The sequence below is a fragment of the Lycorma delicatula genome, chromosome 4 (genome assembly GCF_047948215.1).
Source record: "Lycorma delicatula isolate Av1 chromosome 4, ASM4794821v1, whole genome shotgun sequence".
Classification (NCBI taxonomy): Eukaryota; Metazoa; Arthropoda; class Insecta; order Hemiptera; family Fulgoridae; genus Lycorma; species Lycorma delicatula.
The window spans coordinates 140,452,882-140,524,970 of NC_134458.1; the positions used below are offsets into that span (position 1 = coordinate 140,452,882).

General features: G+C 28.5%; 1 protein-coding gene across 1 annotated transcript; it reads left to right on the forward strand.

The window, feature by feature from the left end:
• The first annotated feature begins 10,954 nt into the window (after positions 1–10,954).
• On the forward strand, positions 10,955–47,328 carry LOC142322724 (beta-3 adrenergic receptor-like). The gene is made up of 8 exons (XM_075361799.1): positions 10,955–10,976; positions 13,459–13,567; positions 19,751–19,965; positions 22,375–22,549; positions 29,624–30,125; positions 42,844–43,059; positions 47,032–47,146; positions 47,192–47,328. Exons 1-8 carry the CDS (start codon positions 10,955–10,957, stop codon positions 47,326–47,328), a joined length of 1,491 nt encoding a protein of 496 aa, XP_075217914.1.
• Positions 47,329–72,089: the final 24,761 nt, after the last annotated feature.

Sequence of the window (72,089 nt, forward strand, 5' to 3'; positions counted from 1 at the left end):
CTAAGACTAAATATTAAACAAAAATGAGTGTCGAAAGGCTCAATCTACTCGTCAATTACGAGTGTGAAGCACGTGAGTAGCCGCTTGTTTTAAATATATGGAATCTTATTCCACTCGTAAAGTGGACTGATCTAATCATATATACCTCTTAATTTCTTAAAATATTTATTTTTATATCTTATACTGCCTATTATCTTTAGATTTTTTTCTTTAAAAGTCCGTAAATAAAACGGTAAAAAATAACCGTTGACTAAGAAAACACGGACCTGATTTATTTAATTTGCCACATCACTTCGTACGTTTGTAACACAGTTAATCTAAATACGTTTTCAGATTTAATTTTTTTTTTTCATTTTGCAGTAAAGTTTCTTGCTGTTGGGCGGGACATGAAATGATTTTTAATAACATTTTCAATTTCAAAATGGCTATTTCTGTCCTTCTTAAACAGAGGACGAAGGAAAATTGTGGTGTGAAGGGGAATTTCCGTCGCCTAACCACCACTCCCACTAATTTAATTTGTGGTATCTTTTCCGTTCCTTACGTCACCTAACACTCCCAATCTGTAATTTACTAGCTACGTATTAATTACACCACTCTTTACGTTTTACTCCATCTCTAAGCGAAACGTTTGTCTCCGAGGCCGTTCTCCTCTTGTACAGAATTGTGCTTTTCCAATATATCATTAAATAATTAAATTTAGATTGATTTTGATAAACTATTTTTATCGCTCACTCCTCGTTGAAGCTCCTCCTCGTTAGTCATTAATCAGTTATACCTGTGTTCTAGAAAACGCTTTCTAGATTAAACAATCCAGAAAGATATTTGGAACTAGTTAAACATTCCACTATCATGAATTCGTTTAAAATGATTTGGTTTTAAATTTTTATTTTATTAATCCCGATTTCATTGAAAAGTTCATTGTGTTCAATCAGTACAAAATTAACTAGATATGCTGTTCACAAAATTACTAAGTAGCCTCCCTTTTTTAAAAATCTAAACACTCAAGAAGAGTTAGTTAGACCTTTTGAGTAGACTGACACCGTTAAGAATTACACTCATACTGTTAGATGGTGACAAAACGTTTCAGATTCTGTACACTTTTACTCCCGAAAAGCTGCTCAAGAATTCGATAGGAATTAAAACTCAATATTCTCTCTCCTTAAAAAGAATATTTATCACAGTTACAACATTCACTTAGTCCAGTAATTACCATATAATAATTTTAATAGGGTAAGTTGAATATTGTGAGCAAATGATTGGAAGAATTGACGTAAATAAAAATTTTGATCAAAATTTTAGTTTCTTCTGATAAAACAACAAGTAGTTTACAAAATCATCATTCACCACAACTACCGGCTCTAGGAAACAAATAGATTTAAAATATAGTTAGAAAATGTTGACAAACCAGAATTAATTTGTCATTAACGATAAATAAAGCGTGAAATTACTTTCATCATTATTTATAATTTGTTCAGAGTTTTTCGTTGAAAAATATTTTCTTTAAAACGTTAAGTTACAGTGATAAAACTAATTAGACACTTCATTTAGTTATAAAAAAAGCAGACGTCTAATTAGTAAAATTCTAATTTTCAAACGGTACCGCTCTCTAGAGTTCATATTAGCAAACCCCCAAATTCTTGAAAAGCTAAAGGATCGTAAAAAAAATTGTATGATTCATTTATGGTTAAAAAGTTGCTAATTTCCCTACAAGTTAATATTATTAACTATTCTAGTAATGTCATTTACATTAAAAAAAATCTATATTGTCATTTATTTAAAAAAAATTAGAATGTTATATTGACTTTTCGTATAATGGTCTAAAAAAAAATTGAAATTTATTATGAAAGTACTTAGTAAGTTATTTAAAATACCGAAGTTTTAAGTCAATTGAATTGAGTTGTGGAAATATTCAACATTATTTTTAAAAAGCTTTTTCCTCATACTTCGAAAACCCTTGACCAAAAAAGTTGAAATGTGGCACAAAATATCGTCTATATATATAACCCAGCTTTGACCTGATTTTGAAGTACATCGGAGAAGGGAACACCAAACATTTCATTGACTCGGGCTGACTTGTTGCAGTAAATAATTACCCTAGTGAATAAATATTTCAAAGCTTCAGTATTAATAAAAAAAACTTATTATATTAATAAAACTTCAAAGACTAAGGGGCTGGACAAGGATCCTTACTTAAAACATCTTTTTTTTTTTTTTAATTTTCATTTTCAAAATCAAAAATCCAACTTTATTTAATATTAATTTAAACGATGGGAACTTTTTGTAAAAAAAAGAAGGTCCTATGAATATCATTAAAGAATTTATACTTTTTTTTTAATAATTTTTAACACTTTTTTTTTCAATTTGTGGCTGTCAAAAAATGTAGCTGTTGAGAAAGAAGGTCAATCCCGACTAGATGTTTTCACAATTATACTTTTAATATTGTATAACGTTTAATATAAAACGTCATTTGATCATTTAAAATTAGTTCAGCCTATTTAATGTACCTGTTTTTATCATTTTCCTAGCAAATTTTTATTTATAATTTATATGCTTGCATTGATTTTGCGAAATGTTGTAAAGAATAGAAATTATGAAACAGAATTTTACGAAATATATTTTATATTTTTTTACGAGGGTTCAACCCTCTTGTGGGAAAATTAATTTTCTTTCTGTATATGGTATTCAAACACAGATTTTTATTATGATAATTTTCAAATTATCATGCTAATATATATATTAGCAACCTCATCGCGGCTTCGCCAACGTCATATGGTTACTTTCGTTTCCCATCGTGGTCAGAGGATATTTAGCCTAGCCACTGGGTTCTGCTCCTTGGACTTCGCTGTGTTCATTAAACTCATGCTTGTGAGAAGAATAATAATGATAAATAAAGTTTAAAGTCTGTTCAGTTTATAAAAACTATCAGCGTAACAGTTTGTTCAGTACAGGATCCACTAATTTGTTTCTAGATTTCCCATCGCGGCTTCGCTCACGAAATATATAATCAGAATTACAAGCATAAATTATTATTACATCAAATCTCATTGAGATTGACTTGTACATGCGCGAAACGGTGACAGATTCACTGGGATAGCATAAAGTGGAAAAATGTACAAAACTATTTATATTTTTATACTCCTAAATATTAAAATTCAAAAATTCCGATAATGGTTTTTAGATATTTATCTGAAGAGTATTTGCTAGCGCAAATCGAGTGAATATCTTGTTAAGTATAGTTAAATATGGAGAAAATTTTTAATCATAGTATAACATTTTTTACCTTTAATCATCCCTTTCTAACTCGAATTTAAAAAAATTTAACAATTAGTTTTTAAGTATTCATAAAAATTACACACACCAAAAATCAACTTGATTTTTTCATTTGTTACCAAGAAATTCAAAATATAGTAAATTTCATTGTTACACCATTTTAACCCTTTAAACTCAGAATTTCAAAAAGTCCTTTCTTAGTGTGCACATACACGTAAGAAGAGCATATAAACAAATCTTCATCAATTTATCTTCAGTAGCTTTTGTTGGACGTTGATTATGAGTCAGTCAGGACATGTTCTTATTTATATATATATATATATATGCCAGCCCTTACAATTGTAAATATGTATATATTTTTTTTTTTTTTTTGTTTTAACATAATTTACTAAAAACACTGGATATTCCTTTAAAAAATTATTTGTAATATAAAGGTTAAAGTTTATAGTAATTATTTTTAATACTGTGTTTGATTTTAATTAAAGGAAATAAAATATTGAAAATTGTTAAATATTTCTTAGAATTTGAGGGAAAATTGTGTTAATTAACTCTACTCCAGTATTCGTATCAGTAATTTATTCAGTTTTCCAAAAAATTCTAGAAATATACGATGAAAACATGATAATATTTATTTTTTAGTTTTAGGTTAGTTTTTTTTTAATATTCAGTATTCATTAATTTAGTAACAGAAAGAAAAAAGAACACTGTTACTAACTGATTTTATCACTGCACAGAATAAAACGATACACAAACATAGCCTACACTATATGTTTATATTTTTTCTGTTTATAAAGTATAACACCTTGTTAAAATTTACGCCAATATAAATCTCTTCAGAGCTTAGAGGAAAAATTTATTAACCTATCATGATTTATAAGTTTTTGTATAATTTGTACAGACTCATAATTTCACATCACATGGGCTGCTGTGTAAAGTTAGCTTTCTATGATAATTATATGTTAACTTATTTATAGAAGGTTAAATTAATTATTCATTTATTTAATATTTAATTAGAAGCTGTTTAAGAGATCAAGTGATCTCAGAATCACTTGGGTCTTACATATTTGTATTCCACTAAATCTGTTTATTAATTTTATTTACTTTATGAAAGCGATTTCATTCAAATTTACTATGTTAAAAAATTTGATGTGGACACCAGATGACTTCCTCTTGTAGGCCTATTAAATTGCAAACACACTTCTTTTTTTTTAACTACAAGTACGTAAAATTTTATTTCATTAAAACTTCTGATATTTTTTCCTATTTTTTTTTAATTGTTATTATTGAATTATTATTTATTGTAAAACTCTTTTACAATCACAGGTTAACAATTATTTATAAATTAATGCATTTAAATTAAAAAAAAGGACATGAGATCGGATTTGTGCCTTAATATTAAACTAATTAAAATTTTATTTGACTATGACTCTGGAACCAATGAAAATAAATACTACATATTATATATTGTTAAAAAGCTCTCAATGAGAGATTATTACTGCAGTTAAGAAAAAATCAAATCTTTTGAATTTTGGGCTTTTTTGGACACTTTTGGTTTAGTCGATTGCAATCAAATGAAGAGGTGCACAACTAGATGTTACAGCAGTCCTAAATCCAAAATTTCAACATCCTACGGTTAATCGTTTTTCAGTTATGCGAGATATATCTACGTACGTACAGACGTCACGCCGAAACTAGTCAAAATATATTCAGAGATGATCAAAATGGATATTTCCGTTGAAATCTGAAAATTATTCGCAATCACAATACTTTCTTTACTTCGTACAAGGAAGTAAAAAAGGAAATGTTTTTATTAATTCTCTAACATAAAATAATGCTTTTTCAATTCTTTATCATTAATATTTTTTTTTTTAATTAATCAAATTGAAAACAGCTAAGATTATTAAGCGTTAATTTAGCGGAAACTGAAAAGTCGAAATATATAAGAAAAACAAATCTTTACTCAATTTCAATTTTTATTCAGTTTCTTAACGTTTATTTTATTTTAGTTCTAGTTTAATTTTAAATATAGGTAAGACTAAAAAAAAAAATTTGTTCATATAACCACATAAAGGACACTTATTTTTGTTAAAAATAAGTGTAAATAAACACAGTTAGTAGACTGCTACAGACTGTAAAATAAGATTCTATACTCTGAAATGAAGAATAGATATTATCTTTTACCCAAAATTTTCCAACTAATTTTCTTAAATTTTTGTTCGATTATTTTTTCATTATGAAGTTAGGCTGCATATAATTAAAACGCTACAACAATTCAGTACTTAGCTGACTACAAAAAAAAAAAAAATATGTTAAAATTGTCTATTTAGGTGCTGTAATTTTTCTTTTAAAAAATAATTACGTTATTTGAGGAAATTCGCATAACGAGATTGTTATAGGAACTTCCTCTTCAAAACAAGAAAACGAATTATCGAAATAGGTGCATCTAAGGTGGCATCAACAATTTTTAAGTAACCTCAAAAAAAATTATAAATGTAAAGTGATTCAGAAAAAAAGGAAAATAATTTTGGAACTGATTCTATAGCTTGAAATAAAGAAAAAAATCATACAACCATATGACCAAGAGTACTTTATTATAGAGTTACGACTAGCAAAAACTTTCGCTCGGATTTTAGGCCCCCCGGTGAAATAATTTTTTACTGAAATTTTTAAAATGTTATATAAAGAGTAAACTTGGTTTCTTATGTTTTTTGACCTGAAAAATTTAATAAAGCAGATCCCAAAACTGTACCTCCCGTAGTTTTTATGATTTCCAACGTAAAGCAGTGAAATTCAGTGATGTAAAACACTTATTTTTAGGTTTGAAGTACAATAGCTTTTAAATGACTGATAATGCGTTCATTTTATTATCAAAACTTATATAGAATTTAATTGAGAAAATGTACTAATAAAGTCTATGAAAAACAAAAAAAAAAAACTTTTATTATTAAAAACAAAACTTAACAGAAAAATGGGTACTTACGTATTAACGCCACCGCAGCTACAGCTTTATTTAAAAACTAAGTAGTCAATCGGATTTCGGTAGAAAATGGGCCGAAACGATTCAAAACAGAATATAAATGATTATTTATATTTTATTTATTTTATAAATATAATTTAACCAAACTTAACCTACGCTCGCTAACCTTGACTAATTAACAGGAGTATTTTGATATTTAAATAATAAATAATTACCTAATTACTGAATTATTAAATAAATACTCAAAAAATTATGTTTGGTTAAGTTTGGTTAAATTTATAAAATAAATAAATACAAATAACCATTTATTATAATTAATAAAGAGTCTGTTCATTTTCCACCGAAATCCGATTGACTTCTTTGTTTTTAAATAAAGCTGTAGCTGCGGTGACGTTAATACGTAAGTACCGAAAAATGTTATGAATTTGTAAAAATTAAAAATACCTGTTTTTAGTACAATAAATTTATACCTTTGAAAAATTAGGGTGGCAACACTAACTGCATAGTTCGAAATTAATTTTAATACTACTCATTGTTGTCATAAAATTGTGGTTATGTGTTAACAATAAACTTTAAGCGGTTTAGGTGTTTTTGACAATTTTGATTGTGTTTCATTATTTTTGAGATCAAGTTATGTAGTGTTTTTGTGTTGTATGCAAAACTGTAGTTGCATTTTTCCAATTGGTTTGAATTTAAAAAAATGAAATTTCGTTTTGAATTGTTTGTTTTGAAAAATGCCACCTCTCTTCACTCATGCAGGATATGCTAACATGATATTTTTGTACAGCTTTGACGATGGAAGTACTGCAGCTGGGAGAATACCTACAAAGGTTGAAGAATATCGACAAAGGTATCCTGGACGAGTAGTTCCAAACTGTTAAGTTTTTCTACAATTTCTAATAATCTTCCCAGTGCTCATATTTCACCTATGAATCATCCTGTACATGGTGATAAAAGAGAAAACACTCTTTAAGTGGTACAGCTTAGTCCTACAATGAGCACGCGAAGAATTTCTGCACGACTCAACACTCCACAATTTAGAGTACTGAGGTCATTACATGCTCACGGACTGCATCATTATCATGTTCAGAAAGTTCAACACCTCCAGCTTGGTGACATGCCAGATGACTGCAGTTTTTTCAATGAGTTAACAATAATTACCACTTAACACCTTTGTTCATACTATTTTTGAACAAAGCTACCTGTAATAACAAACACACAAAATTCACATTGGTGGTCTGAAGAAAACCCACATGCTGTAGTTGAATCAGATTTCTAGCAACGATTTTTGGTGAAAGTTTGGTGTGGCATTATCGACAACCAATTAATAGGCTCTTTTATACTAGAACAACGTGTCACGAGGATAAATTATCTAGAATTTTTAAACAATGAATTACATGAATGCTTGAAAATCTCTCGTGGACGAAACAAATTAAAATATACTATCAACTTGATGGAGCAGCAAACACATTTCACAAATGAAGTAAGACAATTCTTAAATGAAACATTTACTCATAAATGGATTGTACGTAGAGGGCTGGTAAATTTGCCACCTAAATCACCGGACCTTACTTCCTTACATTACTGTTAATGGGGATGGATGAAATTCAAGATATACAAGCAAAAATTAGGTAGATGCGCGTGATAAACTGATTGTATGCATTCTCAGTGCTGCTACCTTATCAAGCAACGTGAAGATATCATTAGGTTGGTGACAGAAAATGTAAGTAAACGAGATTAAAGGTGCATCGATGCCAATGGTAAAATTTTCAAACCTTTATTTAAATTAACCCACAGTGATTATTTTTTAAGTAAACAAAAAATATTTTAATTTTTCAATGGCCTATATCTATTTTATTAAAAACAGCTGTTTTTAATTTTTACAAATTCATAACATTTTTTCTGTTAAGTTTTGTTGTGTTCTTTATTAATAATAAAAGTTGTCTTTTTTGTAAACCTTATTACATACATTTTCTCATAATTAAACTCGAAAAAATGTTTTTCGTCACCAAATTTTTCTGTTTTATGTTGGACATCTAAAGATTGCAAGAGAGTTTTAGGATCTGTTTTATTCAATTTTTCAAGTCAAAAACACATAAGAAATCATCAAGTTTACCCCTTATATTACATCTTAATATTTCAGTATGACCTCATTTCACCGAGGCAACTGAAATCCAGGGGAAATTTTTGCTAGCTCGATAATAAAGTGTTTTCGGATATATGTTTGTAAAAGTTTATTCCTTATTTCAAGCCCTAGAATCAATTACCATATTATTATAACCATAATATGTTCTTACTACCATATTATTATATTACCATATTATTCCCCTGTACTTTCAGTGGATGAAGCCTTTACTTGATAAAAATCTATCATAACAAAATGAGAAAGAAAACAAAATATGTTTTTTTGATTTTTCACAAAATTTTTAATGTTTGAATTGTTGCTCTTTATTTTTATATATTTTATCTCTTTTGGCTTTTTTATTTACATTTTTCTTTGTATCATACTTTCAAGGTTTTGTATTATGTATGTAACATATGAGGAAGGTACTGTGAACCAAAACAGCTGTCATTTTTTAAATAAATTTTGTTTTTTGTTACAGTACTTTCCATTATGCAGCAGTTAATGTAGCAGTAATTCTAAAGGTTTTTTCACTTTCAAATAAAATTTTAACTTTAAATAATTATGAATAATTACTTTTAATTAGTCTACATAATTTTTATTCAACTTAAATAAAACAAACTTAACATTTTACAGCTATTAACCACTGAAATACACTGCTAACTGGAAAACCATTGATTTAAATATCCCAAATTCAGTGAAGAAAATGAGAAAAGATTATGCAACTAATAAGACAGTTTAAAATATTTTCACATGATACATAAAATAGTTTAATTATAAAGTGTACTTTTCTTTATTTGTACTTCAATCTTTTTCAAAGGAAAATTTCATTAGTTTCATTACCTTGGAGAAGTAATCACTCCTAATATTTTTGAAATATAAAGTACAAAAGCAAGATACTAAAAGTGGAAAAAGCCTATCATGTTGTTACATGATAGGCTAACACTAAGTCAGTAATTTTACCTGCAGCTTCATATGGATCTGAATGTTTGAATTTCTTTAAAAAAAAAGAATTGGAAAGAAAGATACTAAGAAAACTTCATGATCTTATTCTAGAGGAAGGAATCTATAAACTTAGAAAAGATGATCTTTACAAAAACTGGGAGAGAATTGATCATCCTTTGAGGAACAGAAGATAAAAATTTTACTTTACTTTTTATGCAAAAAAAATTTTAAGTACAGCTTCATAGAAAGAGCCAAAAATTAAAAAAATTTTTTTTTTAATTCCTGTATCTTTAAAATTAAATTAGATGTATATTTATTCTCCCCTGTTAATACAGATAGTATACATACATTCATTAATATTTTACAAGTCAAACTATGTTTTAAAAATGGTTTTATTTTTACTTCTTTGGTAGAACTAAAACTAACAAAAATAGTATAAAGAACAGAAGTTCAATATTGGCTCAAAAAACTAAAAATTTGATTTATTGAGTTGTGGTTAAAACTCTTTGAAAGGATTTAAATGTAAAATTTATGAATTTATTAAAAGTCATTTTCAGAAACTATATTTTGATTTTTCTCACTTTTTTATTAAATCTATAAAAATTGTGTGTCTTTCTCATTAATTTCCTTTTACAATCAATAATTTTAAGAATACTTCCTACCCGGCCCAGTTATTTTATACTAGTTTTTATTAAAAAAATTATATTTTATCATTACCATAAATTATTACAAATTAAATATATATTCTTCTAAAACTAAATAAAAATAAAATTTAAAGAACAATATACTTTAAATAGAAAAATTTCAAAAAATGATTTCACTACATTGATGAAAATATTAAGATAAAATGTAGCCTCATCTTTAATTTTAAACGTAGTAACATTATTTTGCATGTTTTATTAAAAGTAATTTGACCATTTGTGAGCCACATTTGAAAAACAGACAAAAATATTTTTTAAATTTAAAATTATATTTTTATTGGATGACTTAAAGTGTTTTGTGCATATATTAAAAAATTAGAGTGATACAACTGTGTTTTAGTACAATAAAATATTTAATATATATATATTCATTTATTATCTTAGTGATTTTGATCTTTGGTATTATGGAAATCTTATCTCCTTTCTTCTTTCCTTAACCTTCATTCCTTCTTCCTTGGATAAGTTCCATGGAGACTGAAACCAGCCATTTCTGTTCTGTCTGTGGCACCTTCTTATAACCATCATAGCACCCACTTCTGTATTGAAACTGATACTAATTTTAATTCTAATCGTCTCATTATTGTACACGTTTGCATATATTAACAGTATTGTTTTGTGTAATTTGAATTCAATATTTTACTTTACACTAAAAGTATTTGTTTACAGATTTTAATAAAAATAGGATTTTACTGTTCTTTGTTTTTCAAAATAAACAATAATCCATTTTATTCTACAATTCATTTGATCATGGCAATTAAAGTGATCATATATACCTTTTTTAAAATGTTATTACTTTCTTTAAAAGAGAAAATTTGAAATAAAATAGCAGTAATGATGAAAGAATTAAATTATTGAGATTAACTTTGCATATAACTTATCTAATATTTTTTTTTCAGACCATATGGCGAACCAAATCTTAGCAGGTGACGGGGGAACAGCATGAGCAGTGGTACAGCTGATGGTAAGAACCAGATTATATTTATAGTGATCCAGTATTAATTTCCTTATGTTTATTTACAATTTTGGGTTCAAATAAAATTAATATTCTTGTTGAAGCAAATATATGAACATATCAAATATGGTAATAGGTTGTTGGTCTAAACCGATTACCAACAACTGTAAACATTCTATTGACTAATGAGTTATGTCAGAATTATGTCTTTTTTCTCATAAAATATGCATTATCATAAAATATCAGTCATAAGAAACATGGTTATAGTGAATCAGATCAAACATGACTAGTAGCTTGGACTGGTTAATTAGGTAGGTGTCAACTATTTAATCAGTTGTGTGATCTTTGTTTTTCTATAATGGTGGACAACTATATTAGTAGAAGTATACAGTCACATCAATTGTCAAATGAAATTAAATCTATCAATTTCTCAATACAAAAGTTTTTAGTGCAGCTGAAATTCACTGTGAATTATGTAAGGTACAGCTCTGTGACTTTACTGAAAAGATCACACATTTTCATGTTAAGAGAGAATGGCCAGTTTTAGATAGATTAATGTAAAGCCTCAGGAAAACCAATAATTAATATTCTTGCAATTGAATTAACATTTCACATAGTTTCATGACTTATAAATTGTGTGAGGGATTCTAAAATTGCTGACTCATACATGCTCAAGTAAGTAGTATTATGGTTTAATATTCAGTGGTTCAAGAAGAAAGCAACGACGAGTTACAGACTTCTGAGTTTACAGACAGGATATAACAAGCTTGTTCCTGTATAAGAAAAGGAATTTGAAATAAATGCTTTTTCAATAACCCCAAATGAGAAATATGTAGCTTTGATTCTTTGTCCTACATTCCAAGATTAACACTAGCTTTTTTAAATCACCTCATTTGTTCATATTTTTTTATGAAAATGATCTTTGTAACCTTCCACTTGGTATTCTATTTAAAAGAATGACTGTACTAAATGCTTATTGAATAGAATTTCTCAAAGAAAGGTTCAAGAACTAACAAGAAAATTGAATTACATGCACTAGATGTCTATCTCAGTCAACTATCATTAGTAGCTAAACTTTATAATGTGTAATTGTGTTTAACAATTTAAATATATATCTAGTTTTATATTTTTATTTTATACATAATTCTTGAATTTTTCTTCCTAGTTTAATTGTAGTTTACTTCGATAAATTAGGCAAAATATTTTATAAATAATATGTAAAATTGACTGTGTTAATCCTCTCACTTTTTAGCATTACAATTATCTTTTTGTTAAATCTGAGAACAAGCAATATAATGAATTATTGCTTTGCACTCTCATACATTAAAAAATGTCTTGTTTTTACAACCAGATAGATAAAACATTTAGTAAAATTATTGATGAGTCTGTTTTATTTAAAATTAAATCTTCAGAAACTAATCTTATTTAATAAATAAACAATTATTTTTACTACTCATTAAATAATTTTCACAATTCCAAGTAAAGATTTGCTAATCTATTTTATTTTAAGTTACTTAACATTTTCCTTATCAATTTAAATTACAAACTTTATCTGATAAATTTGTTAACTTAAATTACTTTGTTTTATTATATTTTGAAAGTGTTCGTGATTATTTTGTAATCTCAATTATAACTTAATAATTGAGTAATTTGTATAACTTATAACTTAAGGTAATTTGTTGAACTTGTTCATTGAATAAGTTAGGACTGTTCTCTGTTCTCTGTTCTGATTATTGCCAATCTTCTCTTTGAATAAAAACAGGAACAGAATTTCAAATACATTTCGGTTCTAAATGTTTGACAATTAATTCTTATCATAAAATAGATTTTAATGGAAAGAGAAATTGTTTAATGAGTAATAATTAGAAATTTCTTTAATAAGGAAAACTTCAATTTTGAATAAAATTAAAAAATTATGAAATGCGTTTATAGATGAGTATTGCAGTTAATAGCAAAGGAGTAGTTCTTATTTCAATGATTACATTAGTAGTACCCAACCAGGAGAAGTAATAATAATAAATCTTATTTTAAATACTGAAATCAGTATATATTCCATAAGGTTCAAATTTATTTTTATTTACGTTTTTTTATTTTAAACAAAGTTTATTTTACTTATTGTATTTTTATTTTTATTTTTACTTTTTGTATTCAGGTAAGAAATTTCTTGTAATAAAAAATCATGGGAATCTGGAAGATGTTTGTTTAAAAAGTATAGTGTTTAGTATTTTTTTTAAAAAAAGGAAGTGAAATATTTGAGTTATCTGTAATTTTTAAGTAACTGTAAACCAATTTAAAAAGACAGATAAACTACTGAAGACAATTGTTGATGTTTATTTTTTAATCTAAGGATTTCACATCACTTGCTCCAATATTTTATTACTACTATATGTTTTACTTATTATTATAAAAGTTGTGATTCAAACTAACCTTTTAAATGTTCAATCACTACATATATTCTAATTAAACTTTTACATTTTTTTGTTTTTTGTAGCAGTTGTGGATGTGTGCATGACACTGCTGGCTGCCTCTGGTTTAGCATCAAATGCTTTAGTTCTTGTTGTCTTTTACCGCTGCCCTGCTCTTCGATCCCCTTCAAATAGGTGAGTGCTTTATAAAAATATTTTAGTTGTAACAAAAATTTATAATGTTATCTTAATATTTTAAGATTTATATCCTAATCACATAACTTATTTAACTTTATTAAAACTTAACTTTTTAACTTTGATAATTAAGGTTTATTTATACATTTTTGATCTATTAATAAAAAATCAAGAACGTAGAATGTGTAAGTAGCATTATTGCACCATTTATATATTCCACGTTCATGTGTCACTGAATATAAACAGATGATATTCAGTGTTATGCTCATAAGTTTTATTTATTCTTACTCAAGATTATTCATTCCCCAGTACAAAAGTGGAATGTTGTAAAGAATGCATTATATATACAGAACATAATACGTTACCCACTTAAACATATTAAACATACAAACAAATATTATTTGCTAAACTTCATTCACTATGTGGAGCAGAGTGAAGAATTCACTTGTAAGATTGAACATCATTTTCATTCAATTAGCATGACATGAGTTAAAAGAATGTATGGCTTACTGAAGAAAATAATGGAAAACTGTTTTACTCTTTTTTGCATTATTAAGTGTGGGCAGGGATACTGATTAATCTAGAGAATTGCTATCCTGATTTCAACCTTTAATTGTGGACTGCCATCAATATAAGTAAACATTTCCATTCAGATCATCAAATATTTTATTTGAATTATCAATTACTTGTACATCTTTACCTTGGCTACCCTTTTTTTGTTTACAATAAAAGAATGTTTTACCTTTGTGTTACACAACCTAAAAAAATAATCTTCAATGCACACCAAAATGTTACCTGTTGTGGGTCACACAGTCTTTGTACAGTCATTATTTGTACACCATTTAATTGGTGTACAAATAAAATCAGATTGCATGATAGAAAATGATAATTTATTTGACGCGACAGTACTAAATTATAAACGTAGTAGTGTTAATTTATCATAATTATGTTCAGTTAGATGATGTCAACTGTTTCCATAAAATGTTCTATCTGCCATTAAAGTCAGATTTGTAAAAATATTACAATTTCGTCAAAAATTTAGTTGAATTTTTGGTTGAAAAATATAAATTTATCAATAAAAACAGTCTAAACAAATTCTGTTATTATGAGATAATAGTTCTTAAACAAACTGGTATTGTAAATACCAGTTTACTGGTATTGTAATAGTTTCTAAACTGGTATTGTAGCATTTAGCTTAAAAAATGTTGACCTGCAACTCATTCACATATTGCATTTGAAATCAAGTGTTACTTACAAATGTGTACCACAACAATCAGAATATTAAGATTACAGAATCCAATGAACATAACACAATTTTTTTTTTTAATTTTCAGTTTAAAATTTATTAGTTAAAATAAAATTTTGTATACAATTTTTAGAAATATCAAACTTTTTAAATTTTCTTAACAACTCAAAGTTGATTTCTTTAATTTTGTTTTTACTTGCAAATAGTATTTTTAATCTTTTCATGTTATAAATAACTGATGGCATTTCAGTAAATTTATTATTTGATATATTTAGATAATATAGTTCAGTACAATAAATAAGTTCTTGAGGTAAATTACTTAAGTTATTCGAATAAAGATCTAATATTCGTAATTTTACAAAATGTCCTATAAACATTGGTAACTTTATTAATAAATTATATTTTATATATAATTCTTCTAAATATGGTGATGTTTTCCATAATTGTGATGGTAATTGTACATGCTGGTTTTTTGATAAATCTAACTTTAATACTTCGTCATATTCAGCTCTTTTAAACATCCAATTTGGTAAATGCCCTGTATTATCTGTAGTTAACCGAAGACATTGATTTAAATTATCAGTTCGTACAATTTCTTTTGGATCATAATAATCTAGAAGTGTGTAACGAGGACCATCTGGAATGCAGTTATTTTTTTCAGTGTCTAAATGACATAAATATTCAATTAAATATTGTAAACCCATTTCATTATATTTCAAAATATTTTGATCACTAAAAGAGTTACCATTTAATTTGAGTGATTTTACATAACTTAATTTACTAAAATCATATGGAATTGTTTTTAATTCATTGTTTGATATATCTAAATATCTTAGTGTATCAATTAATGACAAATGTCCATTAATTTCAATTAATTTGTTCGATGACAATGATAATATATGTGTTGTTGTACCAATTAAACAATTTGCATCCATTCTTTGTATCTGATTGTTGTTTAACCATATTTCTCGTAAATGTATTGAACCATAAAAATCTGGGAAATTTTGAATAGAATTGTTACTTAATTCAATTATTTCCAAACTGGTCATTTTATGCATTTTTGGTAAACGTCTTATATGATTATGTTTTAGTATTAAATATTTCAGATTTTTCATATTGTGTATTTGATCTGGTATTAAAGATATTTTATTATTATTTAAATTTAATTCGACAATTGTTTTTGAATTCAACACTGGATATGGCCAAGAATATAAAGTATTTTGTGAAATGTCTAATATTTGTAATTGATTTAAGTACTTGAATTCTTTCTCAATTGTTGATATATAATTACACTTAATAAATAATAATTTTAAATTATGTAATTTATATAGTATTTTTGGTAAAGATTGAAACAAATTATAACTTAAATGTATTTCTTCCAGTTCATTAAGTTCAGTTAGCTCATTTGGTAATGATGTTAATTGATTATTACTTAGATTTAATATTTGTAACATATACAAGTTTTTTATTTCACTTGATATTTGTTTTAAATAATTACAGCTTAAATCTAAAACCTTTACTGGATGCATATTATTTTTTTTATTATTAATATAAATATTATTCAGTACTTTTATTTGTTTTTCTTCAGTATTACCAAATTTATTATTTAATTTCCATACATCATTTGGTACAGTTGTCAACTGTTGATTTGGTAATTCAACTTTTGTTATTAAATGATATTCTTTACATATATCTGCAACATCATTAACTTCTGCCGTAGAATCAAAAACATCCATTAATGATTTTGAATCATTTTCACTGTTATCAATTGAAGAAATGAAATTAAATTTATTTTGATATTTTGATATCATGAATAATTTTTTATCGTTTTTTAAATAATTTTCTTTTATAATATTTTTTTGAATATCTAATAAATTTAACACATAATAACCTATAGTTAATTTTGGAGAACGATTTACTTTGTTTTCGTTAGTATCATTAGATCTTTCTGTTTTTGGTTTAAGAACTGTTATTATTTCTTTTTGTGACGATTTTTGCTTTTTAGACATAATACTTATTGAAGAAATATGAAAAAATAAATATTTTAATAGATTAAAAAAAACTATAAATACATAAAATTTTATTTATAAAAAATACTTACTTTTTAATCATTAATAATTATGGTTTTCTTATTTTAATATATAAGATTTTTTATTTATTTTTTTGCTTATGTTTGATTTGTAAATAAAGCTATATATTCATATTATATATACTGACACATTAGAGAATGTATTTATTTTATTAATTCATTCAAAGGTAATTAATAAATAATAAACAAACTTCATTTTAAGTGTAAATTATTGAATGAAACATATTTTTAATATACTAAAGAATTACTAAGAAACAGCTGATTATCAAAAAAATTAAATTCTTCTTTCTGGGATTAACAATACCTTTCTTATTATTTACTTTCCTTAATTTTAAACAACTTTAAAAAAAATAAAAAGCTCTCAGTTAAATCAAAATGTCTCTTTTTTTTAACTTCTGCCCAGATATTCTTACCCAACTTGTAACATTAAATTTTTTTATGTAAGTTTTAAAGCAAGTTCCTTTTTGAGTCCTGTTGTAAATTTTCCTGATACCTCAAATGGACAATTTCTTAAAAGAAAATTTACTTTTCATGTATGAATTATTAAAAAATGTTTTTTCATTTTTTGTCATATGATTACTTAAGTGTTGAGTTGTTAAAACTTACTTACATTTAGCTTATGTCTTTATGAAATTCATTACTATTTTTAAATAGAAATTCATGAAAATAAGTTGGAAAACTTAAAGTAAAAAAAAATACATATTTCTGCACTCCGAACAGCCTTATCTCATGCTCAGTAGTAGTGTCTGTATTGTTTCTCTGAATCCCTTCTTTTATTTTTATCAAGATGCAGGTTTCTTGGTGCAGTATTCCTAAAAATGACTTGTTTTCAATATGGCAGTATTTTATTTATGTATTAAAACTGTTTTTTTAATTTTATTTCTAATGAGTACATTACAATCTGTTCAAATAGTAAACAATAAGCAAACCCCCCCCCCATGGCTCAATGAGATGAATATGATATATATGACATGTAAATGAGGCGTAGTCTTGTACAGACTCAGGCCGACCATTCCTGAGATGTGTGGTTAATTTAACCCCAACCACCAAAATACATCGGTATCCACTGTCTAATATTCAAATCCATACAAAAGCAACTAACTTTTACTAGGATTTGAACTTGAGAACCTTAGACTATTCTAATCAGATGTTAAATAACTGATTTGTGCTGACAAGTTAACCACTAAACCACTCTAGTGGACTACATTTAAAATCAAAATAAAATGAACTTTTAAAAAAATGAGACCAGTTATAAAAAAAATGTATGCTAAATACAAAAAAAAATTACTTTTTCTATCGTATGTGAATTTTGAATTTTATAGGTTAAGCATCAAACTAAAAATAACTAAGTTATTAATGGAGTTATTAACTCTTAATTTGGTGTCTGCTGGCAAATCAAAATTTAAAAAGTGTTACCAAAAGCATCAATTTTAATGATTTTTTTTTATTGTATAATAAATTTCCTTCAGATAACTTAGCACCAGATTTTTTAAATAAAAAATGTCCTGCTCTATATAAACAATTTGAATATTTAAAAAAATTTAATCTTTTTAATCTTTGCATAGCAATGGATTATTTTAACATAATAATACATAGTCTGTTGTCATTCAGATATTCAAATTATTATCAAGTGAAACTTCAAGAAAATTGGAGAATAAAAACAATAATATGTATTTCCATAATCCAGAAAGATTTGCTCATGTTTAGTAATAATAGTTTCATTACGTTATCTCTGCACATTCATTTCTTACTTTTATCAAAATACAGGTTTCTCACTTTTATATTTCTTGCTAACAAACAGCTTTTTTGTTCATGCAGACAGTGTTTTTTTTTTTAAGCTTATTCGTATTATAAATAAAGATAAAATTAAATAATTAAATTTATCACATAAAATTAAAGTAAATTTATTCTAATATCAGTGAAATAATAAAATTATATTCATCCAATTCTCCTTTAAATCTTAATTTTTGATTTTGGTGCCAAATAAAAACTAAATGACAACAGTTAATTAGATACTGACTTTTTCAGAAAGTCAAGGTTTAAAAAAGAAGAAAATATTATTATTTTTACTTTTTATCAATTGATATTTTAAGTCAGATTCGTTTTTTAAGAAGTTTTTTTATTCAGTAAATTATTTTATATGATACAATTTATAAGAAAAGATAGTGTGTTTTACTACATTCTTGCATTAACCTAAAATAAAAAACAAATTAATAACACATAAAATAATAAAAATGTCTGTTTATCACTTATTTTTTTTCATAGATAATGCTATATTATTAACAATTTAATAAAACTAGTCTGTGCCTTAACTAGTTAACAATACTGCAATCGAAGCAACTAAAAATTTGCAATTTCAAATTTTCAACCATGCTTCTCCATTTATATATTGTTTTAAGTATTTATATTAAGAATTCAGAGAAAGTATCCTTAGTTGAATGATCCATTTAACCTGTTTCATTATTATGTAGATAATTTATTTTATATTAAAATAATATCATATAAAAAATATACTGAAACAAATATGTTAAATAAAAATAATTTTCATATTTCTTATCTAAAACGTACATAAAAGTTATTCCTGAATCATTCTTTATGAATATTTCATTATAAGGACACAATAAACTGTAATAAAATTTCTCTGTTCATTACCATTAATGAACAGAGAAATTTGCAGAAATTCTGATAATTTGTGTTCTCACTTTCACTTATTTTGCTATACTAATATCTTATTTACCTCTTTGACATACATATTAGCAAAGTTAAAATAATTAACTGTTATAAATTATTGTAAACTGTTTTTTATTTATTACACGGCAGAAATTTTTACTGAATGTTTTTTTTACAGATTTGTTGGAAGTCTAGTTTTTGCAGATCTTTTATCGTCAGTTGTATTGGCTCCAGTTCTAATGTCTCATTTACCACTATTATCTGCTGGTTTCAGTACCCTAGTAGCCACTTCCTCTGTGTTTTCCATAGTTGCAATTGCTATTGATCGTTATAGTGCTGTACTTAGCCCTTTACACTACGCTATGACAGTAACTCGTAGACGGAGTCTTGCAGGTAACGTATTCCTCATTCAGTAAACTAATTTAGTTTTTTTTATAATTTTTTTTACGTCATTTTTTATAAACCTTAAATATAGTGATGTAGTGATACAACTATTATTATTAGATGGGTAAGTGAAATGTAATTATTTTATTTAATTTCAATATATGTAAATACTTGAATTATATTAAACTTCAGTAATTTTTTTTTTTAATTATGAAAGTTTGATTTTCTGTATAAATTTTATGTTGCGTTCGGGTGATGATAACGAGAAAGCATTATTCACCCAGAAAAAACCCCTAAAAAAAATTTAATTGTGTATACATTTTTACTCATTGTTATTGCAGCTTTGTATCTGAAAATCTTTATGATGAATTCATCCATAGGTGTTTAAAAATTTCTGAATTTCTTTTCACTTCATTGTTGCATTTCATGTTGTCAGAAGAGATTCAACCATCTTTTATTTTCTACATAAGAAGAGCTACATCCTAGACTTCACTGTAGGGTTGTAAACAAACATAAACTTTTCACACTACTCCTGAAACTTAAATCTAATGTAACTACTAAATTTTTCTTATTTTCATTATCATAGTATACTTTTTGCAATTCATTAGAGCAGTTGCAGTTTTTTTGAATTGCTTAGACTGCAAGTTGTATTTTGACAAGTTTATTCTTGGAATATCATATATTTAGTAATATTCCAAGCAATTCAATTTTAACTTCAATCAGAACTGGATTATAAAATGAATAGAATCTATGAAATCCACTCTTTTCAGCTTTATACTTTCAGGTATACCTTAATGGGAAAACATGAGATATGGTTTATAGAATACATGGGAGTTATCATCATCTGTGCTAAACTTCAAGCTTCTCACAAAATTTGTACAAAAATATTGTACAGAAATCAAGGAATACAGTTTTAATCACATTAGGAAAATTACTAAACACAGAGAAAATATTATTGGGTTTTGGAGTAAATATTCTTGACAGAGAAAAATATTAACAATATTAAAAGTATTAAGAGTTAAAAATATTCTTAACAAACTGATCATTTCTGTTGGAGTAAGAAATATTGTTTTTCTAAAATTAGTTTGAACTCCCCTGCTTATCCCCTTATGAATAAGTGAAAAACTCCCTTCATTGGGGTTAGCTTACTCACTCTCTCTTCTCTTTCTGTATACCCTCCAGAACCACCATAAGGTATTACTTCAGAGAATGAATGAGGATGATATGTATGAGTGTAAGTGAAGTGTAGTCTTGTACAGCCTCAGTTCGACCATTCCTGAGATGTGTGGTTAATTGAAACACAACCACCAAAGATCACCGGTATCCATGATCTAGTATTCAAATCCATATAAAAGTAACTACCTTTAATAGGATTTGAACTTTAGAACTCCCGACTTCAAAATCAGTTGATTTGCAATGACAAGTTCACCCCTAGACAAACCTGGTGGGTTTAACTTACTCCCTGCAGGGAGCAAATATACCAGGTTTCAATTCTTCAGGATCTTTTACTCTTAGCACCCCTTTTCAGTTTTATTTAAATTTACCCCTTGGGGATTATTAATTCAGAACGTTTTATTATTTTTTGTAGATATCATACTGGAAAAAATTATACCAAACCTCTGCTTTCTAACTATCAATGAATTTATTTTAGAAATGTTGCACATTCATAAATATATAAACACTTATATAGATTAAAATTGATTAAATTTCAGTCAACATTGTTTATATTTATAGACACCAAACAATGATTCTTTTTGAGGGAACTCCAAGAGATGATATACATATCTCATTATCTATTGATAATGGTTTTATATGTATATTTAGTCATTAACATCAGTATGTTAATGACTTTGTTAATAAAATCGCTTTGAAATTATGAAATCGCTTTGTTAATAAAATTTAACATTATATGAAATATAAACCACCAAAACACAGTAATTAGATAAGTTATAGTATGGGACAGCAAAATTTACATATACATTCATAATACTACTTCAGAATTTCAAAACAAAAAACAATCTAAAATAGAATTAAAATAAATTTTCTAAAAGGATTATATTATAATATAATTATAGAATTTAATACTAACAGAAGATGCAGGATGCTACAAAAATTGATTCTTGGAATTTAATATGGGAAGTTTAACTTATCAAATTACTTTTGATGTTTTGGTGTTCTATGTATATAATATTAAATATATATATTTATTACATTTCCAGCTCTTCACAAAAGGCCTGTTCTTTTTTACTCTGACTGAATTAACCTCTTTAGTATGAAATTAGTGAAATCTTTTTAAATTCAATTTAAACTCTAAGTTTACTTCTGATTATTAAAATCACATTTTATGTCATTAAAACATAAGATTGATGTATTTCATTGTGTAATATAATGTTTTGTTTTTTTATTTTTGTTTCTTAGTGATTGCATTAGTATGGAGTTTATCAGTGGCACTTGCTTCACCACATTTATTAATGCCATGTGAAAATGCAATATTCTGGTTGTCTCATTCACTCATACTTCTTTTCATTGGTTTTACATTTCCACTCATTGCTCTTGTGCTAATTTATGCAAGAATGTATGCTGCAGCTCATAGGTAAGTAGTTATTAATTTATTTTTGCATCTACCTGTTTATTAGGTATTTTAATTTTATGAGAAAAACTGATTTGAATTGAATTTATCAAATGTTATGAAAAATGCATTAGTCTGTTGCGTATGTTTTTTTTTATTACTATTCATATCTTCAATAATGTATGATAGATATATAATACCTTTACATATGGTATGTATTTCTGTATATATTTGAAGTTCAAATAGCCCAAAAAGCACAATCCAGGACAGATATATTGATAAAAAAATTTATCTGAACACGTATTTCTAAAAATTCTTATGAATTCATAAAATATTGATGCCATTAAATAGTAATTGAGTTCTTAGAGTAACAGCTTATAGTAGCCATTTAATGATAGTTATTTGTTTAAGCTGAGAAGGTAATAATAATGTGAAGGAAACTACATTTATTTTCTTATATGAAGAAGTTTGATTTTTGTATGATTTTGTATGAATGAAGTTTGATTTTCGTTCAAAAACAGTTTCTGCAATTATTATTACCTACTCTATTAACCTGACTAGGTATTTAAAGGTAGGTTTTTATATATAATTTCTGTGATAGAAATTTAACATTTAACTCTTACCTGTAAAATAGAAATACAAAAGTGCCTTAAAATAGTAAATATAAATTTATTATTATTATCTTTTATGACCACATTGGATTACTTTAGTCAGTCCATTATCCAAGTCTCTTCAATAGGACTGTTTGGGCCTTGTGGTCCTCCCAGTACTTTTGCATACGTTCCGATCTTTGTACCCTTTCTAGTGTTGAAAATGCTCATGTTGTGAGTTTTTTTTTCTTGTGAGTGTGAAACAAGTGTTTTAGTTCTTGATTTTCTTATTTAATTTTATCTTATCTGTGGTGTCTTCTGGTGTAAGGCCAATATTCTTCAGATCCTCTTTTCTTTCTCTGATCCACCTACATCCTTTATTGGTGTTTTTCAAGCTAAGATTGTACTATACTACCTGTTTCAGAATACTTGAATCTTACATCCTCATGATTCATCCAAAGAATCCTAGTCTCCTCTTATACATGGTATTACTGATGGTTTCGAACTCTTTGTACACAACTTTGTTGGGCACAATCCACCACTACCGTTCTTTCTGGTACTTTTTATTCATGCAGGTTCTTCCAATTCTTGTTCTGATTGTCTGGAGTCTGTCAACTGTTCATTTAGGTGGAAGAGTATTTCTACTACATAAGTGGCTTCTGGTTTTATAACTTTGTTGAAGTGTCTCATTTTTGCATTCATTGATAGACATTTTATATTGTAAGTGTACCAGGTTAATTTTTGAGCTTCAGCTAGTTTGTTTCTTCTTATTTGGATTGAGATTTTTTGTTTAGGTTGTTTGTTATTATTTCTCCGTGGTATTTAAATTGGGCTACTATTTTGATTTTATTACTGTTTATATTTACTTCTTTTAATCGTGTGGGATTTTGGGGCATAATTTCTGTCTTTTCCAATGATATTTTGAAGCCAATTTTATTTATAATGTTATGAAGTTCTAATAACTGTGATTTAGCTTTATCAATGTCATTTGCTAGTAGTGCCAAGTTGTCAGTGAAATCAAGACAGTTTGTTTTGATTTTTGGCCTATTTTTCCTTTTGGGGGAGAGTTTTTGAGCCATTCCCTAATTACCATTTCTAGAGCACAATTGAATAACAGCAGTGATAGCCTATTGCCTTGGCACAGTCCTCTTTTGATCTCAAATGGTTCCGAGAGCTTTCCTCTGAATTTTACCTTCAATTTAGTGTTTATGAGGGTCAGTTTTATTATGTTTATTAATTCAGTATGTAGTATGCGGTGTCTTAAAATTTTTAGTAGGGATTATCTGTGGGTACTGTCATAAGCTTTCTTGAAATCTACAAATGTTATCACCATTTCTCCATTTTATCCATGTTCTCCATTTCTTTTCCTGTTGTAATCCATTATAAACTTGAAACTCATGATCTGATCTGGACAGCTCCTCCAGGGTATAAAAACCTCCCTGGAATTCTCCTAGTTTTTTCTTGAGTTGTAACCAATCCTGTTGAGGATGATTCTTGAAAGAATTTTGTATGTTGTGTCTAGTAGTGAGATTCCCCTGTAATTGTTAGGGTCTGTTTTATTCCATTTTTTATATAGCGGATGGATGAGGGCTGTCATCCAGTGTTCTGGTAATTCTTCTTGGATCCAGATATTGACAAGCTGTTGATAAAGTGCAATTTTTGCTGTTTTTCCTGCATTTTTCCAGATCTGTACCAGTCTGATTTTCTCCCGCTGCTTTGTAATTCTTCATCTCACCCAGGGCTTGATAGACTTCTTTTATTGTGGGAGGGTTGATGTTTTCTGCTGGTGTTGTTATTGAGGTGTTGGTGTTGAAGATTATGTGTGCTGTCAATTCTTCGCAATTTAGGAGTTTGTTGAAATATTTACCTAGGATTTTTGTTTTGTCTTTATTGTTATGGGCTAGTTTACCATTTTCAATCTTTATTAATAGGGTTGGGGATTTTTGGAGCTGATTCTTGATGGTTTGAAGTAGTCTCTTGACTGTGTTTAATTGAATTATTCTTCTATTGACTTCATTGTGTCTTTATGGTGTTGACTTTTTATTCTCCTTTGGGTTCAGGTGGTTTCTTTTCTTCATTTTACTAGATTTTGGAAGGATGTTTCTGATTTATGAGCCTGATGAAATAGCCATGTTTGATGTGTTTTCTCTACTGTTGTGTCACATTCGCTGTTCCACCATTGATGTTTTTTACAGGATTTTATTGGAGCTAATTTTCTGCATTTTGTTTAAGGTTGTTGACAAGATCTTCAAGTTTATCCATGATAGTTATTTTTTCGGTTGCACTTTTTTGGTAATTATCATTTTTGATTAGTTGGGTAGGGATCCATTTTCTTTGAGTTTTAGGAGCTTGGTTTTGTTGCTTTCTTTGGGGAGTAAATTTAATTTTAATCTTGACTACATAGTGGCCTCAGCCTGTGTTTAGTCCTCAAAGGACTTTTACATTGTACATCTTCATGGTATTTGTCCATGGAGATGTGGTATAGTTGCCATTCTCCTTTAGTGTAGTTTTTCTGTTTCCAGGTTTTAAGTTTTTGAGGTTTCCTCTTGAAATATCTGGATTTCAAGATTAGGTTGTGGTTTCTGCAGAGAAGCAGAAGTCTTTGCTTGTTTTTGTTTGTTTTCTTTTGGGCAGGCCACTTTCCGATTATATTGCAGTATCTTCTTTCTCTGCCTAGTTGAGCATTGAAGTATCCAATTAATTGTTTAACACGGTTTTTAGGGATTTTATTTATAGTCAGGTCGAATAAATCCCAGAATGTTTCTGTTTCTTTATCATTTTATGGAGAGTTATTTTTATTATAGTGTAGATTTTATTAGATACTTTTAGGGTGAGTGTTAAGATTCTTGAGGATTTGTGACTTTAATTCTTGTATGGAGTTTATTATTTTGAGGCTGACTAAAAAGCCTACTTGAAACTGTGGGACATTTTTCGTCATTATTTTCCCATGTATACCTTTGTAGAGTCTATATCTTTGAGAATTCATGGCATCCTGTGGTTGGTGTATCTTATTTCATGCAGACTCATGATGAGAATTTTGTGTTGGTCCATTAGGCCAGTTATTATTTTTAGTTTACCAGTCTGCATGAGCGAGTTCACATTGTGTGTGGAAATGTAGGAGATAACTCTGGTTTGATTGTGGACTTTATATTTTTCTTGTTTGTGTGTGTAATGTTGGGCATTCCATTGCTTCTGATTGCATGTTATCTTCTAAATGGCAGCCCACCGTGTCCAAATGCTGCCTTCTCTGAATTCTGGAGTTGTTTTGTTAAGCCAGTGAAGTATTCCTTAAAAGATCTTTCATGATTGACTGTCAAGGGACCACCTGTGATGGGACTAGATCCCAAGTTACAACTCTAGATGGGATCTTGTAAGGTGATAGCGAGGTGTGGGCTGATGATAAATAAAACTGTGAAGTTTGTTTAGATTCAGTTCTCCTTCTATTTTTTCCAAATATATCCAGGTGCACCTTGTGGAGGCTCAGTCTGACGTTTGTTAAAGTTGTTATTTTGGAGAAAAGTTACAAAGTCTGATCCTGAACATTACATTCATATATATATATATATATATATATATATGTATATATATATATTTATTTATTTATATATTACTGAATGTATTTGTATATACCATCTGTGATTGTTTTATTAGTAAAAATATAAAATTATTGCAATATGAAGTTTCTCAGAAAAATACTTCAGAAATGGCAGTGGATGACATTGTTGCTAATTTTTCAAGTAGTTATAAAATTTTCCAGTAGTTGCTAAAAACATACACTGATATTTAGTATTCCAGACAAAAATTAACATTTTGAACATTACTCATAGTTAGATAAATTGTTTACAAGGTGGTCATTTTGAGATTAGTCTTACAAGAAATACACAGAAACAATACATAATTTTTTTAAAGCTATTGTTGTTACTGGCAAAATATGCATGAAGAAACATTATAAAGATATCAAAACTTTATTAAAACAGTTTTTGAGAAATTCAGTCTAGGAATCTTGCAAAAAATACTTGTGTTCATGATGTTAAAGTAATATTAGTTTTCATTTTCGCCCCAAGCTGGTTTATTAATTGTTATTCTGGAATATGTAGTATTTCATGTACCAGTCATCAAGGCGGAGGATAAATAAATAAGTTTTTAGAATAAGTTTATATTATTAATAATAATTTTAGACTAAGCAACTATGATAATATCTTATTGCAATTAAAAAAAAAACCCTTGCATCTTTTAATATCATTTCCTACAACATTTCTTTGTAAAAACAGTGTATCAATCATAAATCTTTAAAAAACTAAATTTGAAAATAAAGACAGATCTTAGTTAGAAACTGTCTCTCTATGATATTAGGTATAGTTTATTGGAAGCTCATCCTTATTAATAAACTTTTAATAATCATTAAAATGTTTACTATAACATATGAATACATACAAACTTTTAACAATGGATTTTATTGTAAACTATAAAGTTATGTTCAACATTTCATTCTAAAGATCCCTTTGAAATAACCAATATACATATACATAAATACTTTTATCATATATATATTGATTTGATTACCTCTTCTATTGCCACATCTGGTTGTTTCTCTATTTAGTATATAGAGCACTGTGGGGTTGGTTCACTGAAAATTCAACCTTATTTTTTTAAATGCCTTTTTCAATGAGATTTCAGATTGTAATATCTGTTTTTGATTACATTCAAAGGTTTTAAAGTCAGCTAAATATCACACAGCTATTTTTAAAGGGCCTATTGCAGTTAAAGGGTCCAGTTGAATAATGGTTATTATCAGGTGAACATTTTTTAATTTCAAAAATCAATAAACATAAAATTTCTGAGATAATACACATTTATCAAAATTTATCCTTTGTTTTAATATTGTATCAAAAAATTCAATGTAATTTTTTTTCATAAAATTAAATTAGTTAAAAGATACGAAAAGAAATAAAATACTTGAATAATAATATCTCATTAGTAGAAAGTGATGAATATATCTAAATTTGCACAATAAGAAAATAAAATATTTATTTATCCTTTTTGGAATATCTGACAAAATCAATCTAAGTATACAAAAGATCAAATTTTCAAATATATGTGTAATTAATATTATTTATGATTTTAATATTTTTATTCAAAATTAATGGTTAAATTTTGCTGTTTTGTCAGTGAAACAGTTTTCGACAGTTTTCTAGAAGACGCCCGCAGCTGATCTGTAGTTAGTCAGTTAGTTGTTAGATGATACCACTGAAAGAGGAAAAAATAAATAAATAAAGTTACAATCTAATTCTATATAATAAATACATATAATCTAAGCGTAGGTTAAGTTTGGTTCGATTATATTTATACTTTTTTATGCATATATATATATATATATATATATATATATATATATATATACTTATTTAGTTTTTTATATAAATTTATTTTACAGTGCACCTTCAATTTACGATGTTGTTACGTTCGGAAAATTTCCGCATATAATGGAAACGCATAAATTGAGCTCACATTTAATGCAGAAATACAGGTTAAGTTCTTGTTAAGTTATACAGTAAATTACTACACTCAAAAAATACTGTGCTTTATTTTACTGTTTTATTATTACTGTATCATTTTATTATTTTAATGATATTATAGTACAATGTATGTATTTAAAAAGAAAAAATATGTACCATTTATTTATTTATTTTATCCTTTCAGTGGCGCCATCTAACAACTAAATGACTATATGACTATAATGACTGATAATGACAACTGACTAACTACAGATCGGCTGCGGGGAATTTCTTGAAAAGTACCCAGTTTTTAGTGTACTGATTACTGTTTAGCAGAATTTAAAAATAAGTTTGAATAAAAATATTAAAAACACAAAGAATTTAAAAGCTTAATTTTTGTTATATTCATGCATTTATAGTTTAGAAATACATGTTTTTCTGTTAAAAAAATTTAATTCGTGAATAACCTCTTTTAATTGTAATTTTGGATGATTAAAAAAATTTCAGTAGCTTTTTATATAGAATAAATTAGTTAAATTTATAAGATCGGAAAATATTTTCTCACTTAAATTAATCATTACAGTAATTAAACTAAAATGTTAAAATATAGAACATTTAAAAATAATATTATTATTGTAATAAAAATTTGAATTTCAATATAAGAAAAATAGATTCTCTTTTAAATATTATTTTAAAATTAACTAATAATATAATTAAAAATAATTATTAAGAAAGTTTAATTAACATTATCAAAATAAATATTCCAAAAAAAGGGTTATTCTACTTCATTCATTGCAAATCGGTTTTCAATATCATTGCCTTATCCAATTGTCACTAAATGGAACGTTTATTATAAAACGTTCCTACTGATGGATCATAACATTTTTTAAGATAATTTTAATAAATAATAACAGAATATTTAATAAAAGAATTTGGAATTTAACTGACATGATAAAATTATTTATTTTCTAGTATTTCTTAAGTGTTGTGTTTCCAACTTTGTTAATTTACAGGAACAGTTTAAGAACACGTCGCCATAGCGTTTCAGGTGATCTTGAAGTTTCACGCCGTACATCAAATGCAACATTCTCTGCATTACTATTTAGAGAAGAAGGTCGTGCAGTAAAAACAGCAGTTATGGTTATTGTATCATACTTATTTTGTTGGACCCCATTTTTTGTATCATCAACTAGTCAAACATGGGGAAGAGTATCATTACCGAATTCATTAGTCGGACTGTGCGCACTTTCTGCATCATCACTTAATCCATTTGTTTATGTATTTCGTAATGAATCTGTAAGAAAAGAAGCCAGTCGTGTTGTATGTTGGTGGCGTGTTGGCACTCCATGCCCTTCAAGTCTTCCTCCACATTCGTCTGTTCCACCGCTACTGAAACATCAGCCATCATCACATTGTGATAGTATGTCTGTTCAGAGCTTCCAAATGTCAACTACTGAATGTCCTCATTCACATTCTGACCTTCCACCGGCTGATTTTGTCGCAACATACAATCCTGTAAGTAAAAAACTTTACACAATTATTGTACCTGCAAAACCATTTACGTGTTTGCAAGTTAATTTTTTAGGAGGAGGACTTATGAATTTATCTTAACTGAGGAATTTATTAAATGTTACTGCTGGAAAAATGGCCAGAAAATTTTTTACTGTTGAAGAAACTATACAGCATAAATGTAAAAAATATTACATATCATGTCCTATTAAATTTTATGTAACTTTTATTTATTTATTATTTTTTTTTTCCCTACTCTCCCCGACCGGATATCCATTTAAGTATACTCAGTCGGGGAGAGTGTCCTTCTACTCAAAGGGGGCGTCCCCCACCCACCGGCTTTACATCCGGCACGGCAGGTTGGCCCCCCCGGTCTTGGATCTTTTGTTTTATTTTTATTTTTTGCCTGCCTCTAATTCCCCGCGTTAGGGCCAAGGTCCGGCGATGCCGTTCCCCCAGCCCCTCCGCAGGGAACCGGGTCTCGGTCTTTACGCCTATGCCTCTAACCGACGGTACCCACCCCACAAAGCGCCTAGACGCCCACAGGGAGACACACCGCCGGCCGGGACTCGTTCTTTTCTTTTATTCCCATCTCCCCTGGAGTTCTCCCCCTTCGCAGGAACCCGCATACCAGGGCATACGGGCCCTCCACGGAGAGACTGTCCACCCTTCCCTACTTAACTTAATCACAGTCTACCGCCCTCTTCTTCCTTAGTTCCCAGGATCTCTCCAGCAAACCTTCTGAACCAGTCCCAGTTCTCTTGATTTTGTACCATCCAATTAATTAGATTATCCGGTGTTAATCGATTTGTTATAATTACCCTCCTGTTTTCAGCCCATCTAGGACATACAAATATAGTGTGCTCCGCATTATCTGTTTCCTCTCAATAAACACATTGTGGTGTGTCCCTTTTTCCAATTCTGGCTAGGTACTGCCCGAAAGATCCATGCCCCGATAATAACTGTGTCATATAGAAGTCAACGTTTCCGCGTCTACTTCCATACCACCTACCTATATCAGGGATTAGTCTTCTAGTCCAATCCCCGACTCTTGAGCGTGACCATTCCAACTGCCATTCTTGCTCCAATTGAGCCGCTATCTCGTTTTGTGGTAGTCCCTCATATCTAAGCATCCTGCTTTTAATCGGCAGGTCTATTGGTAGAACCTCTGTTATTACGCAAAGCGCGTCATAGGACACCGTACTGTAACTAGCGGCCACCCTCAACAGTGCAAGTCTATGCGCGCTTCTCAATTTTCCTTTATTCCGTTTAATACTAATTGTATGTCCCCAAACCGGGGCCGCATATAATATCATTGATGTTGTTGCAGCAGTTATTAATTTCCTAGTTTCTATTTTTGGTGTTCCATGGTTCTGGAAGAGTCCTCTCAGAACTTTGACCATTGGAGTGACCCTACTACATATCATATCGATGTGTCTGCTAAATCTCAAATTTCTATCGAGTATAACTCTCAGATATTTTGCCTCATTGACTTGCATAATTGGCTCTCCTCTGATATTCAAATTTATACCTCTAATAGGTCTTCTGCCGGAAAGGGCAATACAACTGGACTTCCCTGGGGCTATCTGTAGTTGGCTTCTTTGTAACCATTCATCTATAATTCCTAATGCCAGATTGGCTTTGCGTTCTAAGTTATCTACATCCCTATCCTCAACGAGGATTGCTATGTCATCAGCATAGCCAATTGCAGTAACTCCTTCAGGATAATTCAGTCTGAAGACTGCGTCATAAAAAATGTTCCACAAGGTTGGGCCCAGCAAGAACCTTGAGGAACGCCACCAAACATCTGGAAAACTGCCTTACCTTCCAAAGTTTTGATCTCAAGAAACCTTTGATGTAGATAGTGATTAACTTGATTTATTAGATATTCGCTTATTTCCATCTCATGCAATGCATCAATTATAGATGACCAGGGTACTGATCCGAACCCGTTCCTAATGTCCAGCATTATCACTAGGGGAATTTTCCTGGTCCTCCAGGTACCGCTCCTGCTATTTAAAGCCCAATTTTTAACTTTCTCTAAGGCATTTATGGTAGATCGGCCTTTTCTGAATCCATATTGTTGTGGATGTAGACAGCCCTTTTCCTCAAGCTCTGCCCTAAGCCTGCCTTCTATCAGCCTCTCAACCACCTTTCCCATATTATTAATAAGAGTAATCGGCCTATATCCATTATTTACCCCCGCCTTGGGTATAAAAACCGTCCTGGCTGCTTTCCAGCAGCCAGGAAAATTACAGTTCTGTAGACCATAACTAGCCAGATCCACAATTTCCCAGGGTATTATTCCTGCTATAGTCTTGATGATGGCCGCAGGTATGCCATCCGGCCCTGGACTTTTCCGGTTTTTCAACTTTTTAATGGCCTCCATTACCTCTTGTTCTGTGAATCTGCCACCTTCACAAACAATTGTTTCCCTATTCAGATTTTCAGGTCTAGGGAAAAGAATCCTAACTTGTCGTTCCGCTTCCTCCTTACTCAACGTTGGCACCTGTCTACCTAGCCTTTTGGTAATTATCTTAAAAGCTTTACCCCAAGGGTCAGTGTCAAGTTTGTTACAGAGCTCTTGCCATTTATTCCTCTTAGATTGCTTAATGAGAAAGTTAAGCTTTTTCCTGGCCTGTCTATAGTCTTGGGCAGCACGTCGACTTTCTTCATCGTTACTATTCCTTGCTCGCAACCTCTGAGCAGTTCTTTTGTGACGCTGCATGATTTTCCTTTGGTCTTCGATTTCTCTGGTCCACCAGTACACCGGATGATATCTATTACCGGACTGCGGTATGTTAGCAATTTCCTCTTTGATTATTTCTTGAAATTTCTCCGGTTCTATGTTTTCACAGTTCCTAATCCTATTTGCCGCATTATTTGACACCCGGTGTATCTGGAAATCCATTAATCTAGATATAATATTATCATGCCTTACCCACCTTGGACAATCTCTGATGTTAACCAATACGGCCTTGTGATCACTACCAGTTTCTTCGGTAAGGACAGCAAACTCGACGGTATCTGCTCTAAACCTACTATCCACAATTACCAGGTCTATTGTTGATTGGTGACCTCTTGCGCTGTATGTAGGAGCCCCCATCATTTATACAGCACGCACCCGTAACCTCCAACAAGTCCTCGAGAATTCTACCTCTAGCATTTGTAGAATTTGGCACCCGCTACAGTAGTTTTACAATTAAAATCTCCAAGCACTACCACTCTTTTCCGCGATCTGGTCATGATCTGCTGTAGGTTAAATATCTGGTTTTGATAAAACTCTATAGTGCAATTGGGGCTGATGTATGTACCCACAATAATCGTGTCACCTAATTCAATAGCTATTATTCCGTCTTCTCTGCTGTACAAGTTATAATCCACTCTATCGAATATTCTTCTGATGGCCACAGCCCCATTCCTGTCGGGTATCCATTGACCTCTGGCAGCCGAATACACATTAAACTCCGTAGACACCAGAAAGTCGACATTGTATCTTGTGGCTATTTCCTATTGATAGTAGGCTTCTATTATTATTACTTAATAATACATTAATCATTATGTTTATTGCAGCACACACTCCCGGTTCTGTGTTCTGTACTTCTGCAATCGAGACACTTCATTGCTTGCCTACAGTCTTTAATGAAATGCCCCGTATTACCACAGTTGAAACATAAGTTGGTGCGGTCAGGGCCCCTGCATTCTCTTCTACCGTGCCCCATGCTCCAGCACCGGTAACATTTTTCGTTTTCGATGCGGATATATGCCCTACAGCAAACCCAGCCTACTCTCAGTCTTGCTGTTATTAACTTTGTTGCGCTGCGTTGAGTAGTAATTACTGTAGCATTTTTGGTACTACCGTATGCGTCTCTCATAGATGTTATTTGAAATCTCTCACCCGTTCCTAGGACCTTCTCAATTGCCTCTTTTAGCTCACCTTCCGTAGTATCTCCAAGCATGTCCTTAATGTGTACAACTGTTCTATGGTTTCCTTTGTTACGTATATCGACCTGAAGATCCCCTGCTCTATCCTTCAGCATTGCAGAAAACTCCCCTGCCTTCTGTACTCCACTTACCCTAACTTCTAGCTGTTCATCTCTACCCTTTCTTATAGAAAGAATTTCTCCAGCCTCCTCTACTTTAACTTTCTCTTTCATAGTTTTTAATAGATCAGCATATGTTTTCCCTTGTGCTTGTACAACAATGGTTTTACTCTCGGCGACCGGTGGGGTTCCTCGCCTTACAGACGCCGATCTGGATCTTGGTCTCGCATTGTCACTTGGATTGGGGAGGACCATCCTTGGTAAGGTCTTCCCCTTCCTTAAAATATATATTACTATTTTCCTAATCAAAATGCCTGGAGGGCCATTTGGTATCACGAAAACTGTAGACTCAGAGTTACCCACTACTCTTCTTAGTGCCTTAAGTACGTGTGACGCCATTTCCTTATCCCCGCAACTGGAGTCATAGATGACTGTGTATCTTGTACCATTAGTTGTGACCTTACTGTCTTCGAGTATCGTTGATTCCTGAAGAAACATCGCACCAGGCGTTGCTCCTGCATATATGCTGTTTGGTATTATGCCATTCAAGTCTACAAAGTGACAACTACCCTCTCCAGGTTTTGCTGCATTAACCTGAGTGATCCTCTTCATCACCCACCTTGACCATCTGGAGGGCAGTCTCTCTATCAATTGCTCGTCTGATAGATCAACATCCAAAATCTCCGACATCTTGCTGTTATAATGACCTTCAGTCTGAGTGGTATGATTACATGTCTCCGCTTTCTCTTCACACAGTCTTTGTAAGTCTTCATATATTTCTTTAAGTTCCCTTTCATGGGCTTTGATTGCAGTTTGACTCCCCTTGCCAGTCATGTGTCTCAGTTGTGTGATTGCATTACCTAATTTGTAGGTAATTTCCTCAAGAGTAGGAGGGGTTTCTTCCTCCTCCGAAGAACCCGCTCTAGGTCTTTTGGCTACTCTGCCCTTGGTTTCCCTCCATTTATTCTTTTCCTGGGTGCTCACCGTAGTATCCATACCTTCAGTGTCCACTGTGCCACTCTCTCTCCTTCCAGTTGCTCCCTTCGAGGGTCCAGCCCCTTGTGAGGCTGTATCCTCAGATGGGAAGGAGCTACGATGTCGCATGTCTCGAAATTGTACTTAGGGGACAATTCCGCATCCGTTGATACCAAAAAAAAAAAAATATATATATATATATATAAATGATAGCTTGATAAACTAAGCTACAGCAGTCTATCTTATCAAGAGATAACAACAACCGAAATTAACTAAATTAATTCCAATATCAAAACTGTAACTTTTAATATCAATGTAACTTTTAATTACTTTAGTAAAAGTGAACTCTGGGCATGCATAGCTGGTTTTGCAGGTACAACCACAATATGTTTAAAAAAAAATTAATAAATATTAATTCATTGACACTTTTTTTAAATTTTTATGTTTTATAAATAAGGTAGATAAAGTACACAGTCAATTTCTGCTTATTCACAAGGTCAGGAAATGCCTATTCTGGACATAGGGAAGAAATCCTGATTAATCCCCTCGTTTTTATCCATTATCATTTATAAAAATTCTAAACAATTGATTCCATCTGTAAACAATGTTAAATTTCATAAAAAGGTCATTAAAATATTTATCTAATTGAATTTTAATAATAAATGCTTTTTTATCAATAACTAGATGTTGTCTAGTCATTACTACTTTGTAAAATATTTATTATTTTAGTTGACATTCCTAAACACAAAAGTTTATAAAAAAAAGTCTTCCTATCGATTAAAACGAATGCAGCGGAAAAATTTGCAAAAAATTTTAATTCTTGCCTTATTCTTTGAGAACTTTAATTTCAATTTTGAGAGCTTTTAATCACTACAAATACAAAACAAATACATAGTCAACGGTAGAATATCCCCCTTCCGGAAGCCAATCTGGAAGGGATTGCGCAGTACTCCAATTGATCAGGCGACAAAAGCCACGTAACCCGAAGACATGCAACGCATTTCATAAGGATCCGCTCCAGAATATTGGATGTACTGCTTTTTGAGATGCGTTGGAGTTTCCCAACTGCCGAACACCAGTACAGCGATCTTCTCGAATGATGACACTTTTCCTTTCTTTTTCCTGTTTAGCCTCCGGTAATTACCGTTTAGATAATACTTTAGAGGATGAATGAGGATGATATGTATGAGTGTAAATGAAGTGTAGCCTTGTACATTCTCAGTTCGACCATTCCTGAGATGTGTGGTTAATTGAAACCCAACCACCAAAGAACACCGGTATCCACGATCTAGTATTCAAATCCGTGTAAAAATAAGTGACTTTACTAGGACTTGAACGCTGGAACTCTCGACTTCCAAATCAGCTGATTTGGGAAGACGCGTTCACCACTAGACCAACCCGGTGGGTTAGCGAATGATGACACTAGCTGCGTCCATCATAACGTCATTAATTGACGTGCTCAGTAAAGCTGCGCTATCCATGTTTTCTACTTCTCTCGTCCGGAATATGCGGCGTGTCAACGAAAACTTGCATGTGATACACACTTCGTTGAATGCTTCTTTCAACATTTCGGAAGTTTTGAAAGCTGACTTTTTTTTAAGACACAACTGAATCGCGTAATGTTGATCGAATTTGTTTTCCATGTTAGGCGATTACCCAACACACTTCACGCGAACGTTCACTGATATCAAACACTACAACAATCAACTTAAAATTAAAATGGGAAGTAGAGAATAGATTTGGGTTATTATATGCTTGAGGTCTACCAATTTTAAATTTCCCTGCAAAACTTAATCTCACTTTTTGGATCGTTCTCATAGATATTAAGTATATTTCTACTTTATATCCTCAACAGTTTTTTTCAGCTGAAATTGGAAAAAATTTAATATAATAAACGTCTAACGAAACCTTTTAGTGAAATACTTCACATCCTAATTAAAATATTTCATCATTTTACTCTAAAAGCTTTCATTACCCTGGTAATTTACAAGGAATGTACTGAAAGAAACATTACATTTTTCTAACATCGTAAAATCAAATAGCAGAGTATACCTTAAATAGGGTATATTTGAGCGAAAACGGAGATAGGTACTATTAATTCAGGAGAGTTTAGTAAACAGACATTACTATATCCTAAGTTTTCCAATACATTTTTAAATTCAGTAGTTTTTCTTTCAAAGTTAGAAATTTACAGATTATTTCAAAAACTATTTTTTGAAATTTAACTTCAGGCAAATATTACGACATATTTTTATACACATTAATCATAATGATCTATAAGTATTTAAAAATAGATCTGTTATAAACTTCATAAGTCTTTTTTTATTTTCCGGAATATTGCAACAAAGCATAATATTCAGGTTTATAAACCTGTTTGATTTATAAAAACTATGAGTGTATTGTAATTTCTTCAGAACAACAGTTTGGTCAATACAGGACCAAATAATAATTTGTTTTTAGATTTCCCGACGCCGCTTCGCTCACGAAATACATAATCATAATTACAAACATAATTACCATGACAATGTTACCAAATCTAATAAAGATTGATCCAATAGCAATAGCATAAAATGGCAAAAATTTACAAAACTAATTACGTTTTTTACCCCTTGAAATAATAAAATTCAAAAAATCCGAAAGTGTTTTTTAGATATTTATGTGAAGAGTATTTGCAAGCTCAAATCAAGTGATTATTTCGTATAGTATAGTCGGATATGGAGACAATTTTCAATCAGTGTTCAAAATTTGTTTACCTTTATTCACCCCTTTCAAGGTCGAATTTCAAAAAATCTAACATTTCGTTTTTAGAAATTCATGAAGATTACATACATCAGAAACCAAGCTGATACCTTCATTTGTTACAGAGAAGTTCACAGAACACTAAAATTTAATGTTACCCCATTTTAACCCTTTCAACTCGGAATTTAAAAATCTAAAAATTGGTTTTTAGATATTCACGTGAAGCTTACACACCAAAAATCAAGTTGATATCTTCATTTGTTGCCAAAAATTCAAAAAATTATAAATTTCATTGTTTCTCCATTTTAACTTTTTAAACTCGGAATTTCAAAAATCATCAATTTATCTTCAGTAGTTTTTGCTGGGTGTTCTGTGAATGACATGTTCTTTCATATACATAGATGTCAGAGTAGTGAAAGCCTAAAATATATAGTTGAAAAAGGACTATTAATCTACTATTAATAGTATGAAATTAATGAGAGGTTAAATAATGGACAAAAGTAAATAATGATACGTATTTAACTTATATATTACAATATGATAACAAAGATTACTTTGTCTTTTTTTATTTGTCAAGAAAATATAATCCTCGTCCCACCTGACCTGCCAAGACGTAAGGCCCCGGTCTTCAATCTCCTGCTTTCGTTCTGACGTCAATAGGTTATTTACCTTGGAAATATAGCGTTCCTTACGCTCAATAGCCAAGATATCTATTGCTTTGACTCCGGCTATAACACAGACTGCCTCCCGCGAGACTGTTCTATAACCGTCTATTACAGCTAGCAAGAGGAGTCGCTGGGCCCGCAGCAAAATGTCCGCGCAATACCTAAAATCCATGCGGTGAGCCCAGACGCAGCATACAGCATAATATCTTCGCTGACACCTTTTGTAAAGGATACGCATGGTACGGTAATTCAACCCCAGTCGGGATGAATGACTCTACGGATTCCATAAAAAGCATCAGCGGCCTTTTTTGCTACGTACTATAGATGTTCCTTGAGCCGAAAATTCTCATCAAGGATAACACCCAGGTATTTTTGAGTCGTAACGTACCGAACGGGGAGACCAGCCATCCGGACCCGGATTCGTCGGGTAGCAGCCAATCTACCCTTAAGCAATATCACTGTGGTTTTCTCTGGGCTGAAAATCATCTTATGTTGGAGACTCCACAGTCGGAGTGTCTCACAAGCACGAGCAGCTTGGAACTCTACCTCGTTACGCGAATCCCCTTCAATCAGTAGCAGCGCGTCTTCAGCATAGGCAACGACACTACAACCACATGGCAACCTTAAACGCAACATCAAATCGAATTCGAATTGATAAGGACACGGTCCTTATCAATTACCACACCCTCGCGTGTTGACAAGGCTGACAAGAGGTCATCTTTCCTGCGCTTATGTCCAAGGACTCTATCTTTTTTAAGGACATCCACCGTTGATTTACCCTTCTAAAACCAAATTGTGATGGTGCTAAGATCCCTGACGCCTCCAATTCGGCCGATACTCTCTCCGCCAATAGTCTTTCATATAATTTGCCCAACGTGGGAAAAAGGCAAACCGGTCTTGGGCTGTTCCGTGAGCGCTGCTTTGGGGATTAAAACCAAATTTCCCATCTTTTAAGATTTTGGGAAGCTCTCCGATCTTAATGCTTTGTTGACTGCTTCAAAGAGTAGCCAGGGGTGGGCTGCTGCTAGCCCTTTCAAAAGCGTGCCCGAGATCCCATCCGAGCCCGGACTTTTTTTAATATTAATTCTGGAGGCCGCACCTTGCAACTCTTTTAACGTAAATATTCTGTTGTTCCTAATTGCTATGAACATACTGTCTTGTCTGTTAGTCTGGAATAGGTTTTGAATTGCTTGTAGAGCCTGTTCTCTGGATAGCAGGGGAGGTTGTGCACCGAATTTCTGAAAGAGTACCCGATATGCTCCTTTCCACTGGTCGTCATTCAATTCTTCTATTATTTTCTTTCATACTTCTCTTTTTTCATGTTTTATTGCCGCACAGAGGTTATTTCTGGCGGTCTTATATGCGACCTCAGCACTCTTGACTTCTGCCGACCGATTTCTGCGTGCCCGCTGTAATTTTCTTCTTCGAAGGCAAGAAGGCTATTTCATTAGACCACTAGTACACTTTGCGCCTGGTCCTAGCATGTCTTAGTCTTATCTTTTCGTTTTCCTCTATCAGGATGTGAAGAAATTCCTCCGTGCTCCAATCTTGCAAACCCTCAATTCTTGTAATCACAGCGTTAGAGAATGACGCGGTCTGTGTCACCGTAGGCTTCCAGTAGCTGCACCTGGCGTGGGCTATCGGGCTGCAGGGTCGAATACTAAACCTAATTCCCCGATTGTCGCTGATGAATTCGCCCTCTAATATATTCCATGACATTACTCATGGTAGAAGCCTATCTACAACCGCCGTGATGTCGATTGTGGAGCCTATTCCTCGGCCAATGAACGTCCGCACTGCCGGAGTATTTATAACCGTCATGTTGAGCAACCCCAAGAGTGTGGCAAACTTGTACCCAAGGCGGGTCGACCTGGTCCCCCCAGCTCAACACATTTGGCGTTGATCTCCAAAGAGGATCATAGGTCTCCCTGCTGTCCGTGTAAACTCCTCTAGATCCGATAGGAATTCGTCGAATCTATCCTCCTCGTAGTTGGGCGAAATGTAACCATTTAACAGGACGAATGGGGACAGCGTCACCATCATAGATCCTCTACCTGCCAAAACGTTCAAAATCGCTAATCGGTTACGTACTGTCCTCACTGCCACGCCTCTACCGTCACTACCAACCAGCCGTTCGCGGAAACCGCTCGAAGGTTTGGCTCCGCATCATGATGAAATGAACCTCTATCTCTAACGCTTTTTGCCACACTAAATCGTGTGCCGACACCCTTCAGTTTGCATTTATTTGTAGACAGTTTATTCTTTATGCTTTCCACAATCCCAGCCGCCGGTCCGGTGTCCGCTTCTTCCACAATCTAAGCACGTCTGGGGTTCTATACAAACGTCTATCTTATGGCCCGCTCCACCACAGTTATAACATAAATTGGCTCGATTTGGCACCTACAGTCAACCTCCCTGTGGCCGAAACCCCAACACCTGTAAAACTTTATCTCATCCGTCCGAGACTCGATCCTATAGGAGTGCCATCAGATTTTAATACGTTCTGTCTTAGCCAGTTTCGTGGCTCCACGTGCCGGAGTATGAATTGTCACCTTTTTTGTTTCTTCGAAAGCAGGCCCCGAAGGAAGACACCCGAACCGGAATGTCTTATCCAATTTCCCCCTGCACAGCCTTTGTAATCTCCTCCTCTGTGGTTACAATATCTAGCCCTTTTACGTGATAGATGGCCATGCGTGAGCGTTCCACCATTTCCATATTTTCTACTTTTGTTTCTAAACGTTGTATCATGTCTTCTCTCTTCAGGGGTGGGGGGGGGGATCCTGACTCTTATTTCCATCGAATCATCTTTCCCTTTTTTCACTGAGACGATGTCATCAGCCAGCTCATCTCCAAGGCCGCACTTGACTTGTTTTAAGAGGTCAGCACAGCTGACCCCCGCCTTCTGAACCGTCACTAAAGCGGTGGGAGATCCATACTGGTTTTTCCTCTTGGACTATTCACCTCACCGATGAAGTAGAGTGGCCATGCGTCTCTTTCGTTACGTTCTCATCTGGACCAAAATTCTAAAAGTTTGCAAAACGTTTCGTCTAATGCATCTTTTGGTGCACAGAACCATAACTTGCCGGTTTCGGTCTTCCTAATTTTAAAGAGCGCGTTCAGAGTTTGTGTGATCAGATCCTCACTGCCTTCTTCAGCCACAATCACGTGTGTTGTAGATTCGTCAGTGTCTTCATCTTCCGGATAAAAGAACTCCATGTTTCGGGAGACTCTCACAACCGTACCCGCTGGGATATAGTCCCCTATGTCCAGCTTCTCAGGCATACCTGGCACCAATTCTATAATCATATCCGCATAAGGAGACCCCGTCCGGCTCTGATCTGACATCACTCGTAGTACCTGTAGAGCTGTCACGTCATGTCTTAGAAGATTCTTCTCTTACGGTAGACGAGCTTTTGGAGGGATTCCCCTCCATTTTTCTCCCGTTTGAGGGGCCTCAGTGAACCGGTGACCTCAGATTCTTGACGAGAGACAAATTCCGCTCATTTTGACACTCGATGATTTGAGGGGGGGTGTATATCAACCCAAAAATGTAATAAAATTTTCTGGCGGGATTGTATTCACCCAAAAAACCATTGTAGTATTACTGTTTGTACTATTACTGAATTGTAATATAACTTCATTGTTAGTGAGATTTTCATTTTTTTACTATTCATATGCACTGTTCTTATTTGTATCAATACATCCTGATTCATGTTTCATTTGGATAATTTCAGGAAGGAATTCATATTTGTTTTCTATATCCTGACTACATTTACTATATCATGGTAAAATTTCCTGCTAATTTTTGTTTAATGTTGATTCTTTTATGGACTTTGAGAGATATCAACTTAATAAATAAATAGCTTTTAGAATTGGCTTGTCCAAAAATTGCAAATCCTCACATTTCTTATTAAAAAAATTGAAAGAAGTAGATTTTTTTAATTTTCTCTGTCAAATAAAAAAAATTGCATTATCAGTATTTAATAAATACCACCTACAAATATTTACATCTTCAGATATTAAAAATAAAAAGCTTTGTTTTATTCAAATTTTGTACTTCATAATAAAAAAAAATGATACCATATAATTTAAATTCTGATTGAAAAGAAGCTTATTGAAGTTAATTTATCTTTAAGAGATAAAAAATCAACAATAACAAGGATTAAAATAGAAAATTTTATAAATAAAATTGGTTTATTAGAAATTAATTGATAATTGTTTTTAATTCGCTAGATTCTAAACTTTTTTTGTAACTTATTTAAATTTAAATCACTATCAACATATTACAAAAATTACTTCCAGGTCCATGCAGGTGATTCATTACGTTATGAAAGTGTAACATTTAGACTGGCACAGCGAAGGTGTGGAACATGTATACGTCAAAATTCAGATTCATCTTCTGGCAGTGGTCATCCTTTATTAACTCCTTTACCTCGACGACAACGGCCAAGTAGTGAACCTTCTACACCACGGCACTTTAATAATAATGATTCAGATGATAAAGGAACTATATTCAAGGTAATTTATTAAATCTTTTTGTTATACATAAAAAAATAATTAAGTATGACTGATATGAGTTATGTGGTCTTATGTTTAAACTCAGTGATGTGATATGGTGTATCATTTTTCAATGAAAAATGAAACATTTTCTCGGTGTGTTAAAAAAAAAGAGCATATTATAAGTATACATGCTCACACATATGCACATCTCTCTCTCTCTCTCTCTCTCTCTCACTCACTCACTCTCTCTCTCTCTCTCTCTCTCTCTCTCAATAATAATAAAATGAAACCATTTAATGTTGGGCTTCTAAGCAAAATTAATTTAATCCTGAAATTTAATTTAATAGTGTTGTCATGAATGATAATACATAAATTACATAATTTTGTAAGGTTGTCCATGAATTTTTAAAAAAATATTATAATTATTACTTCTTTCAGACATAGGTAAACATGATAATATCTCTTATAACTCTATTTTAAATATTGTGATGTCTTATTGATTGATTATTTAGTTCAGGAAATAAGGCTTCAAAAAGTTAAAAATTACTGTTTATGTTACATTTTCATCTCTAAGATGGAATGATGTTAATCAGTTGTTACTGACAAGATTGGGTAAATTAAAATTTTGGAAATACAGAAATTAAAATTAGCAATTGTTGTTTTATTCTATATTTGAATAAGATCAGCCAAAATGTCTAATCAGTAAATCTGTATGAGTCTGACAACTATAGTTTTCCATTTAAGACTAATCCTGTGACAGAAATCAGTAATTAGAACTTTCCAGCTATTCTGAATTCTTTGATGAAGATCTCCATGAGAAAAGCATGAAAATTTCTATGGAGATTTGGGAAAATTACTGAAAACTTTTCAACCTTATTTCCTTGTCTCTTAAAAAAATAATAGTAATAAATTTTTTTACTATTGCAATTCCAGTAACCTAATACATAGTAGCCTAATACATAGAACTTGATTACAGTTTAGTTGCAATTTGTATAACAGTACTGCCTGAACTAAACAGACACATATTTATTTTTTATTAATTAAAATATTCTTTTAGTTACATATGTCTGGTTGTTACATTTTCTCTAAATATAAAAATATATTTCAATTTTTTAATTATTATTTAATTTAAAAAAAATATTTCTTCTTGTCTTTTATTTTTACGTCTAATGTCATTTTATTGAAAAAGGACTTCTGCATTTTCAATACTTACTTATATAAACAACAAGGAGATGCATCTACACAGTTCAAATTTTGATTTAATTTTAGTTTTCTATGCAGAAGATGAGACTACAAAAGGTGGTCAGATGCTTTTACATAAGATGTTAATGTGCTGTCAAATCATATTCTGTATCCTACAATTTTTTATACTCTCATGAAAGGAGGGACTTAAATGCATAATTCCTCTTATCTTCCCTTGTTAAAACAATTATACATTTCAAATTGTTAATTTTAAACTACTTTTGTTTTCAGCTTTTAGTTTTCTTTTTTTTTCTTTTTTTTAATTTAGTCTTAAATCTTTTTTTAATTCTTTATGAGCAGCTATTAATCAGATGTTATAATAGAATTATAAAATATTCATATTGGAAATACCTACAGTTTACAGGATTTTTATTGTGGAAGTCATTCTCAAGTCATTCAGTGATAATATGAACAGTTTATGTTTTATGGATTGGTAACAGAATATAAAATGTTTACAAAACAATAAGAAAACATTAAAGGCTGATTTTTATAATAGCAGATACAAATTAAGGTTAACTGGTAATGAAACAAATAAGGATTGCAATTTTATCCAACAGCTCTTCATTCTGATTTTTTGTTAATGTCAAAAGTCCATGCACTTTTCACCCTTTTTATTTTTGTTATTTCTGTATATTACTAAAAAATGTAAAGTGTCATACCATTATTCATGATGCAATCACATCACTCTTTAACATAAATTTAAAAAAAATGATTGCAAATAGCTTACTCTGAACAAATTAGGAAATATCATTTAATTTTAATAATTCATGTAGGTACAAAATCTTTTTTTCTTTGGTTACTCCATCTAAGGATTGGACCGCTTTAGTATGAACACAGCCACTAGAGAGAATAAGGAAGAAATACTCATTCCTGCACCTCTCCTGCCATCTTTTTTCAGATGATCTTAACCAACATCGTGGACACTGTGGAGTAACATGGATATCTGTAGCGTAAGCTTGCAATATTCTCTCCAGCATGCTTTCCTATACTGCAGAAACTAATCTCACACAAACACTGTGTGTTATGTGGTACTTCCTCCCTGCAATAATCACATTTCATACTTCACAGAGGGTCTCAGCATCTGGGTACATGTATGTTTTAAAAACACCTGTGACCAATAAAGAACTGGGTCAACTTGTACCAGTACCAGTACCAGTTTCCAGTTCCAGTTTGTGGTTTAGCAATCTTTGTAGATCAGGGATCAGTCTGAAGGTCTATCTTCCTTTGTTGACTGATCCCTTAGATACAAAACCTTTATGTATATAATTAAATGTTGCCAAGCAGTATACTTGTAGACTTATAAAATTAAACGTCCTGATTATTTTAAAAACTCAACAAGTTTTTCAAAATGAGAGCTGTGCCTTAAATATCCACTGAGAAATAAACAAGTATTTAATACAACTTATTTTTTTAATTTCATTTTTTTATTTGACTATTTTTTCTCTTATACAAAGGGAAAATATGCCATTACTGTAATAATTTTCAGTTTTTAAAAATACATATTTATAGAAAATTTTGTTCTGATTACATAAAAATTTTGAGACTAAGCAAAATTACTTTCTGTGCCTCTCTTTCTACTTAAATTCAAATTTATAATTGTAACTTAATTTTAGTATTAGAAACATAAGGTCAAATTCTCAGCTGTTCATTGTACCAACAGACAGGTCAGTTACATACAACTCTTTCGGTTTCAATACAAGCAAATTGTGAAATTTAATATATCTTGAAATAAATTAATGTTATCAGAGGACTTCAGATTTTAGCATAGTACTTGAGTAGTACTGAGCAAATCTTTACATTTCAGGTTCCAACTAGTTCATCTAAACCAAAAAACCTATATTTGTATGTGTGTGTCACACTGCTTTTGGTCTTATGTCTCAGGATTGACCAGTTTTCTTCAAATTTGGTTAACATATTTCTATATATGGGACATTGATCATATTCATTTTTTTCAAAATTCGTTGAGACGGTGGGGGGAATATCACAAAAAAAACAATTTTGATTCTTTTCATAGGCATTTTAGAAAAAAAAATTTATTAAGGCAAATTTGTTACCTGCAATAAACATATAAATAATCAACAACAAAAAATGTTTAAAAAAATCATCCCCCCCTGCACCTATTAAAACTGAAATGTAGTTAATTTTTTTTTTTTTTTTTGTACCTTTCTTCGGTTTAAATATTCTTCAATCATGTTTTGAAACTTTATACTTCATATATAGAGCTACCAAGAAATGTCTGCAATTATTTTTAAATTATATACCCTGGACCTGATATGAACGAAAAAAGATTTAGCATTGGAAAAGCTGTGCAAGGTATTGTATGTATGATTTGACCCTGGTTTAGCCAAGAAAGTCTATACTTTGCCAGCTTTTTTTAATTAAAATTAAAAGATTTTAAATAATGAATGTAAAATACAATAAAAAGTGTGCCTCCAAAGAAATAAAAGACTTCTATTTGTAGGATCTATTTATTGTATTAACTCAATTTAATTTGAATTCAGAAAATTTATGTTAAATTTGTTTTATTAATTTATTCAATATGACTGACTTTTTTTATTATAGTAAAAGTAGCAAACATAGATGGTATTCCTAACTCTGCTTTTTTTTAACATGGGTTTCTAATCTAATCATATCTTTTTTCTATATATATATTTAATTTATTTTTCTTTCTTCTCTGTATTAAAATTTGTTCTACTAAAGGAAGGATATAATTGTAAAAGTATTATTCCATCAGGTACATTTTTTTAGTTTCAGTTGGATGCTATGGACAGTTTAAACACTACCAATAATAATCGAACAAGTAATGGAGGTGTTTCATGCGGGAAAACTGTTGTTATAACTGAACCAAATGAAGAGAAGAAATGTAATGGTACAACAAAAATAAACATTTCTACTATATCATCAACAGCAACAACTACATCAACAGTATCAGTGGTAAAGACGACTTCATCTGAGAACACTACAATGGATGAATCTAAAAGAGAACGATATAGATTACAACGTCTACCAGCCGTTGAAGTTGATGATCCTGGTACACAAGTTTAAAATAGAATTAATTATTATCATTACTGTAATCATAATAATTTTAATCCATGTCAAATATGTGTTCATTAATTAAATCATTATACCCATCGTTTATGATCTCCATAAAAAATAGTCCTGTCATTAATATAAAAATTCATTCACATACATTTGTATAATTCATGACCATATAAGCATCATAAAGTATTTTATTTGTATAATATATATATTAAATATTTATAATTGCGCTAATAGCTGATGCACCAAAAAACAAAATATTATTATTTATATATTTTACCAATTAGGTATAACAATTAGATAATATAAGTTAATAGACTGTGTTTTTATACCAAATAATAAATTTTAATTGTAATTATTAAATATTTATAATGTGATTATTAATGTTTACATTTGTAAAAAAAGTGTATATATATATATATATATATATATATATATATATACATACTATTCAGATACAAGTTTACCAGTTGACTAAATTTTTTACCTACAGTACATTGTATGGATATTTGTTTCCAGAGTTTATATGTAGGTCTAGTGGTTAACTCATAATCGCAAATCAGCTGATTTCAAAGTTGAGAGTTCTAAGGTTCAAATCCTAGTAAAGGCAGTTACTTTTATATGGATTTAAATACTAGATCATGGATACCAGTGTTCTTTGGTGGTTGAGTTTCAATTAACCACACATCTCAGGAATGGTCGACCTGAGTCTGTACAAGACTACACTTCATATACATTCATACATATCAACCTCATTCATCTTCTGAAATAATACCTTATGGTGGTTCCATAGGCTAAACAGAAAAAGAGAGAGAGAGAGAGCTTATATGTAGCATATTCAAGACTAAGAATAAAATATTTATAACCCTCTCTCATTTTCCTATACTTAGTATTTAGGGATTAAAGAGAAAATTTTAATCCATTTTATGGGGGGTTCAAGTTTGGGAAATTTAGACATGAGACACATTCAAATCAATATATATATATATATATATATTTATTTATTTTATTAGCTCAACCAAAATACAGAATAAATAAAGTAGGATGCCTTACCTTATTCCACTATATATGCAGGAGTGCTTTTGCAATTAACTTGCATAATCAGCAGCATTATATATTCATATATTCATCTCAAATTACATCACAAACTGCATAAAATATAACATATCATGCATTTATTTATTTTATTTAAAATTTAAAACCTTTAATCTTTTTATTTGTTTATTTTAAACTTTTATTCAGTTAAATTAAAAATTAAAACAATATTTACAAATATGAAAGATTAATTAAAATTGAAATTAATATTAAAAATTAAATTGTAAAAATGTTTACATATATAACAATATGATGTTAAGGCATAAAATCAATTTAAAATTAAAAATTAAAAATCAAATAAAAATAATTTTAAGTAAACGTGATTTTAATTGATTTTAAGCATTTTTATTTAAGTAAGCATTGATTTTAATATGAATTTTTGATTTTATGCCTTGACGTCATATTTTTGCAAATGTAAAGATTTTAACAATTTAATTTTTAATGTTAATTTTTATTTAATTAATTTGTAAATTGTTTTAATTTTTTAATTTAACTGAATAAAAGTTTAAAATAAACAAATAAAAAGATGGAAGGTCTTAAATTTTAAATAAAATAAATAAATGCATGATATGTTATTATATTTTTACAAAGTTTCTAATGTAATTTAAGATGAATATATATTTCAGCTGATGACGCAAATAAATCACAAAAGCGCTCCTGCATATGTAGTGGAATAAAGTAAGTCATCCTACTTTATTCTGTACTTTGGTTGATCCAATAAAATAAATATATTTGTATATAGTACACAGGAATATGATTCTTAAAAGAATTGATTTTGAAAAAAAAAATATATATATAAAATAATATTATTCTAATCAACCCTGGAGACTGTACCCAAATCTCATACATTAACCAGAAATGTAGAGAAAATATATACATACATTGCTGATCACTGGACCAATACACTGGCCATTTGTATAAAATAACATTCAGAAGATTTAATACATTTTATTTCCAATTTTCTCAATAAAGAAAACAAAAGCTGTATCTCACTCTGCACCTTTTCACTAAAAAGTTTACATTTATTTAGTGCTATGTTACGTATAACACACATGGATACATCAAAATATTTATTTCTGATCACTGCTACTTTTGTCTCACAGATGCAATTAATACCTTTAGATAACTGATAACTACATAAGACTAATAATAAAAAAGACATTTTTAAGATGGTTAGATCTCAATATCAAACTCTACATCACAATTTAAATCTAGAAAAATTTTAATAATTTTTATGAAAACACATTTAATGTGATATGATAAAAGAAATCTAAATATCATTCATTACAATTTTCTCATAAAATTGGATAAACAAAGAATCCACAGCGTACTTGTAGATATTCATGAACAACTTCATTGCAAATTAATATCATGTATCTTAGCTAGAATTACGGAAACAAAACAATAAACACATAAAAAAAATTTTTCATTTTATTTAAAACTACTACTGACTTTTGAAAAAGTTAAATTCTTTTCTCTTTATTAACCAACTGCTTACTAAGTCTGATTACGTAATGATAGTCTGATTAAGTAATATGATATGTAGCTTTATTAAATATGTTACAAATTACTAATCTTTAAATGAATAATTTAACAACCTTCAGATAGTTTTTTATTTCAACAATATTTGTTGAAATAAAAGACTAGCGGTTTGTCAATCGCCAGTTTCCATGATGGAGTGGTAGCATCTCAGCCTTTTATCTGGAATTCCTAGGTTCAAATCCCAGTCAGGTATGTCATTTCTTGTATGCTGCAAATTTCTACATTCGTATAGCCATGTACAATCAATCTCCTTTATAAGCTTCTGTGATGAATTAATTCATCAATTCAAAAAGAAAATATGTAAATATTTATTTATTTCAAATCATTATGTCCTCCACCGATAACATGGAAGAAAAGAAGAATAATAAATTATAATTATTACAGAAAATTGAGATTAAAAGAGAAGGTAATTGGAAAATTAACAATATAGATATATTCTATCAAATATTTTTGTTATATTTATTTTGTGTATTGATGTGAACAGTGATGCAGTAAAACATAAAATTATCCCTTTCACCACTCTTCATTTATGTATTAGATGATATTACAATAACTGTGCTTGGTTTGAGCTGTGAGTCATATAATTTATTCTCCTTCAAGACAAGTACAATACCTTCAAACACAAGGGCAAAGTCCTGAGGACTTTTTTTTATAGATTTTCTTTGCTTTACTATAGTCTGTTCTTTAAGTATATGATATTCTGTATGTTTTTACTAGTCATTTCCAATACCCAAGGTTTCAGTTAACCTAAATTTGATTAAGAAGGGTTATAGCAGGGTTTAAAGCATGATTTTTCTTGGAAATGAAGTTATTATTCTTACATCCATTTTGATCAACCTAACTTAATTCTTTTTGAATTGAGCTGAAATGAGAAAAAATGGGTGAAAAAATATATTTAAAAAATGTGTTTTGTATAATTATAAATTTAAATTAAATGTAAATATACGTACAACTTACTGACAAAATTTTCTCAGTAACTTATCAACTTACTGAGAGAACTTTTTCAATATTGTTAAATGAAATTTAACCACTGCATTAGGATAATTGAAATTGAATTCATTAGGTAAAATTAGAATCATATTATGTTAAAAATTATAATTAAAAAAATCCAGAAGTTAACTCATATAAAGCATCAGATCTGAATAAATGAAAGCATCCTATTCCTTTTTTGGTACTTTCTCTGATTGTTAAAATGATTTTTTTTTTTTTTTTTAATAAGTAATAATGAAGGTAAAAAAATTATTTAATTGGTAAATTACCTGTTATATATAAATTTGGTATATTTAATATTGAGTTTATTATCAACACAATAAGAAATAGAAATTAATGTACTCTATGGCTTTATTAATAAAATTTAGATGTATTGCTCCAGGGTTGTCTTAATTTGTGTAGTTATATGTTTATAATGTTAAGTCAAAGTAACATAAATAAAATAGTTTATTTTTATTCATAATGCTGATTATTATAAGCATTGTACACAGCAGCATGAATAATAATACTAATTATTATGTAGGTTAATTAGACTTTATTAGTATTAATACTATTTTTAAAATATTCAGTACAGTAGAACCTTTCTAAGGCAGATACAGACTGGATACATATTGTAGATTACTAAGATGAAACAGAAATTATATTTCTGCATCCCAGTTAGAGTTGAGATCTCTTATTTAAAAAATGAAAAAAACCAGGACACTTAATTCTTAAAGGAATTAATTATGATAGAAAGGAAGTGGGACATTTGTATAATGAAATATTGTATATGAATGTATAATATCTTTAGTTTCTGTAAATATTAGTAAGAAAAAGATGATCTTTTGTCATGTTTCATTGTATTGGTTTGATGCACTTTTCTATTTTTTTTTTGTGCTAAAATTTTTATTTGTCTATTTGTTGAATATATGTTTATCTTCACCAACAGTTTTTATCTTCTACACTCCTATCATTAATAAATTAAGTAGACTAGGAACCATAATATATGTTCTATGAATGTAGTTCTGCAATTAATAATTTGATACTGGTTTCTTTTACCTCTCCAGTTCATATTAAAACCTCCATTTCTATCTTTATCAACCTATATACTAACATAACCTATATTCAATATTTGTAAACAGTATAACATTTCTAAAACTTCAATTTTTGCCTTTGTAGTGTTCCAGTTACCTATTTTTCAAGACTATTAATATCTATACTACATCCCTTTTATTATTAAAATGTTCTTTCTATCCTAAATCTGTGTTATACCTTTTTCTGCATCAACAAAATGTAGATAAAACCACTATCTGTCTTCTAGAAGGTTATGGATTCAAATCTTGTTCAGACTTGGTATTTTTGCAGTTAAAAATGTATATCTATTTCTTACAATAACAAGTATTGCATAATTACATAATTTAATGTATTTTTACAATTTCAGTCTTTTATGATGGCTATTTTTAAGTGTCTTGTGCCTGGCCTATATCTTAATTTCTGTCATCATAACAAACATTATATAATTAAACTCTCAACTATAATTTTTACTATGATAAAATAGGCTAGTTATTTAGTATATTAAATTATGCAACCAAAATCCATATATTTTACCAGATATTATACCCAAGTACCTTTCATTTAAGTTTAGCTGTGTTTAACAGTTAGTTAAAGACAGATTAAATTTGTTCTGATAAATATAATCTGTTACAAGCAGTTTTTAACTTGCAGTTTTTTTTTCACAAATATCATACAAATTATTATTTTTTAATTAATGAAACTTACTGTATTACACTAAATTTTGAATTCTCCAGTTTTATTATACTGTCAAGAGAATGTAATTTTCCCATACTATTGTAAAATGTTTATTTAATATTAAATAATCTTAATGATCCAGATCTAAAATATATTTCTGTATATCTAAGAATTTTAATTTTTGACATCTAAGGAGAAATAACATTACCTTTTTTTATTTACCTGTATGAATCCGTTAGTAATTTTGTCAACCTAATGCTTTTATTGAAGTATTAATTTATCATTTTTTCTTCTTTGTAACTGTGCTTATTTCAGCATAATTAAGAGGAAATTTTGAATTGTTTTTGTAAATATTTTAAAATTAATTTTAGAAAAAACCATTCAGTGAAAAATTTCTTATAACTGACCATCCAGTAATAATCCATTCATAGAATGTTTTTTAACTTAACTTCATTCATCAGATGATTTCTTTATTCTTATACACATTATCTAAGGATTGCTAAAGAAAAATGTAGTTCTTAAGAAAAATTAGCACAAATGTATTAACATAATTAGACATTTTTTATAAAATATCTTTGACTTTGATTGAATAATGCATGCAACCTGCTGGCAGGTATGCTTTGTAGTCTTCAGACAACCCTGCTGATATTTTTTACTGAAAAGTTTAAATATAACAATGCTTTAGTAATGAATTATATTGTATACAAATATTTATTGATATTATTTAAGCAGCATATTGCAGTAACAGTAAATTATTAATATTTTGTACTATCACTTTAGATTATGAAATTTAATTTGAATATAGTATTTGTAATATTATTCTTAATGCATAAGAGATATCTTTTAAGTTTAATTTAATGTTAACCCTTAAGTTGTTTTATTTTTTTTTTTAGTTATATCAGAATACTATTTAAAGATTTTACTGAAATTTCGTAGAATAGTGATCTACATGGCAAAAGACCAAATTAAAATTAATAAACTCATTCCTAAATACTTATTTAGGAATTTAGTTATTCCTCACTTGTTTTTAAGTGACCAAAATCATGCTACTTTTTTTCGTTTTAGCCACTATAAACTTTGTAATTTTGACTAATTCACTTTTTCAGTTCCTTTTTTTCTGCAGTTTCTTCTACATTTCCTGGTGTTTTTTTTTCTTTCTTTTGTCCAGAAATATTTCTTCTTTTGTTTTTGTTTCTCCGGTAAACTTGTGATGTTTTGCAATCTCTTTTTCAACTTAAAGAGAACAACAAATCTCTAGCATTATTTTCTATTCTTCCATACCTCTTTCAGATTCTCTTATTTAGTTGTCATATTTTTTTTTTTTTTTTCCAATAAAAATAAAAAAAATAATTTATAATAATAATATTTTTATAATTATTATAACAATCATCATAATATTTTATTTTTTTGTCAATAAAATGTTAAAAATTTGGCTTGAAACCATTTCTTTTTTCTTACGTTTAATTGTTAAGATCATTAGCCCACAAATAATAACATTATATACTTCCCCAGATATAATGTACCCCAGATTGTTGTTAATTTTTGTGATTAATGTGTATTAGTAAATAAAAAAGGAATCCTTTTTTATTACATTTGATCTTTTAACTTTGATCTTTAAAGCAAATCATCTTTTATTCACATACTTTCATTTTCAAAATGGGTCTAAAAAAAATACAATTTCAGCCTTGTCTTGAATCCAAACCATTTTTTTTCATATGTGACTTGGTTTTTGAATCGTGAATTCTATACTACATGATTGTAGGAGATTATATATATATATATATATACACACACACACACACACAGAGAGAGAGCACAATTAAGTTGTTTCTTATTTGAATCTAAATATTAATAAAAATTAACACAAGACACATTTTCAGTGTTTTCATTTAATTTGAATTCTTAGATTATCAACCATATAAAATATAAGACCAACTAACAAAAAAAAGTGAAATTATCTAAAAGTCAAACAGAAATTATTTCTAAGCTTAAATAATATTTCACTAAACTCATTTACTTTTTCAAATATATAGAAACACATTTTTTAAAGCAACTTGGTCTGGTCTGCCACACAAACAACACATGGGTAAATAAATGTATTTTAAGTGATACACTACAGTAATTTATTCCTATTTAATTATTACCCTTCTGTCTGAAGGGTAATAATTATAATTCAGATGTCTTCTGAATTAATAGTTAATGCCCTAAAGTTTTTACAAACAAAATCCATAATTATACTTAACAATCTTCATAAACTAAATTTTATGCATTTATTAATTTATAAACAACAAAATACACGATTACATATGTACCATAAATATTATTTCAGATACAAAAATTGTAGAATATGTTACACTACTCAGATTGATGAGGAGGTTTGTCCATTTATTTATTGCATCATTAGACTTTTTCATGTATATTATTTCAAGATAAATTCTTTTGTGGGCATTTTGTATTCCCTTTTCAAGGACTTCCATTTTTCAAAATCAAATTTATGTTCCCTTTCTCTTTCGTGTTTTGATAAAGTGGTACTTTCTTGATTCTATAAGTAGGCACTTCTAATATTTCATTTCATTATGGTTTGTTTAATATGGTCTGTCCAATGTTCTTATCATCCTAGTCTCTATCCAATAAATTTTTACTTGTTATACAGTACTTCAGTTTGTTAGGATTAATTGAGGAAATGTTACCAATACTACAAGTTTCATTCTAACATCATTTTCCAATCTCCTTGAATTAATTCATCAGTGTAAGATTCTAGAACTGGAGTGAAAAGTTCAATTGGGAGTTGTCCCTCATGTTGATTATCACTGTAAAACCTTTTTTTAGACCCTTAAACTAATCAACTCATTTTTAAAAATGTTTCAAAACTATACATCTTTGAAAAAGCTTCAACAATTGATATACCCTCTCAAACCAGAAATTGTGATACTGATGGCTGTACTTTAAAAGCATATTCTTCAAGAAAATTTGCTGTTGTTGTGTGAATAATAACAGTTTTATATATTTAAATATTTCAGTTTGCTGAACTTGTAATTTTTAAAGTATCATACTCTTTATTTGGATAGTTTTAATTACAAATGTTTCGTAATTACAAGTGATGGTTTAATTACAAGTGTCTTTACTTATTGAATGTTGCTCAAATTCTAAGAAAATATATTTATTATTGGAACAATTTATGTCTTTTAATATGAACTGTTTTGCCAGTTATTGCAAAACACCATTAAAAAACATTTTTAACAGATTGCTAGTGATATAGTGAATTTGTTTTTTTATTCTTTTTTTACTCATATATAGCCATGTAGTCAGAAAGATAATTTTTTAGAGTATACCAGCTAGAATACTCAGACTGGTGTGGTAAGAAAATTCTGGGTAATAACATGATTGTTTTTTTTCATTACACCAATAAATGGAACATGTAGACTCGAGTAGAAATGTATTATGAAACATCAGTTAACTGTATATTAATTTATTTCCTTACAAAGCAATCAGATGTATAAAAAAAGTAAGGAATTTATCTTAAAAGTTCAAATTTGTATTCAGTATATTTTAAATAAATTTTTATTGTTTGTAAAGAAATTAAATAATTAAATTTTCATAACAAAAAAATTGTAATAGTTCCACCAATGATTCGTACGATTTTGATTCTAGAATTAAAATGAGAAATCTTAAGGGTTAAGTTTACAAGTGTAAGTGGTGTGATATTATTTGAATGTCTAAGTGATAATTTTATTATTATTATTATTATTTATACGTTTATTTTAATTGCCACAATAAGTAAAATGTTCCTTAAATTTATTATGTTTAAATTTTTTATTGATTCTTTAAATTGTAATTTAAGCATCTAGTACCATTTTTTTTAAATGTTTATATACATAATTATTGATAAGAGCTGTAAAATTGTTAAAATTAATAGATTTTATTAAGTAGAATATAATTTAATAGAATTCTCCATAATTAATGAAGTACATATTAGGTAATTAGTGCTGTTCTTTGTAATGAAATTATAAGCTTGAAAAAGTAGCATTGCAATTTTTATCGTTATAATAAGATATTTATTTTATAAACATTTTGTTTTTATTAGAATTTAACAGTTAAAATGAAAGGTTGTGGTGGTAAAGAATTAACTGCTTGCAGATTTCAATAATCATAATTTTCAGTTGAATGCAATAAATTTTCGTTTAATTGATTTCATATCAATATAACATATTGTTATTTATAACAGTATAACTTAAGAATTATCACAATCTGTCCTGATTAATGTTTACATATATTGTAAATAATTTTTTAGTTTCTTGTTGTAATATAAAAAATGTTTAAGTATGTTTTATCTGAGGTAATTTTAATTTTTCTTTTATTCTATTAGAAGTATGAATGCATTAAATTTGATTAGCATGTAGCCAGAGTTTGTAACTTTTAAAACATATTAAATTCACTGTCACCATTCTTTTTTTCTTTTTTTTTTTTTTTACTTTTAAGGCCGCAAAGGACCACTTTAGTCAAAATAATTCAAGTCTTTTTTGCTGGTCTTTTGGCCTTTAAGTTCTTAGCTTTTACTTTCATCCAACATTTAGTCATTCTTAATGATCTTGCTTTACGATCATCTTCTGAATAAACCCTTTTTGTATAATTAAAAGTTCTTACTTTAAAATTGGTATTCGGATCTTTAATAACAAATTTTAATTTTTCGAATTTATTACGTAAATCTTCATAAGTCAAATTTAATTCTTGCATGTCTTCAACGTTTTATATATTTATATATATATATTTTTTTATCACTACCTTTACAAAAAGTGATAAAATATTAAAAACCTACCTTTCCTCCATCCCACATCAACAATCTTTATTCACTAATGCAAATAAAGCTTGTTTTTACTTGAAACCTTACAAAGTGCAGAATAAAATTGTATTTTATTCATTAAAAAGTTCAAAGATAAAATCCAACCTTGGCTAAATACAGAATTAAAATTAATTCTGTTTAGTTTATAAGTATCATATCCCTTTATTTTTATTTTTTTAAACATAAAATTAATTATCTTTGTTTTTATATTTAAAGTGTAATTTTATAAATGGGCTTATTGTGAAATTGTATTCGGTATTGTCTAACTTCAGTGATATATGGGACATGTTTACTGAGTATTGTTTAAGCCTTAGTCATTTTATTTTGTTATGAGATGTACCAGATGTAGAATAAATTTTTTATGTATATCAAAATATAGTAAACTGGTTACCCAGGACCACTTAGCTATTTATTTTTAAATTAAAAAAATTGATTTTTCAGTTGTTTTTTATCGTAAATATTTTTAGCTAATGAAACATTGATCTATGAAGGTGTTATGGAGGAGAATGATCACAACCTGTTATTGCAAGAGCAGTGGAAGTAAATAAAAGGAATAAAAATTAGTTATATTCTCCTGATAGGAATAGATATATAATTTATTAATGTAAATTTTTAGAAAATTATTTTATATACTTAATTTTATTATATGAATCTATTAACTTTTAACACTACCACTTGTACATTTTTTACACTGTTTAAATGAAAGCAATTTACTCATATATAACATATTTGCTTCTACACAAAAAAATTGATGTTGATTTATTATGTTACACTGCTTATTCTCTTGTGGTTATGATGTATGTTATGTACATGAAGTACTAGTCAGAGTTCCTTTCTCTAAAAGTAATAATGTTCACTCTATAGTTGCATGCCAGTCTCTTTCGTGAGCAAAGTGAAGATTTTAACATCTCCTGCATTTCAGTGTATTTGGGGTACTGATGTATGACAGTAAATTTAGCTCAGTGAAGAATGAATTGGAAAAACATTTCACTTCTCACTTTGCTTAGAAAATCTAGCATAGTACTCTTGTTATTTTAAGAATGGCTATGCCAGATTCAAGACTGACTTTTATCTTAGGTCTGATTGTTTACAATCTTTTTGGTTTATTGGACCTAATGTAATAAATTTAGGCTTTTGGGTATGTTTGTTTTATGCTTATTATTCCTTTTTTATTTTTATTTATCTTCTTATCCATTATCTTATTATAATCTATTTCTCCTTCATTATATCATTCTTCCTCTGTATGTTCTTCTGTGATTACATGCTCTGATTATCATACTGAAAAGGATATTTGTTTGTTTATGCCCATAAGAGGTTAGAATTTTTTGAACTTTAATTTGAGTATTGTCAGAAAATCTGATTAATATCTTGTCTAAAATGTTATACTGTACTATTACTTTCTTAACTTCTATAAAATAAATATTTCAATTTTTCTTATATTTATTTTAATATCCAAAAAGAATTTCTAAGCCCTTTTGAATTATTGATATATGGATTGGAAGGTTATTGTTCCAAACTAAAAACTGGCTGTTAGAGATTTTTTTCTCCAACAAACACTCTTCTAACATCAGAAAACCAGCCAAGTAATTTTGGAACATGTAATTATTAGCTTTCTTTATCGTCACTGTAGAAAAGTGATAATAACGTATACTCTTATAAAATTGAAAAATACTTGTACATTCTCATAAATCATATTAAAAAAGCTTTATATGTGATAAAACTTATAATAAGTATATGATTACTAATATTAATTACATAATAGTATCTTCATAAAAAAAAACAATAAACCAAAAAGTTTAAATTTATTTGTGTGAATTAGGTATCTCCTGAAATACAATTATTTTGGAGGATTATCATCATTGAAATTAATAATATTTAATATTAATAAAAAGAAAGAGATAGTTCTGTCATGTGATGCAGTAATTTTTAAATTACTAACCCATAAAACCATGCAAACCAATTAACTCAATTACTTAGAATTAACATTAACTCAATTAACTTAGATTATTTAAAATCATTATTAAGTTGTATTAATCAACTTAAACTAATTATGTAATACAGCAAAAGCAACAAAACAATCTGGAACAGTGATATATAAAAAAGTAAGAGGTAGCGTATACTAGAAGAGACAAGTTTCAATTTAATGATATAAATTTTCAATGTTTTCAATTGGGTCAGCCAATATGTTGAGAAAATTAAAACTTTTACAATATGCATATTTTTATTTCAGCCTCTAGAATGTTAAAGTTTTTGGTAGAAGATAATTATAAAAATATTTATATAATTCAAGACTTGATCTAGGTGGTATTAACATTGCAGTAAGACAAAATTCTATGTAATATAATTTAGATTATTTTTTATTCTGCCACTTTTTTAAAAAGTAAATCATTTTCATTAAATTTATTCCTCACTTTAACAACTTAAAACAGAACACCAACACGCTAAGGTTTTTTAAATGTAGAAAACTTAGAAGAGACTTTTTTTGAGCCCTCATTTTTCCATCAAAATTTTTATTTGAAATTCATAATATTAGCCTGGATAGGTTTTGATAAGCTGAAAGTTTAAATTAATCAATTAGTAATTTATACTAGTAAGGTTTATTTCATGTCTTAGTATGGTAGAGCATTTTATATATATATGTATACATTTGAATATGTTAATATTGAAAATTATATATATTTATATACACCATGAGACTTAGCAAAAGCAGTTTCTTAAGTAGTTACATTTTATATTCTTTTATAGATGTTAAAATAAATATACAGTTATTTAATGTTTACATATAACATATACATAACATTCAAAACACTGGTTTTTAATAATTGATTAAGAAATAAAGGAAAATGCATGAAAGTATTTACATCTATTTTTTTAATAATTGATATATAGACACACTATTAAGTTTTTTCTATAAGATTTACTTTTTAATAATGGAATACTCATACATATCTTTTTTTCTGCAAAATATTTATTATCTTTTTTAAATATTGATACAACTTATTTTTTATTATTAGTTATTAAAAGTAAGAAAACAAAAATATATTACCATTTGGTATTATGTTATTACAAAAAATAATAAATAAACAGATAACTTATGTTACTAAATCAGATAGGTAACATAATGATGTAAGAATGAGTATATCTCTTATATAAGCATTTTCTTTTATTAAATCTGCTTTTCAAGCATAATTTATTAAAAACCTTATCCTGGTTTTGTTAGTACCTTTTAAATTAGTATCTTCCTTATTTTCAATATATTGTATATTTAAGATTAACTTAGGAGACTAAATATTGATAGTAAGGAGACTACTATAATGATTAATTATTTTTGGAATAATTTTCCATTTTATAATTTACTTAATATATTGATTTAATAAACAACAGTTTTATGTTTTATTTTGTAAATTATTGAACAGCAGATTTGATTTAACTTTATAAATTACAGAACTGTTATTTTAATAGTTGTTAGTATATTAAATGAAACAACATCATGGGTAAATTTATTAATAGCATCAAATACTGACTGTTGTTTATGTAATGACTGAGTTTGAACCTGATTTGTGAATTTCTCACTGTTACATTATTATTGTTAAAGATATTAATGACTTTATTTATTTATTTATTCTGACGTATCAATTACATCAATTTTTTTTGCTATGGTTAATAATGATGAAAAATGTTAGAGACCCTTCACTCAAACCAAAGTAGGATCACTAGTATAAGAAGACAATGTGGTGACTTCTAACTTGTCTGGTCATGTAGTGAGTAATTGTATGATATATATATATATATTACACCAATTACAATTAAATGATATAAATGTGTGTGTGTGTGTGTGTGTGTGTATATATATATATATATACCAGAAATGTTACTTATTAAATACATAGAAATGTATTTTAGTACATCTCTTCATGCTGAAGATTGAATGAAATTTTTAATGTACTCATAATCAGATATTTTTCAAAAGATATATTCCTCATATAATTGATACTTAAATAACCTGAAAGTTAAACATTTTTAATTTTCAATGCTTTCAAGTAAAAGTAATGCAATTAAAAAATGTTTACTTGGCTCAAACATTGACTAGGTGAACGGCTACTGTTCTAAAATTAATCATGTGTTTTTGTTTTTATTTTTAATCTCCTGGGATTTGTTTTATAATAATTTATCAGTAAAATGATGTAAGAAAGAATGAAACTGTTTGGATGTGTAGGACCAACTTACACTGATAAGCTTAATTTCAGAAAAAAATTTTTAAGAAATGAAAATCCTTCAAATATTTTTGGTGACACTGACATTTTTTTAAACCTCTTATTAAAAAAATTATAAGAATATTGTTTGGTAATAAAATGGAAGGATTCTTTTCAGTTACTGGTTTTTAACAAATAAATATTTTTGCACTATAAAAATTATTCTCTAACATAATTATGCAAAATTATATGTTACAAGTATTATAATAGTTTAGTATATCTGTGATGTCAATTTAATTAATTTAAGTATAAGAGCTTTAAATTAAAAATTACATTAAATATTTCTATTATTAAATTAAGGAATGATGTATCTTCATAATAATGAAATTTGTATTGTAGATTTTGATGGGACCTAAAATTTATAGTTAATATAATATTTTATTACACTATAAATAATATAAAATAAAGAAATAAAATTAATTAATTGTGCTGGTAAGAAAATTAATTATGAATAAAACCTACTAAAGTTTTATATTTGTACAAACAGAAGAATCCTTGCTATCTGAATTCACATAAAAATTTAATTTACCTGTATTGGTATGAAACCAAAAAGTTAAGTAATTTTTATATGGTAGAATAAAATGTATTGACAAACTTTTCCAAGACAGATCATTGACCACTGTTCATTGGTAAGAATATTTTTCTTACTGTCAAATCTTTTCAGGGTTTTGTCAGTCTTTTCTAGTTCAAGTACTGTGTACATGTTACTTTTATTTTTGTCATCTACTACTAACAAATATTTGTTTAAAAAATGTCAAATATTAAAAAAATGGAAGAAATTTATAATTACAACTGAAGAAAAATTAAAAGTATTAAAATGTATAGACAGTAATTGGAGTATCTGAAAAGAATCGCTTAAGAATTTGGAGTGGGACAAAATAATATTTGTGACTGGAAATAGAATAGAACTGAAGCAGAAACTAGATGTTTTACAATAACTTTATCTTTTGTAATACAAACAAAAGACTATAAGAACAGAGACTCACTGAAAAAATTCAATGAAGCTTTATTTGTATAGTTTGCTTACAAAAGGAAACTATAACTTCTGGTCTGTTATTTAAAAAAAAAAATTCAAAAAAATGTTATTAAGGATTGGAAAATAATGACAACAGTTATTTAATTAATAAGAATTAAATACTGATTTAAACGTATAGTATTATAATCTTCTTGATAATAATATGTAACAATATGTCATAAGATGTTATATTCTTGTAATAATATGTCATTTGTAGCATGCCTGAATAAAACTTTTCAATCATAGTACATAAAAAAATGTATGACATCTTTCTGTTTATCATTCAGGCCATTTCTTTTGAAATGCTAGATGCAGTCGTGCTAATCGTCAACAGTACAAGTTTATCATTCTGTGTGGCAGCAGCCCCTCGTGATGCACGATGCCCTTCCAATCTCACCAAATGCACAGCATAACCTTCCCGGGCATCAGTGTGGGTTTTGCCACAAACTGTGGAACTTCTTCTTGCTTTGACCATGATCTTTATCACACACTGTTGTCTTAGGTTATCCACTTTTCACCATTTGTGATCAGCTCCTTCAGAAATGGATCAATTCCGTTATATTTCAGTGGAGACTTGCAGATTTAAATTTGATCAAAGTAAATTTTCCTGAGTAGATTGTGTGGCACCCAAACATCAAGCTTCTTTTTGTAGCCAGCTTTCTCCAAATAGTTTAGCATTGTTTGATGGTGGATGTTTAGGTCATTGGCAACATCATGACTGCTTACATGCTGATCTTCTTCGACTTTTGCCAGAATATGTTAAAATATCTCATGCACAAAAGGCTCAATACTTTTTAGATTACCTATTATTAGAACTATGTAGTTTATTAAGAACAATATATTATTCTGCCTAAATATGCTATGAACATAAAAATATATAGTAACTTCAATGAAATTCATGTTATCCAAATTATCATCAGTTTCAATTCATTTTGATATCAGAAGTTCTACTGCAGTAAGTAAAATTAAATATAATTTAACATATTTAATGAAATAAATTTATTAATGTTAATTATAAAACATGATATCTGAATAATGCTTTCATTTTTAATTATTAGTTTTGATTATTCAAGATTGATTTTTTAAGATTTAGCAGAATTTTAAGCTTAAAAGATTTTTTTTTAATTATAATATTGAAATTTATTATAATATTATAATATTTATAGTTTTAGCAGTAAGTCTTTATATAAATTACTCTGAAATTTATTTTATACAATTTATAATGTTTTATTTGTTACTTGTACAATTTTAGTGAACTAATTTAATAAATCCTATTTTTATTCTTTAGAAATAAAAATATGATTAGTGTAATTTAACATTAATATAAGTTATGGGTCTTAATATGAGTGACTGAAGATCAGTTTAGTTAAATTTTGGCTTGTAATTTTTTTTATTGTCCTCCTTGAGATGGATTTTTAAAATACATCAAATTATGAGTAGTATAGTTTATTTATAAAAAATTAGTAACTTGTGTAATATATTTTAATAATTAGCCACTTTATAATTTTGGCCTAATGAAAAATTCAACAAACAATCAAGATTTAGTAAATCAAGGTTTCAGTAAATAAAATTAATCACTAATAAAACTGTCTAAAGGAAAATCAATTAAAATTTGGATTAGTACTAATTTTTAACTTAAATAATCTGTAGTTTATCTAGTCAACCCTAGAATTTGGTATTATCATTCTTTGCTTGTAAAGTGTACATATATGTGTACTTCAATCATTTTAGGGTTATTGAAGTGAACCCACTAGGTTGGTCTAGTGGTGAATGCGTCTTCCCAGATCAGCTGATTTGGAAGTCAAGAGTTCCAGCGTTCCAAGTCCTAGTAAAGTTAGTTATTTTTACATGGATTTGAATATTAGATCATGGATACCAGTGTTCTTTGGTGGTTGGGTTCCAATTAACCACACATCTCAGGAATGGTCGAACTGAGACTGTACAAAACGGCACTTCATGTACACTCATACATATCATCGTCATTCATCCTCTGAAGTATTATCTGAATGGTAATTACCAGAGGCTAAACAGGAAAAAGAAAGGGAAAGTGTTATTGAAGTGAACAATTTAATAAGATATAAACAAGAGTTCGTTGAATGCATTGGTTTTATTAGCCAAATTTTATGTAATGAAGTCAATGATAGATATTTAATTTAAAAAAAAGAAAAGAATGCGCTGTATATGAGCATGTCAAAAACTAAGACCATATTCTGTTAGGAATTTTCAAGTGGATTAAAAAGGATAATGCAAACCTTCAACCAATCCCCTTCTTTGAACAGAATGTTTGAGCTAACTTTCCGTTTTCAACTGGAATTTTCAAAACTGATAGTGTATGGCTTTCTGTCTATAGTTTAATTAGTTTTATTTTATAAACACAGGTAGAATACTCTTTTCATGCTGTTTCTTTTTTTGTCAATGCAATTTTTTTTTATTTATTTACATCATGTATTTGAGTTATTTTTAACAATGCTTGATGAAAATTGTTTACCAATTAGTATTAAAAAATGACCATCAGTGTTAAATTTTAATTTATTTTTTGCAATCTTTTACCTTTTTTTTTTTTTCTTTAAATACATTTTATGTTGATAAATTGATATGTATGACATTTTGTAAACACCAAATTTCTAATGTTAAATATTTTTGCTCTAGCTCATTGTCTACTGTGCATAAGATAGGACATTGTTTTCTAGCTGGAGTTCAACTCAATAAGAATACAAAAAAAAGAAAATGAACAAAAAGGAAACTAACAAAAATGTAACAAACATTTTTTTAAACTTGTCTTTTCTTTACCAGTTGACATTTATTTATTATTCGCAAAACTTATTAAAAGTATACATTAAAATATTTTTAAAAAATTTAATGAATACTTGCATATTATATTTTAGTTACTTTTTCAGAAAAATTAGTTAATTATTAACCATAATCCTTCATACTCTGAAATAATACCTTATGGTGGTTTCGAGGCCAAACAGAAAAGAGAGTTGGTATTTTTAAGTATGGTTATTTACCAGTAAAAATCACAAATATGGCTTACAACAGATAATGTGATTAATTTATAAAATGCAAGATTATAATGTGTGTTAATCATTATTAAATCTAAGAAATAAAAAAAATTGATGCCAAAATCCAATTAACAATGCAGTTCAAAAGTTCCTCTGCAGATGCTATTGCAATAGGTTTTAAATTTCTGGCTAAAGAAAGCAACTGAGTTTGGCTGTTTTTTTTTAAATATCCATTTAAAAAACATACTAAATGAAAGTAAATGTATACTAAATGAAAGCTTATTATTTTCTGCATTATTTACTTAGACTTTAATCAGAGATGTAAAGAATATTAATAAAAATAAATAAGAAAATTGTCATTTATATTTTTATAAAAATTCTGAGAACTATGATTTTGTAGCCATTATTGGTACATTTACAAGTACTAAAACTTTGATAAAAAAATTGTATAACTTAACAAATGATAAAGTTAGACCTTTATCTTTATCCTTATTAAATAGATTATTTAGCATTATTCCAGCAATTGTAGCTCTAAAAAAGAAGGTATTTCCAAATCCAGATATTGTATGAAATATCTTATTTTCAATATTTTATAAAACAGTTTTATTAAAACTTTTATAAATTAAAAATGTTTGAATAAGATTATTTTTGGGCAGGAAAAAATGAAGTACCTAACACGACTGCATAAATATGGCAATTTAAACCAGTTAAAGCAGGTGATTGCAGATATATAACCAATTAAATATATTTATTGTCTGATCTCAGAATTACTTGTTTAATAGATTTATATATATATATATATATATATATATATATATATATTATATAAAATATACGTATATTACAACAACTCTTAGAGTACTAGATACAAATAAAATGTGGATTAAAATGGGTTGTATGAACCTATAAACCTTCAACCAATCCAATCCTCTCCTTTGAAAAAATTGTTTGTGCTAACTTTCCACTTTTGACTAAATTTTATCTAAATAGTGTATAGTTTTTGAGTACAGTTTATTTAGCTGATGTAACCCAAAAATTATAAATATGCATATATACTGTGTTATACACACACGTGTTATCACACATGAGTGAAAACTGAGAATTTCATCAGATAATTTTTGAAGACTATAATTAGTAAACATGTTTTTAAATTTTCCACATAATTTCATCCTTACCACTAAAGAGCAGTCTCCCTCTTGAGTCCATTGGAGGGGTAATAAAACATTTTTTTTATGGAATTATCTACAGTTGAAGAAATACGGTTAAATACAACTGAAAGAGTTTGGACAACTGTCAGTTTTTTACAGATTTTTTTTAACATAATAAAGGTTGAAGTTGCATACATCATATATAACATATTTTTTTTTTGTTTTTCAGCATTTTTACAAGGATACAAATAATACATTTCTTACTTCTTAAATTAATTTTTAGTAATGCAATGTAAAGAACAGAACTTATTTTTGTACCTGATATGATTCTTCCAACAGATATCTAAAATTGTAACATCTTAAACTATTCCTTAAATTATTCATTTCTTTAACCAAACTATAGGCATAGGATATGTTTATTATTATAATAGCTTTACTGATCTCTAAATGTTTAATGGAATCTTGACTGCTTCCCAGTTACCTCTTAAAATGAAATTACTATAAAATGTTTTTTTGGAAGTGTAGTCAAAGAATGAGTAGCATACATAGTATTATGCGATTCATCAAGAGTAAGCATTCAGAGATCAAGTTTTATTCACAGATTCTTGCAAAAATAAAATTGGGCCTACAATTAATTTTCTTGAAATTGTTACTTGGTTATTTATAGCATACAACTGCATGCTTCAACTAAGTAAATAGAAAATTATTGAATATTACTGTTTTAAATCCTGTATTTCATTGTTTGTACCTTAAATTTAGAATGATACATAAAAAAAATGTGCACATGTATTATACTAATTGTTATTAATAATGTTAAATGTTATACTAAGCAACACTCAATTTTTTCATGTATCTAGACTTTGTACTATTTCTTTATTATTAAATTTTAATAAAGAAGATTCTTTTCTCTTATTTAATAAAAATGAAAATAAACTAAATTATACTTAACTACTTAACATTAACATAGTTAACTATAGTTAACATTTTTAAGTATATTTCAGATACTCTTGTTTATAAATCAGTTATTTTTTAATTTAATCCTGGAATTCTCTTGTAAGTGCAAAATTTTCTTAAAATGTTACAGAGGTCTCTGTAACATTGTTACAGAGGTCTCTGTATCTTTTTCATCATAATCAAGATGTAAACATTGTTAAGACTAAATTAAATTAAATTAACATTCAATCACTTCCATTATTTTATATATAATTTATAAAAGCAGAAGAAAAACAAATTTAAACAAAAATTCAATTATAATTCCTTAATTTTATTCTTATAAAGTTTTGATTTAAAACCGCAAAAAAATAATGTAGAAATGTTGAAGAGTATATGTGACAACAGATTAAATAAATGACAGAACAAAATCAAAGTATACATAGTATCAGAGAATACAAGATGTTAACATAAATACACTTTCAAATCATAATGTAATAGTTTGTTATGTACATTATATTAGGGATGGTAGGTTTATGCCATGAAAAACAAAAAGGAACTGCTAAGTATCTTCCTAGAAGGATCAAGGAAAACCATGGAAAAACCTTGATTAGAATAATACATCAAAGTAAGAAATTATAAATTAAAAAAATAAGTAGTTGTACTACATATTAATACAAATAATAAAACTATGACAAAAACAACATATTAAATTAAAATACACTACATCAAACTGACTAAATCAACCACTTGCTAACAAGCATCTTTAAGCTACTTAAAGATGCTTATTTAACCTTTTTAAAATATATGACATTAACAGTATCACCTTCAATTCAAGTGAAGTATTTTTGTAATAGCACCAACAAAATATTTTACACGTGTAATTCCAGATGTTTTGAAAGTAATAGAATTTTTTTTTATATTATAAAAAAAAAACTATTTGTTATTGATGTCTTTCTTCTTTACATTCAGAATTGACAGAATTACAACCTAATTTAAGTTCATGTTTTCAATACACAGCAGATCATTTTGTGTTCTTGTAGAAACCTTTAATCGATTTCAGTAAAACCTGAAATTGGTGTTTTCTTTACAACCTTTTGTGTTTTACTTTATTTTGTATGTTTGCTCAAACCTTATCCTTTACCAAAATGAACTGATATTGATATTTGGATATTGGATATTTGTCATATTTTAAAAATATTTATCTTTCCACTAATTTACACTGATATATTTAAATGAAAAAGTAGATTGTCAACATAAATGATTGAAACTTTTTTTATTGTCATACTGATTTTCAAAACATGTTCACATGAAGTGAAGATTAGTTACATGATTAGTAACATGAAAATTAGTTAGGAAACCTATGATAATACATATTTCTGTATTTCATAGAGTCTTAGTTCAGATTTACTAGCAGTGTTTTAACATCATTTTTCTACATTTCTTTCCTTATTTTTATTATGAAGCAGGTTCTCATTTTTGCATTAAGGCTATTTTTTTAGGATATCAAAATTTAAAGTTAAATTAAAAAATGAACTACTTTAAAAGAATAAAACCAAATTAAAAAAAATTTGCACCAAAAATTAAAAAACAATATTTTTCAGTTCTTTAAATTTTAAACTTTTGAAGTCAGTGCCAAATTAAAAGTTAGTGAAGTAGTTGTTTGTTTTTAATCTTGTACCAAATTCTAGATAAGAACCCTTAAAGAAAAAGAAAAATGTATTAGTTTTGATTCAAAATTTTCAATGCAGTCGTTTTTAATTTAATTTTTTTTTTTTACTTTATAATAATTTTTGGTAAATCATAACTTTAAACATACAGTAAAAAAATTAAGTATTTGTCACATAATTATCATCAGCCTTCCAAAAAAAGTGTATTCAAACCTGTTTCTTAAACACTCTCCAGCAACATTTATTAAAAAGAATTAGAAACACTTTAACACATTGTGTTTTACCTCAACTAATTACAGTAACTTCAATTTTTTTCTAAACAAAGTGTATAAAAAAACAGCATATAATTTTTACTTTATCAGTTATCATTGATAAAATTATTTAAAAATTTTATCTCACTACCACCCAAAATTATATAAGCATTAAAAATTAAGGCAGTGCTTAATCAACAACAAAGTTGATAAAATATTTTTAATATAATTAGATACGTTTTTGGTATAACAAGGTTATACCAAATAGGTTCGCAAATATATTGCAAAACTATTTGGAATGCTGCTTTTACAGGTATACTGGTGGATTTTTTGAGCATTTCTTGATTATAATGTTGATAATTATACCATTTCTAGAGCGGTTAAAAAACTTTTCAATAAATGTATAATTGAAGAGTATATGCGATTTGTTTAAAATTTCATTCTATACGTTTAGCTTGTTTATAAACTTCTTATTTTACCAGTATACTAAGATTGAGTGAACAAAGAATTAGCACCTCACATTCTAGAATGTGATATTGATAAATATATAAAACAACTCATGAAAATAATTTATTTAATTAAAGATATTTTTTTTTTTTTTAAATTTACACATGTTCTCAAATTGATCAGTAATAAAAACTTTGCTCCATTAAGAACTGATTCAATAAAGAGAATTACTATTTTTGAGTAGAAAAAAGGTTAGCAGTAACTAACTTCGGTGGAAAAAAAAGCTGTTATATTTTAAAAAGATTTATCACAAAGAAACAACAGTGAATCATAGAAAATTAATTTATTCTTTAAATTTGTTTTTTTTAGCATCATTTCTTAATATTGTATGAAACATATAATTTTTGTTGATCTCAATGCGTACTGAAAATAATTTTTCTTAGACTTTTTTCTTTTTGTCAGAATAATTATCATGCTAACAATAAAATACTCACAGATTTACATTTTAATCTTATTCTAACAAATACAAGTATATAAATTCTGCATTGTATTTTTATATTTATTGTACAAACATAACTGTATGCATAAATACAAATGATGATCAAATATTTTTCCAAATGAACTTAAAACCTAGTTTTAAGATAACTATTCTAGTAACTAGTTTATTGTTAATTTTGTAAATACATTAATTTGTGAATATTTTATACTATCCTAATATTATAGTTGTAATTTAAAAATTCGAAATTGGTTTGGATAGTTACTGAAAAATTTAATGTGAATGTAAAAATTTGTATAATGTTTATTTATTTATTTTAATTAAACTTTTGTTATCTAGGTACTCTATGGAAGCATAAAGCGAATTAAAATGTATATTTTTTATTTTTATGATATCATTATAAACTTTACTTTTAAATAAAGATGTTGTGAATAATAAAATGTCAAAACCAAACCAAGAATATGTGAGATTTATGATAACCCAGATTCCATGAAAATAAAGCTGTGCAACGACGAAGTGCTTATGACAAGTGATCACAACTTTGTATGAGGAACATCAACAAATTAAGTTAACTCATATTAGTTACAACATAAAAAGTTAATAAATTTTAACACTATTTTTTCTTTGTTTTAATCTTCTGACCAACATTAGTTGTAGAATTCTTATAACAAGATATCCTGACGTACTATTTCTGTAGCTAGATACTAGTGTACAGAAACAGATGTAATCAATGTCTAATTTTGATTGTAAAAGCTCCACTGGATATGGTAGAACCTTTCAGAATATCATATGACTAATTCACAAGTTTCAAATCACTAAATACAAACTTATTATTTATTTGACACATCACTTATTAAGTCAGCTCAAAAATCAGTCTCAACAGCCAGAAAGAAGATAACCATTTCAAAAAAGCTTCAATTTACAATACATTTGAACTGCCAGCTACCATTTTACTTAGAAGTTACAGACCTATAAAATAAGTTAAGATGTCCCGTGTTTAGAGTTGTTATTGCATGTGACTAATGCAAGAGAAATTATCCTTCAGTCATAGTTACATGGTTGGAATCAAATATTTAACTCCACCAAAAACTTCCTTCTTATCTATGCAGAATGTTTTTTTTGATAAAACTTAAAAAATCTATAAAAATAATATTCTAAAATAAATTTAAATTTACCTAAATTAAATGCTGAATGACAATTTTCAATGAACAAACAATTAAACTGATAATCTTTCTATCATGAAATTATTTATGTCAGTAGTTACTAATTACAATTTAATTTTAACAAAATAATAATTGATATTAAAAGATTTTTGTACAATATATATATATTAATACAGAGTGTTTCATAATGTTCTTAG

Bases quoted from the DNA above. Each gene is read 5' to 3' on its own strand.
- LOC142322724 (XM_075361799.1), top strand. From the start codon at position 10,955: ATGAGCAGTGGTACAGCTGATG. The intron at 13,568-19,750 runs GTGAGTGCTTTA...TTTTTTTTACAG, and splicing joins CTTCGATCCCCTTCAAATAG to ATTTGTTGGAAGTCTAGTTT. The intron at 30,126-42,843 runs GTAAGTAAAAAA...AATTACTTCCAG, and splicing joins TTGTCGCAACATACAATCCT to GTCCATGCAGGTGATTCATT.